A 72,089-nucleotide genomic window follows, 5' to 3' on the forward strand; every position below is an offset into this window, starting at 1 on the left:
AAAAAAGAGATAAAGAAGTAAAATACAGCACTATGTCATCAGTTTCTGATTTATTAAATTGTATAACAGTGCAAAATATTGCTCATTTGTAGTGGTCTTTCTTGAACTATTTGGAAAAAAAGATAGGTTTTTATTTATATTTATAAAGGATTTTTGAATTGTTGCTATTTTTTAGAATATTTAAAAAAAAATCTCACGTACCCCTTGGCATACCTTCAAGTACCCCCAGGGGTACGCGTACCCCCATTTGAGAACCACTGTTATAGACTGTATCTAAGAGAGTTTATTCTGTCTTGACACTTTGTATTGATATTTTGTATTACATTCTTCCCTTAAATGATCATGTTTACAGTGATTGTTTTATATGTATTTTTTATGTACCGTATTTTTCGGAGTATAAGTCGCACCGGAGTATAAGTCGCACCTGCCGAAAATGCATAATAAAGAAGAGAAAAAACATATATAAGTCGCATTTTTGGGGGAAATTTATTTGATAAAAGCCAACACCAAGAATAGACATTTGAAAGGCAATTTAAAATAAATAAAGAATAGTGAACAACAGGCTGAATAAGTGTACGTTATATGAGGCATAAATAACCAACTGGTATGTTAGCGTAACATATTATGGTAAGAGTCATTCAAATAACTATAACATATAGAACATGCTATACGTTTACCAAACTCCTAATCGCTAAATCCCATGAAAATCTTATATGTCTAGTCTCTTACGTGAATGAGTTAAATAATATTATTTGATATTTTTCGGTAATGTGTTAATAATTTCACACATAAGTCGCTCCTGAGTATAAGTCGCACCCCTGAGTATAAGTCGCACCCCCGGCCAAACTATGAAAAAAACTGCAACTTATAGTCCGAAAAATACGGTATGTCGCTTTGGATAAAAGCGTCGGCCAAATACTTCAACATAAACATATATAAACACCTGAAAGTCTTTATATCAGCTAAAACCACCAATCTGTTTCACTGCATTCAGAATAAAAGCCAATTCTGTCTTACCCAACAATGTTAGTATTTGAATATTGTTACTTGAAGACTTATTCCTGGTTACAATTATACTGTTAATAAAAGTATTGTCTTTTACTTTGCCTAAAATGAGAATGCATCATAATCAGTGGCGGCTGATGAATTTTGTTCTAGGTGGGGCTGAAAGTTTGTAAACCAAACCCCTGTAGGGGGGTCATCCTCCCCCAGAAGATTTCTTTGTGATTTTCACATACAAATATTGAAGTTTAACATCTTTGTTTTCTACCTGTCAACTGTCAGTTTAGGCTGCTCGTCGGCTCCTCATCACCACTTCAAGATGGCGGCCAAATTGCTCGCGTCACAGCAGCCAATGCTGCGTCTACTTATAAGATGTCTATGGTTATAACGTCATTGCAAACACGGCAATCTGTTGCGTCCACTGCAGTTCGCTACCTTATTCATACTTTTTGTCAAGTGATTTTTTTTAAGCAGGGTTGCATGCGGTACCTTCACATAACGTTACGTTAGTCCATGTATCACACACAGTAACGCAACGTTAGACGGCGGTCAGAAGCACCACATATTTTAGCCACCTACAAAAAGGCAAACATAGTCAAATAAAGGTCAGTTTAAATGTATACTATATTAAGAATGTGTACATATTGCATAGGGCCCTGGCATCTAAAAAGTACAACTCTGTTCATTGTTATGTTCATGTATTTATGTTTTTCATGTGTACGCACACATCAACACACATACAGTATGAGATGAGATCAACGAGATAAGGTAAGAACAGGATAGAAATTGCTGTGGAACTAGTTACAATGCAATATGCCATGGAAATACAATGTTAACACTTTTGTGCAAATAAGTACAGTTGCACTTGTTTTTTCAAATGTGTTCATTCTGTAAAGGAATGAGTTAAATGTTTAAAATGACTGATTAATAGTGCTATTATGAAGTGCAATGTCAGCACTATTTTTTTCCCCTGCAATTTCAAATGCACTTGTTTTAGACCTAAACTTAGACAAACTTTAATGATCCACAAGGGAAATTGTTCAACACAGTAGCTCAGTTACAATGATGGAAAGTGTAAGGATGGAAAGGACAATGCAGGTATAAATAGACTAAATATAGCGATATAAAATATAACATATATACGACTATATACATAATATGTGTACAGTATATTATATATACAGATATATTATGTCTATAACATATATACAATATATAACAATTACCATGTACAATACTACAGTATATGTGACAGCAGCAGCATAAAATAGAGAGTAGATCCAGCAGAAAATAGAAAATATACATTAAAAACAAAGAGAAGTAGCTGACATAGAAGGTGTCAGGTAATAGGCAGATATCATCTACAAACCCCGTTTCCATATGAGTTGGGAAATTGGGTTAGATGTAAATATAAACAGAATACAATGATTTCCAAATCCTTTTCAACCCATATTCAGTTGAATATGCTACAAAGACAACATATTTGATGTTCAAACTCATAAACATTTTTTTTTTTGAAAATAATCATTAACTTTAGAATTTGATGCCAGCAACACGTGACAAAGAAGTTGGGAAAGGTGGCAATAAATACAGATAAAGTTGAGGAATGCTCATCAAACACTTATTTGGAACATCCCACAGGTGAACAGGCAAATTGGGAACAGGTGGGTGCCATGATTGGGTATAAAAGTAGAATCCATGAAATGCTCAGTCATTCACAAACAAGGATGGGGCGAGGGTCACCACTTTGTCAACAAATGTGTGAGCAAATTGTTGAACAGTTTAAGAAAAACCTTTCTCAACCAGCTATTGCAAGGAATTTAAGGATTTCACGGTCCGTAATATCATCAAAGGGTTCAGAGAATCTGGAGAAATCACTGCACGTAAGCAGCTAAGCCCGTGACCTTCGATCCCTCAGGCTGTACTGCATCAACAAGCGACATCAATGTGTAAAGGATATCACCACATGGGCTCAGGAACACTTCAGAAACCCACTGTCAGTAACTACAGTTGGTCGCTACATCTGTAAGTGCAAGTTAAAACTCTCCTATACAAGGCGAAAACCGTTTATCAACAACACCCAGAAACGCCATCGGCTTCGCTGGGCCTGAGCTCATCTAAGATGGACTGATACAAAGTGGAAAAGTGTTCTGTGGTCTGACGAGTCCACATTTCAAATTGTTTTTGGAAACTGTGGACGTCGTGTCCTCCGGACCAAAAAGGAAAAGAACCATCTGGATTGTTATAGGCGCAAAGTTGAAAAGCCAGCATGTGTGATGGTATGGGGGTGTATTAGTGCCCAAGACATGGGTAACTTACACATCTGTGAAGGCGCCATTAATGCTGAAAGGTACATACAGCTTTTGGAGCAACATATGTTGCCATCCAAGCAACGTTACCATGGACGCCCCTGCTTATTTCAGCGAGACAATGCCAAGCCACGTGTTACATCAACGTGGCTTCATAGTAAAAGAGTGCGGGTACTAGACTGGCCTGCCTGTAGTCCAGACCTGTCTCCCATTGAAACTGTGTGGCGCATTATGAAGCCTAAAATAGCACAACGGAGACCCCCGGACTGTTGAACAACTTAAGCTGTACATCAAGCAAGAATGGGAAAGAATTCCACCTGAGAAGCTTCAAAAATGTGTCTCCTCAGTTCCCAAACGTTTACTGAGTGTTGTTAAAAGGAAAGGCCATGTAACACAGTGGTGAACATGCCCTTTCACAACTACTTTGGCACGTGTTGCAGCCATGAAATTCTAAGTTGTTTATTATTTGCAAAAAAAATAAAGTTTATGAGTTTGATCATCAAATATGTTGTCTTTGTAGTGCATTCAATTGAATATGGGTTGAAAAGGATTTGCAAATCATTGTATTCCGTTTATATTTACATCTAACACAATTTCCCAACTCGTATGGAAACGGGGTTTGTATTAATAAATAAATACAGCGTTTTAAAAGCATACACAATCTGTTTAAATATATTAGTCTGCGGTTAAAAGGACTTGAATGGACTCGAAACTCAAAATGCAGGATTTGGGACTTGACTTGAGACTTTGCAGTTTTGACTTTGGACTTGACTCGGGACTTGACTGTCTTGACTCGAGACTTGAGGGCAAAGACTTGAGACTTACTTGTGACTTGCAAAACAATGACTTGGTCCCAATTCAGCGAGGTAAGATGAATGAAATGCGCTGACAGTTCATTGCTACTGCCAAATGAATTGCACTGATCACCACTCCAAGATGGCGGCCCCGCGTCTCGTCAGCGCCAGTAGGCAGTAGCGCTCCATGCTGCGTACCCTTAGAACATGTCTATGGTAGCGTCTGCCCGTGGCATTAAAAAAAAGTTGCATTCAAGAGTACGCATGTTCACGTTGTTTAATATCGCTACCCTATTCATAAAGTGTTCAAATTAAAACTTTTGCTACCATTATTAGTGTTAAAATCGAATTATTGAAGTTGTACTGGACAGTGATTTTAAAAAAAATCTAATTTTTAACGATTTGCCAGTTTACCTAACAGAGCCGAACCGTCCCGAGTTGCATAATGACGTGACGTCTTGAACGCAGCATCACTGAGTCCGTTCGAATCCCTAAGGTGCCAGCAGCGCCAGTGGCGAGCCACGGAAAAGCCAAACAAACACCTTCAGCAACACCGCCGGGGACATTCTACTCACACCGCGGCGTCGTCTCATCCTCACGGGAAGACTCGGTGTGCCCTCGAGTCCGTCAAAAGCTTGCTGGGCTCCGGAGAAAGTAGGTGGTATTGTCACACAACATTGCAAGTTAGCTCGCTAGCATGCTGCTAAGGTAGCCATTTTGAAACGGTGTTGTTGCAACGATGCCAGCTCTTATTTACTTCTGTTGTGAACCACTCGGGGTATATAAGTGCATTTACGTGTGGAGAACCGGGCCCTGGGGCGATACTAGCGGCCCGTTTGAGCACACCTCGCCGCTTTCGGGTTCAGTTAACAGGCTAGCTTGTGAGCTAGCACATGCTAAGGCTAACGTAAGGTAAGTACATGATGAGTTAGCAACACTGAGAGTTTTATAATAGCACACTCTCATCATCCACCCACTTTGGAAACTTTCAACATGCAGTCGGTCTTGGTGGGAATTGCACCTTTTGAACATTTGTCAACTTGGGAGTTTGTTGCAACGTGTTTCGGCTACAGGCGCATGCTTTGCTAACGTCGCAAATGTTGGGAGACAATATGTCGGTGTTGTTTGCAAAGGTACGTCCCCGCTGCTGTGTGTAGTTGTAGCAGCCGCCGCTAACTCATTGATGCGAGCTGTTACGTCACAGTTCAGCGGGAGTGCGATGGCGGTTGAGACAAAGTCTGTTTTACTTTGATGTTAAGCTGCGTTATACGGAACGAAACCGAAAGTTAATCCAACCGCCATGGTGTACGCCAGTGTTTTTCAACCACTGAGACACAGTCTGGTGTGCCGTGGGAGATTGTCTAATTTCACCTATTTGGGTTAAAAATGGGCAGCACAGGGGTTAGTGCATGTGCCTCACAATACGAAGGTCCTGAGTAGTCCTGGGTTCGATCCTGCGCTCGGGATCTTTATGTGTGGAGTTTGCATGTTCTCCCCGTGACTGCGTGGGTTCCCTCCGGGTACTCCGGCTTCCTCCCACCTCCAAAGACATGCACCTGGGGATAGGTTGATTGGTAACACTAAATTGGCCCTAGTGTGAGAATGTGATTCACATTCTCACACTAGGGCCAATTTAGTGTTACCAATCAACCTATCAAATAACTATAACATATAGAACATGCTATACGTTTACCAAACAATCTGTCACTCCTAATCGCTAAATCCCATGAAATCTTATACGTCTAGTCTCTTACGTGAATGAGATAAATAATAATATTTGATATTTTACGCTAATGTGTTAATAATTTCACACATAAGTCGCTCCTGAGTATAAGTCGCACCCCCGGCCAAACTATGAAAAAAACTGTGACTTATAGTCCGAAAAATACGGTGTGTCGCTTTGGATAAAAGCGTCGGCTAAATACTTCAACATAAACGTATATAAACACCTGAAAGTCTTTATATCAGCTAAAACCACCAATCTGTTTCACTGCATTCAGAATAAAAGCCAATTCTGTCTTACCCAACAATGTTAGTATTTGAATATTGTTACTTGAAGACTTATTCTTGGTTACAATTATACTGTTAATAAAAGTATTGTCTTTTACTTTGCCTAAAATGAGAATGCATCATAATCAGCGGCGGCTGGTGAATTTTGTTTTAGGTGGGGCTTAAAGTTTGTAAACCAAACCCCTGTAGGGGGGTCATCCTCCCCCAGAAGATTTCTTTGTGATTTTCACATACAAATATTGAAGTTTAAAATCTTTGTTTTCTACCTGTCAACTGTCAGTTTAGGCTGCTCGTCGGCTCCTCATCACCACTTCAAGATGGCGGCCAAATTGCTCGCGTCACAGTAGACAATGCTGCGTCTACATATAAGATGTCTATGGTTATAACGTCATTGCAAATCGGGATGTCCCGATCCAGGTTTTTGCACTTCCGATACCGATATTGTTTTTGCATTTCCGATCCGATACCGATACTGACCGATACTGACCGATAATGGCCTATCCAAGCATGTATTAAAGTTTAAAGTTATTTAGCCTACTTAGTTGTCAGAATCATGTTGAAAAGGGTTTTAGTACTCTTGATAACAACTAGCCAGCTGAATTAGGGGAGTTTGAATAATACACAATGGTTGGTAACAAGAAACTGACCTGTTTATTCAAGGATAAACACAAAATAGACAAAATTTATACATGACAAACAGAAATGGCATCATTGAACTCGGGCTGGGCGATATGGCCTTTTTTTAATATTGCGATATTTTAAGGCCATATTGCGATACACGATATATATCTCGATATTTTGCCTTAGCCTTGAATGAACACTTGATGCATATAATCACAGCAGTATGATGATTCTGTGTGTTTTGATTGATTGATTGAGACTTTTATTAGTAGGTTGCACAGTGAATTACATATTCCGTACAATTGACCACTAAATGGTAACACCCCAATAAGTTTTTCAACTTGTTTAAGTCGGGGTCCACTTAAATTGATTCATGATACAGATATATACTATCATCATAATACAGTCATCACACAAGATAATCACATTGAATTATTTACATTATTTATAATCCAGGGTGTGGAGGGGGGCGCCGGATGTAAGTGTCAAAAAGACAGCCAAAAGAGTTTGATATGAGAATAAATCTAAAGTTAAAATATAGGGTAGAAATGCACCCATTTTGCAGGAAATGTAGTCTTGATTTTCAAAAATTTCTTTCAAGGCTTGCATGTCTACATTAAAACATTCTTCTTCATACTGCATTAATATATGCTACTTTTAAACTTTCATACAGAGAAGGAAATCACAACTAAAAAAAATCACAAATTTTTTCATACGGTGTTGGTGTGGAAATTTTTGCCTCGGCATATTGATGGTGTGGGCGTGTGGCACCGAATGGAGATAAGCGTCTCGACAGACGTTACAATATTTGAACAATGATGACGAAAACTGTTTTCTCTGTCGTGTCCGTGTGTCGAAAATTGTTATGCGCTTATTTTTTTATTTGATTTTGTGCGTGGCATAGATTTGCTATGCGCAGAGGACGCTTAAACAGTGCGCAATTGCACAGGCGAGCACCTTAGAGGGAGCGTTGCTCGCACGGCTGCGCTCGCATCACAGCTAACGTTAGCCATGCTGCTACCTGGGAGAGGACGTATACGTATGTGACGACAGTATTTGACGTGTGTAAGAAGGTGCGCTCGCTGTCTGTGAGAGGGAGACACAGGAAAGAGTGAGAAGCGCCTGTCGTGTAATGCCAGCAGCTAAAAGCAACTGCGTGAGAATTCACAGACCTGTGGATGTGTTGAAGGTGTGCTGGAAAATGCGGAACGGAAATTAGGGAGCAGCAGAAAAGTGGAATGTATTATTTAAATCGGTGCGTTGGAAAACACGGACCGGAGTTTTTTTTAAAACTGGATCTGGATCAGCATTTTCCCATGCCTTGCCGATACGCATTTTTTGGCAAATATCGGCAGCCGATCCGATCCAAATATCGGATCGGGACATCCCTAAATGTGAATGTTGTCTGTCTATCTGCGTTGGCCCTGCGATGAGGTGGTGACTTGTCCAGGGTGTACCCCGCCTTCCGCCCGAATGCAGCTGAGATAGGCTCCAGCGACCCCAAAAGGGACAAACGGTAGAAAATGGATGGATGTATGGGTTAAAAATATTTTTTACAAAGCAGTAATTCCAGTCTGCAAATGATGTGCTGTTGTTGAGTGTCGGTGCTGTCTAGAGCTCGGCAGAGTAACCATCAACGCTCCCTCTAAGGTGCGCACGCGTCCTCTGTGCACAGCAAATCTATGCCGCGCAAAAATCCCTCTCTAAACAAAATAAAGAAATAGTTTGTTTTGTATGATTTTGCAATGCAACTGTGAGTAACAGGTGACAAAAGGCGGCCACAACAGATAAAACAATGTTTGTCAACACTTAAATTATTGTAACGTCTGTGGAGACACTTAAAGGAGGACAGGAATTCCATCGGTCCCTTTATTTAGCGAAATTGTTTGTCGGCCATAACCACACCAAAACAATGTGTAAAATACTTTTATCTATCAAAAATGGTCGTTGTCTAGCGTACAAACCAAGCCAAAAGCAACTTTCTGTCATCTGTTATATCCGCTTGTTCTCTCTCACCTGCACCAACACATACACTATTACAGTTAGCCACTGGTGCGTTTATGGCCACACAAAAAGTTGGACAACTCCAACACTACACGTAAAGTGTCAATTTCAGGTGGTTTTACTATGACTCCTCAATCAGTGTGCTTATTCTACTGTCATTTGTTAAAAATGTTATTTTTTGGATATTAATCATGAAATGATGTTACATGACTACATAATACAAATATTTATTTTATGGACAGAAACACTTAATCTCATGCAACATGTGAATGTTTTATGGGGAACTAAATGTGATCTCTGAAAGGGGTACACGATCTTTCCAAAGCAGGACCCCCACCCAGGCATAAAATACTATAGTGCATAGCTGATTTAAAAAAAAAACAATATCTAAGTGGGCCAAATCACATATATTAGAAAATAATCTCTTGAAATTGACTACTGTTACTTGATTATAATAATAAGACATTTAAATTGTTATGTCAGGTTTGAGACAAATGTGCTGCTGGTATGACCACAGTGTGCACGTCTGTATTCCACTGAATGCTCAGGGTGTTTGTGTGTTTGCTCACACACATGAAAAATTAGAGGGAACATTGGTAACCATGTAATACTCTTCCATATCAGTAGGTGGCAGCCGGTAGCTAATTGCTTTGTAGATGTGGGAAAAAGGTATCTAATGCTTAAACCAAAAATAAACAAAAGGTGATTGCCCCTAAGAAAAGGCATTGAAGCTTAGGGAAGGCTATGATTCAAGATTCAAGATGCTTTATTATTGTCCATTCTTTAACATGTACAAGACACATAAGAACTGACATTTCATTTTCGGCACAGTCCCACTAGGAGCAGACATACATTACAGGGAGACAAGACGGGACCACCAACGGAGCAGCCATTTACGGCGCTCCTTAAAAAAGGTGGGGAAAAGGTGATATTGGGAAATGGGGGAAGAGTAAAAAATATCAGTCTAAGGCTGGACCCTCGGGAGAGGTCCAGACCTTGAGTCCAAGGGAAAAAAACTAATTTAGCATATAGCACACATAAAAAGGTTAAATATAATCACAACAACTCGCAACAGAGGGGGCGGGGGATTTGGGGCCCTGGAGGCCGGCCTGCTGCTATAAAGCGCTACTAGCCGTCCATAACTCCGAAGAGTAATTATGGTCGGCTAGTATGAATGAAAGTAAAACTGAACTGTCTACAAAGTAAACAAAAACAGAATGCTGGACGACAGCAAAGACTTACTGTGGGGCAAAGACAAAGTACATCCGAACATGACGTGACAATCCACAATGTCCACACAAGGAAGGATAAAAACAACAGAAATATTCTTGATTGCTAAAACAAAGTAGATGCGGGAAATATCGCTCAAAGGAAGACATGAAACTGCTACAGGAAAATACCAAAAAAAGAAAAAAAGCCACCAAAATAGGAGCGCAAGACAAGAAGTAAAACACTACACAAAACAGAAAAAAAGTCCAAATAAGTCAGGGTGTGATGTGACAGGTGGTGACAGTACACCTGTTTTGAGACAAGAGCTATAGTGATGCATGCTTGGTTATGCTTCAAAGTCATATCCAACAATTGCGACAACGACTTTATTGTCAATATACGGAGTTTAATTTTTTTATGTTTTCTTCTAGTGGTGTGCCTCCACATTTTTTCTATGAAACATGTGCCTTGGCTCAGAAAAGGTTGAAAAACACTGGTGTACGCACTATTACTGTAGAAGTAAGAAATTATATTTCAACTAGATGAGGCAGTTCCTGAAGGAATTGCCTGTGAAAGCTCCAATGTTGAAGTTGAACTGAAATCCTGGAATTTTTTTAGAATTGTTGAAGTAGAGCACACAATTCCCAAACAGGCTGAATATTTTGAAGTTGGAATCAGATGAAAAATGTGGGAGTTGTGGAATTTTGAAAAATGTCCCATTCGTTTCAATGGGAATTTCCCCAAAATTTCAACATTTCGGGAAAAGCGGGAATTTTGAAAAAATAACTTGAATGGTCTGAATGAGTTGAAATGGTTGGTGTAGGAATTTTTCAAATCGGTCGACACATGTTGAAGTCATAACATGTTGACTTGAGAAATGGTATTAAGGAATTGCTGGAAAACCGGGAATTTTTCCAGTTCAAAGAAAAATTTAGTTTTTTGTTCTGATTAAGAGGAATGTTTGGACGGTGGAACGGTTGAAATGCGTTGAAAAATGTGGAAGGAGTAGTCGCCAGAAAAAAGGGTGGAAATAGGGCTTTGAAAAACCAGGAATTCTGGAAAATCCTGGAATTTCTTTGAACTTGGAAAAAAGGTTGTTTAAATATCCAGGACGGTGGAATGTGGAATGGTTTGAATCGGTTGAAAAATATGGGAGTGGTGGATGTTTGAAAAATGGACAATTCATTTTAAATGGGAAAAATGTCCTGGAAATCTGGGATTTTTTTGGAATTTGTCAAGGGAAAGCCCGCGATTCCCGAATACGCTGAATAGTTTGAAGTTGGAACGCTTTGAATGAGGTGAAAAATGTGGAAGGTAGAGTGCGCCAATATCTGGAGAAGAAGAAGAATTATAAAAATAGATGAATTTTGGTGTAGAAAAGATGTGTGAATGTTTGGAGCATTCTCACAATCAACCATTAAAGGCTACCACGCATATAAAGGGGAATTGCAATTTATTTTTTGACTTTTCAATCGAAAATCCTTATGTGAGACAAGAACACATGTTATTTCTTTTTTATGCTTTCTAAATAGTAAATAAATGCTGGCAAAAGTCTGCTTTCAATGGAGTCGGGTTGTCTCCATACCAATATTTTGGTACCGGTACCAAAATGTATTTACCGTATTTTTCGGACTATAAGTCGCAGTTTTTTTTCATAGTTTGGCGGGGCTCCAGTGCGACTTATATATGTTTTTTTCCTTTTTTATTATGCATTTTCGGCAGGTGCGACTTATACTCCGTAGCGACTTATACTTAGAAAAATACGGTACATACTTTTCTAAATAAAGGGGACCACAAAAAATGTGTAGGAGGATACAATAGCTCACCGGCATCAACATGTAAAATGCCATAGGTGGATCTATACCTAACATCCACTGTAATGATATCAAGTACAGGCACGTATCGAGTCGATACTACTATGATTACATCGATATTTTTTGACATCACAACATCTTTGTTTTTTTTTTTAAGTTTTTTAAGTCAGTAAATATGTGCCTGGACACATGAGGACTTTGAATATGACCAATGTATGATCCTGTAACTACTTGGTATCGGATCCATACCCAAAATTGTGGTATCATCCAAAACTAATGTAAAGTATCAAAGAAGAGAAGAATAAGTGATTATTACATTTTAACAGAAGTGTAGATAGAACATGTTAAAACAGAAAATAAGCAGATATTAACAGTAAATGAACAAGTAGATTAATGATACATTTTTACATGTTGTCCCTCATAATGTGTACAAAATAATAGGTGTATAAATGACACAATATGTTACTGCATACGACTAATTAGGAGTCTTTGTTTGTGTACTTACTACTAAAAGACAAGTTGTCTAGTATGTTCACAATTTTATTTAAGGACTAAATTACAATAATAAACATATGTTTCATGTACCCTAAGAGTTTTTGTTCAAATAAAGCCAATAATGACATTTTTGTGGTCCCCTTCATTTAGAAAAGTACCGAAATAATTTTAGCACCGGTTCCAAAATATTGGTATCGTTGCAACATATATATATATATATATATATATATATATATATATATATATATATATATATATATATATAAGGGCTGCAACAACTAATCGATTATAGAAATAGTTGGCGATTAATTTAGTCATCGATTCGTTGGATCTATGCTATGTGCATGCGCAGAGGCTACTTTTTTATTTTTATTTTTTTATTTTTTTTTACAAACTACAACCTTTACAAACAGCTGAGAAACAATAATCAAAATAAGTATGGTGCCAGTATGTCATACTTGCCAACCCTCCCGAATTTTCCGGGAGACTCCCGAAATTCAGCGCCTCTCCCAAAAACCTCCCGGGACAAATATTCTCCCGAAAATCTCCCGATTTTCAACCGGAGCTGGAAGCCACGCCCCCTCCAGCTCCATGCGGACCTGAGTGAGGACAGCCTTTTTTCATGACAGGAGGACAACAGGGTGACAAGAACTAAATCATCCAGGCTAGAGATAAATTGTATTATTATGTTTATCTTACCTAAAAATAAATATATTTATTAATTTACAAAAAAACAACTAAATACATGTTTACTATATTTTGCTAAAAACATCAAAATTAATTGTATTTTTATTTGTATTTTTTCCTGACTCCTTATAACATCCAGCCATAGAATTATACATTAAAATAAACATATTTGAAATAATTGATTTTAAATTATCATAATAATTCATTTAAAATGACCATATTTAATTATTAAAAATAATTGCTTGTTTATCAACAACTTTAGCATTTTATTCATTACATTTTGAAACTCTCAGAAGCCAAATTGTTATATTCCTTAATATTTATTTATGCAAGTTTGAAGTATCAATTATCTAAACACAGTTTTGTTTGCATATTTTCAGGATGTAGATATATATATATATATATATATATATATATATATATATATATATATATATATATATATATATATATATATATATATATACTGTATACTGTATATGTATGAAATACTTGACTTGGTGAATTCTAGCTGTCAATATACTCCTCCCCGCTTAACCACGCCCCCAACCACGCTCCGCCCCACCCCGACCACGCCCCCACCCCCCTCCTCCCGAAATCGGAGGTCTCAAGGTTGGCAAGTATGCAGTATGCTGTTTTTTTTTTCAATAAAATACTGGAAAGGATAGAAATGTAGTTTGTCTCTTTTATCCGATTATTAATCGATTAATCAAAGTAATAATTGACAGATTAATCGATTATCAAATTAGTTGTTAGTTGCAGCCCTAATAAATATATATATATATATATATTTATATATATATATATATATATATATATATATATATATATATATATATATATATATATATATATATATATATATATATATATATGTGTGTGTGTGTGTGTGTGTGTGTGTGTGTGTGTGTGTGTGTGTATGTACATGCATGTGTTGTACATACAGTACAGGCCAAAAGTTTGGACACACTTTCTTATTTCAATGCGTTTTCTTTATTTTCATGACTATTTACATTGTATATTGTCACATCAAAACTATGACACCTGTGAAGTGAAATCCCTTTCAGGTGTCTACCTCTTGAAGCTCATGGAGAGAATGCCGAGAGTGTGCAAAGCAGTAGTCAGAGCAAAGGGTGGCTATTTAGAAGAAACTAGAATATAAAACACGTTATTTCATCGTTTTTTGTAAAATACATAACTCCACATGTGTTCATTCATAGTTTTGATGTGACAATCTGCAATGCAAATAGTCATGAAAACACGTTGAATGAGGAGAAGGTGTGTCCAAACTTTTAGCCTGTACGGTGTATCTTGTGACAGAGAGACATATGTCATTTTTTGCTTGGTTTGTCGACGTTGTATTCCTAACCCCTGGGGCAACAAGCCGTAATGTGCTAGAAAATGCTGCGTAAGCGCTATGGTTTTATTGCCGAAACTGCCGTTAGCGCCACAGTTTTATTGCCAACAACTGTTCTGCCAAGTTTACTTTTGATTTAATGTGCCCTTTTTGTTTTTTACTGTAACATTTCCTAGAATTGATCATTTCTAACGAGACGCTTTGTTTGTTTACAGGTGCAGATAATTGCGCGACACCAGGAAGTCATCAGAATAGTGTTCTGTGTGGAAAAGCTTATCCTCAAAGAAAATAGTTTGGACACCTTTTCAGCGACATCCTCCAAGAGAAGTTTAAAAAGCAAATAAGATTGAGCAAGTGCTCGACACATGGCAGCCTTGTTCTTGCTTCCTGACCTGACCTACCTATGAAAGCAGACTCCTCCTTCTTCACCCAGAGACCCGCACCTAGTTCAATGGGCGTGTTTACCAATGTGAGAACAACACAGACGTCACTATAATGCATCAGCCGGCACGCTTTCTGTTTCACTAACCACAAATGAACATGCCAGCAATGTAACACCGGCCCTATTTCCTTCATTGTCATGTGACTTTGAATCGCTTTCCTCCAAACTCTCGACAGTCTTTTCACCCCGTGGATGAGGTGAGCGGCGGGACCTCCATTGCCTCCGAAAGACTGTCCCCGGGCTCGTTTTCTAGATTCTAAAATGACTCGGTAAAAGCGGAGCGGACGCCGAAACCTACTGGCCCACGGTGTGGCGGGATAACGCTCGCTTCTCCCCTCGCTCCATGGACAAAACTGATCAGTACACCTTTTTAAAAATACGTTTTCTGTCTTGCACCTGGCAATAGAGGAAATGACCCAACTTGATCACTGAAGAAAAGCGGACTATAAGCGGAAGCTCTCGGGACAAGATTCACCCAGGGGTTCTTGTGACTTCTGGAAAGCCATCCACTTCCTGGCCAGTTTTCTGGGTCACCATTCCGGCGATCCTTTGACCCGTCCTCCCGGTGCGCCACCCTGGACGAAGGGATCAGCCTGTGGGGGAAAAGAGGCCCTCCTGTCCTGGCAGAAGTTTAGAGACGCTAGTCCCTGTGCCGCTCCCTGTCTGTCAGCGCCAACGGGCCCGAAGAACCAAGCCCAGGCGGACTGAGGGAGGAGGCCGAGGACTTCAGAGCCACCGACTCTGGGGTAATTATTGCAAATTTACTCACAACTGTTTATTAATATTGTACGCTTATTCATGCTCCGTATAGATCTGCACAACAGCTGGTTCCCATTTCAACCAGTACTTCCAGAATAGGCTGTTTTTTTCTATTATTACAAACCCCAAAAGCAGTGAAGTTGTCACGTTGTGTAAATGGTGAATACAAAGAGAATACAACAAATCCTTTTCAACTTCTATTCAGTTGAATAGACTGCAAAGACAAGATATTTAACGTTCCAACTGGAAAACTGTGTTATTTTTTGCAAATATTAGCTCATTTGGAATGTGATGGCTGCAACGTGTTTCAAAAAAGCTGGCACAAGTGGCAAAAAAGAGTGAGAAAGTTGAGGAATGCTCATCAAAGACTTATTTGGAACAGGTTAATTGGGAACAGGTGGGTGCCATGATTGGGTATTAAAGCAGCTTCCATGAAATGCTCAGTCATTCACAAACAAGGACGGGGCGAGGGACACCACTTTGTCAACAAATGCCTGAGCAAATTGTTTAAGAACAACATTTCTCAAGCAGCTATTGCAAGGAATTTAGGGATTTCACCATCTACGCTCCGTAATGTCATCAAAAGGTTCAGAGAATCTGGAGAAATCACTGCACATAAGCCATGATATTACACACCTTGGATCCCTCAGGTGGCACTGCATCAAAAAGTGACATCAGTGTGTAAAGGATATCACCACATGGGCTCAGGAACACTTCCGAAAACCACTGTCAGTAACTACAGTTGGTCGCTACATCTGTAAGTGCAAGTTAAAACTCTACTATGCAAAGCCATTTATCAACAACACCCAGAAACGCTTCGCTGGGCCCGAGCTCATCGAAGACGGACTGATGCAAAGTGGAAAAGTGTTCTGTGGTCTGACGAGTCCACATTCCAAATTGTTTTTGGAAACTGTGGACGTCGTGTCCTCCGGACCAAAGAGGACAAGAACCATCTGGACTGTTCTAGGGTGAAAGTGTAAAAGGCAGCATGTGTGATGGTATGGGGGTGTATTAGTGGCCAAGACATGGGTAACTTACACATCTATGAAGGCACCATTAATGCTGAACGGTACATACAGCTTATGGAGCAACATATGTTGCCATCCAAACAACGTTATCATGGACGCCCCTGCTTATTTCAGCAAGACAATGCCAACCCACGTGTTACATCAGCGTGGCTTCATAGTAAAAGAGTGCGGGTACTAGACTGGCCTGCCTGTAGTCCAGACATGTCTCCCATTGAAAATGTGTGGTGCAATATGAAGGCTAAGATATGAGAAGGGAGACTGTTGAACAACTTAAGCTGTACATCAAGCAAGAATGGGAAATAATTCCACTTCAAAAATGTGTCTCCTCAGTTCCCAAATCTTTACTGAGTGTTGTTAAAAGGAAAGGCCATGTAACACACTGGTAAAAATGCCTTTTTTGCAGTGTGTTGCTGCCATTCAAATCTAAGTTCATGATTATTTGCAAAAAAAAAACTTAGTGTGAACATGAAATATCTTGTCTTTGCAGTCTATTCAATTGAATATAAGGTGAAAAGGATTTGTTGTATTGTCTTTTTATTTACCACTTACACAACGTGACAACTTCACTGCTTTTGGGCTTTTGTACTTGAAGTATAAAAAATGGCATTCCTGATGTCCATCTCCTTTTGTCAGATCCTGGCCATGAGGTTTGATGCCTCGATCCACTGACCAGATACACTGGACCTAAATGGCGCAGCATGACTTTGTCCCTGCCTGGCTTAACTTCTCCACGCCCCAGCCTGCCAAGGTTCGTGGCTGCATGCACAGCGAGGTACCTCGGTTTTCATCAGGAGTCCCCTCCAGAGGGTCAAAATCAGACAATAGAATGTAAATCCAACTAATCCGGTCAAAGAACCCAGTAATACGAACACAAAACACTTTAAAACTGCGGCCCGCTGGCCAGTTGTGGTTCGCCAAAGTCTTCAGTGCGGCCCGTGAGACGTCACAAGATTGGCCGGCGCTTTATTCGAGCTTAAATTGATCCCTCTGCAAGTCAGGTACATTTTGCCGCGCTCATGTATAAATTGATGGACTCACTAGTTATCGAGCACAAGTTTATTTTAGCACAGCATCATTATATATGACCCAGTCCAAACAAATTTCCCCACTCATGGTGTAAACTATAACCCACAAATAAAGTGGACACACATCCTGCTCATTGAAATTAGTGGACATTAAAAAACACATATACAGTGTTCTCTCCTTTAACGCTGGGGTTACGTTCCAAAAAATACCTGCTTTAAGTGAAGTCCGTGTTTGTGTTTTCGTTCATTATATATTTTTTCCTTCACACTATATGTTTTTTCATTTACTTTGCATGTTTTTTTTCATTTACAGGTTGTATTTTTTATTTGTTTTTTGCATATATTATCCATCATGCACTCTAACGTATTTATTTTTGTAATTTTAAATTATATACAGTGTTCCCTCGCTACAACACGGTTTACTTTACACAGATTTTTTTTACAGTGTCGCTTCCTTTTTTTCCAATGCGCATTGTGTTCTGCGTCCTGATCCGCTAAAGGACTGTAGACCATTGTCAATCAATCTTCTGCATGCCATGTATTCTGTACAGTGCAGAATGTATACTGTGGTGGGGGATATCATCCTGAACAAGTTTTTAATATGAATAAGACAAACTTATTTTGGAAACGAATGCCCTCTCGCACCTTTATAATGCAGGACGGAGACAAAAGCGCAGGATTTAAGGCCCAAAAAGATGGTGTGACTCTGGTTATGTGCGGAAATGCTGCGGGCTTTATGATAAAACCCGGGATTATTTGTAGGTCAAAAAATTCTAGAGCCCTAAAAACAGGTTTTGATCGTTCGTTTCATTCTTTAATACAGTAGTGTACTGTACTTTCTTTTTTTTTAACCGCCAAGGTTTGAACTTTGAGAGTGTTTAAACGAGAGAAATGTGAGAAAATGTTAATGCCTGTCTGAGAAAAGTTTATAAAGTGTGTGGTTAGGGGTTTTACAGACTTAAAACATACATAAGAAACGAAAAAACATACTGTACAGTACTGTAAATGGAAAAAAAACATAATAAATAAAAAAATACAGCCTGTAAACGAAAAAACATGCGCAGAAAATGAAAAAAAGCCTCCTGTAAATGAAAAAAACATGTAGTGTGAACAAAAAATATATAATGAACAAAAACACGGATTTCACTTAAAGCGGGTATTTTTTGGAACGTAACCCCAGCGTTTAACGAGAAAACGTATACGTGTGTGTGTGTGTGTGTGTGTGTGTGTGTGTGTGTGTGTGTGTGTGTGTGTGTGTGTGTGTGTGTGTGTGTGTGTGTGTGTGTGTGTGTGTGTGTGTGTGTGTGTGTGTGTGTGTGTGTGTGTGTGTGTGTATATCCATCCATCCATTTTCTACCGCTTATTCCCTTTGGGGTCGCGGGGGGCGCTGGAGCCTATCTCAGCTACAATCGGGCGGAAGGCGGGGTACACCCTGGACAAGTCGCCACCTCATCGCAGGGCCAACACAGATAGACAGACATATATATATATATATATATAAATACACATACTTCAGAACTGTATAAACATATATATATATATATATATATATATATATATATATATATATATATAAATACACATACTTCAGAACTATATATATATATATATATATATATATATAATCAAACAATGTACACATATATAGGGCTAGGCAATATAGGTGAAGTGAATTATATTTATATAGCGCTTTTCTCTCGTGACTCAAAGCGCTTTACATAGTGAAACCCAATATCTAAGTCACATTTTTAAACCAGTAGGTGTGTGTGTGTGTGTGTGTGTGTGTGTGTGTGTGTGTGTGTGTGTGTGTGTGTGTGTGTGTGTGTGTGTGTGTGTGTGTGTGTGTGTGTGTGTGTGTGTGTGTGTGTGTGTGTGTGTGTGTGCGTGTGCGTGTGTGCGCGCGTGTGCGTGTGTGCGCGTGCGTGCGCGTGTGTGTGTGTGCGCGTGCGTGTTTGGACTTGCTTGTAATAGAGAATCATTTTAGTTTTACATGCAGAAAACAATGTAAAAACAATCAAAACGTGTAACCCCCCCAAAAAAAACTACATGTGCAAAAACAAGTACAAAAAAAACTTAACCCGCGGCCATGAAATTTGGAAAAAAAACAAGCCCAAAGTCGCTAAAAATAAGCAGCAGCGCTGCCCACAATGGCTACATTCTGTGTTTCCAATTCAGTTTATTTCAAAATAAAAGCGATACATGTAAAATTTTGACTTGGAGGTGTTTTGCGTCATGAGTCGTAATTCTCGTCAAATGTCGTCCCTCGAGACTCCACTTTGAGGAAGATGGACGCTTGGCCACTCCATGGTTTGGGCGCTGTGGTCACAATTGCTGCTGCTGGCGTGATGTCAACAGAAGACGAAGGCAGCAGCTGCTCGCTCAAAGGCCACCTTCTTACGTATGACAGCCGCCACCAATAGGGGATTTTTGGGAGAGGGATCATGTCCGGTGGTTTAGTTTAGTGTTTCCACCATGCTTTTGCAGCACTTTAATAACAAAACGTCTGAAAAACCACCTCATGAGAATGTAAATAAATTTGATATTTGAGAAGTTTTTCCAAATATTGGTATGCAGAAAATGTATAGTCTTGATTTTCAACATTTTCTTTTGGGGTTTGAGTGGCAGCTATTTATTACGATCATTTGAATAGTTGTTGTTTTACTTGTCAATGACTGAGTCACAGCTGTGGTGTACACTGACAGCAAGACACCCTGTGATAGGTTGATTGTCCACACTAAATGGTCCCTAGTGTGTCGTCCAGGGTGTAGCCAGTGCACCTGGGATAGGCTCCAGCATGGAATGGATTACATTGCAAGTTGCTTAGCATCATCTCAGGTAAATCTCAGCAGAATGAAGAAGAACTTTCCCAGAAACATCCCTGGTGTAATATAAACAAACAATGCTTGTTGTACAGATGTGCAGCCCAACATGCCTTTTTGATTTCTTATTTGTCTCACTGAGCATACATTGTGCAAATATATGCATATCATCAGCCAATAATAACATTGCATCAAAGGATTGATGTTTAGTCCATCAGGGAGGAACAGGCCCCACTAAGTTTTCTTTTGTCTTTTAATGAAATACATTTTGTCCTCGGCATTCGTCATTTGCAGCACACAACACTGGTCTGCTTTTCATTTGGAACATATTCACATTTGCTGCCTTTGAGCTTTTGTATTAGTGAGGGTTGTCCCCATACAATGTTTTGGTACCGCTACCAAAATGTATTTCGATCCTTTTCTAAAGAAAGGGGACCACAAAAATGTCATCATTGGCTTTATTGTAACAAAAAATGTTAGGGTGCATGAAACATATGTTTATTATTGTAATTTAGTCCCTAAACCCCCCGCGACCCCAAAAGGGACAAGCGGTAGAAAATGGATGGATGGATAAAATAGTGAACATACTAGACAACTTGTCTTTTAGTAGTAAGTAAACAAACAAAGACTCCTAATTAGTCGTATGCAGTAACATATTGTGTCATTTATACACCTATTATTTTGTACACATTATGAGGGACAAACTGTAAAAATGGATTATTAATCTACTTGTACATTTACTGGTAATATCTGCTTATTTTCTGTTTTAATATGTTCTATCTACACTTCTGTTAAAATGTAATAATCACTTATTCCTCTCTTCTTTGATACTTTACGTTAGTTCTGGATGATACCGCACATTTAGGTATGGATCCGATACCAAGTAGTTACAGGATCATACATTGGTCATATTCAAAGTCCTCATGTGTCCAGGGACGTATTTACTGACTTTATAAACATAATATGAATTTTAAAAGAAAGGAAAAAAGATTTTGTGACGGTAAAAAATATGGATGTAATCATAGAAGTATTGACTATATACGCTATTGTACTTGGTATCATTACAGTGGATGTCAGGTGTAGATCCACCCTTGGCATTTGTTTACATTGAGGAGCGCTAGCTTTTGTTAGCGGTGATGCCGGTGAGCTATAGTATCCTCCTACAGTGTGTAGTGAAACATGTTTAGCTATTCCTCGTCATCCAGTGATAATGGTACTTGTAAAATCTAACTTTATTTGTAGCCATGGAGGCGAGGATTAGTGATTTAGAAGTAGCTAAAACACTGCCAACAGCGACTTGATATAAGTTCACCTTTATCTTGACTTTTTACACCAAAATGCGTCCATTCTTCCTTTTCTGTCTACACACTGTGTCTGCTTGTAAGTACTCTGTGTGTGTGCGCTGCCCAACATGCTCCTCTGCTCCTAAAACCAGCAATCACACATTAAGTGGCAAATCTCAACTCTCACTGTGTTTTTATGCACAAATATGTTTTTTAAGCAGATACAGATCACTTTCTGCTTTCAATGCTTCACAAACCGATAATCAATATCTTATTTATTATGTGTATTATTTAGTTTGCAAACACCTTTCTTTGGGGCAGCTACGCCTTCGTAGGCTTTGTACTGGCATTTCATGTGGGCTGATGTGTTGAAGTGCGATGTTTTTCTTCCCCCTCCTTGCGGAATGATGGCAGGATATTTGGTGCAAACAGTACGCAAAATGTCTTCCTTTTAAACAGTGAAGAAGTGCCACATAACCGACGCCATGTTTGTTTACAATGAGCAAAGTGAAGTTTTATGACAGCATCAGCAGGTGTGGAAAAAGGAGCGCTTGATTTGCTCATCCTAACCCACTTACAGCACAGTTCAGGCAATTTTGCCTCATTAAGGCATTTTTTATTGGTTGTTGACGCTATTTTATTTGATATTTTTCAGATTTATCAGCGTATAATTATAATTCCTCACATGGTCCCAATAGTTATCTGTCCTATATTTATCACGCGCCTCTACTTTAATGACTTTTCCCTTCTACACCAGTGTTTTTCAACCTTTTTTGAGCCAAGGCACATTTTTTGCGCTGAAAAAATCCAGAGGCACACCACCAGCAGAAATCATAAAAAAAACTAAACTCAGTTGACAGTAAAAAGTCGTCGCAATTGTTGGATATGACTTTAAAGCATAACCAACTATGTATCACTATAGCTCTTGTCTCAAAGTAGGTGTACTGTCACCACCTGTCACATCACACCATTTTTTGCTGTTTTCCTGTGTGTAGTGTTTTGGTTCTTGTCTTGTGCTCCTATTTTGGCGTCTTTTTCCTCTTTTTTTGGTATTTTCCTGTAGCAGTTTCATGTCCTCCTTTGAGCGATATTTCCCGCATCTACTTTGTTTTAGCAATCAAGAATATTTCAGTTGTTTCTATCCTTCTTTGTGGGGACATTGTTGATTGTCATGTCATGTTCGGATGTACATTGTCTTTGCTCCACAGTAGGTCTTTGCTGTCGTCCAGCATTCTGTTTTTGTTTACTTTGTAGCCAGTTCAGTTTTAGTTTTGTTCTGCATAGCCTTCCCTAAGCTTCAATGCCTTTTCTTAGGGGCACTCACCTTTTGTTTATTTTTGGTTCAAGCATTAGACACTTTTTTCCCTGCACACTGCCTCCCGCTGTTTCCCACATCTACAAAGCAATTACCGTAGCTACCGGCTGCCACCTACTGATATGGAAGAGTATTACACGGTTACTCTGCCGAGCTCTAGACAGCACCGACACTCAACAACAACACATCATTTGCACACTATAATTACTGCTTTGCAAAAAATATTTTTAACACAAATAGGTGAAATTACATCATATCTCACGGCACACAGTGGTTGAAAAACACTGATCAAGACGATCCCCAGTGGGGTACATTGTGGCTGTTTACGCTAATGACCGACACGGTCAACCGGATTAGTTTTAGATGGCGTTGAGCAGATGTAGAGTGCAGAATGTTGTTGTGTTGCCTCACGGAAATGACTTGTTTGATTGTCCAGTCATTGTGGATAATATGCTGTGAGTCAAGTTTCCCAGCCGTAAAATCCAGTCTGACTGACAAACAAGAACAAGGTCACTGTCTGGTCCACAGTGCCGCGTTTGTTCACTGACGAGACCACAATGTTAACGCCGTGCTATTGGGTCTAATTGTCTGCTGTGTGATTCTTGCACTGATCGTCTGGCCTTTAAACCGCAGACGTCAAATAGATGGAACTGATTTATATTTGTTTGGACCAAACCCTGCTGTGTTTAGAATTCCCCAGTGTTTATAGTAGGCAATAGGGTTGTACGGTATAGTGTCGCAGTACTATACTCTGTTTGAAAAGTACCGGTTCCCAGAAATGACGGCGCGTCGTCACGTGGTGACATTGCTGGTTTTAGGAGCAGAGGAGCATGTTGGGCAGCGCACACACACAGAGTACTTACAAGCAGACACAGTGTGTAGACAGAAAAGGGAGAATGGACGCATTTTGGTGTAAAAAGTAAAGATAAAGGTGAAGTTATAACACTGAAACACCCTCAGGAAGAGCTGCTTTAAGACATGCAGCTAACTTAGCTACTTCTAAATCACTAATCCTGGTCTCCATGGCGACAAATAAAGTGTCTTACAAGTAGCATTATCACTGGAGGACGAGGAATAGCTTCACTACACACCGTAGGAGTATACAATAGCTCACCTGCGTCACAATGTAAACAAACGCCACTGGTGGATCTACACCTGACATCCACTGTAATGATACCAAGTACAAGAGCGTATCTAGTCGATACTACTATGATTACATCCATATTTTTTATCGTCACAAAATGTTTTGTTTTTTTTCAATTCACATTATGTTTATAAAGTCAGTTAAAACGTCCCTGGACACATGAGGACTTTGAATATGACCAATGTATGATCCTGTAACTACTTGGTATCGGATCCATACCTAAATGTGTGGTATCATCCAAAACTAATGTAAAGTATCAGAGAAGAGAAGAATAAGTGATTATTACATTTTAACAGAAGTGTAGATAGAACATGTTAAAACAGAAAATAAGCAGATATTAACAGTAAATGAACAAGTAGATTAATAATAAATTTTTACAGTTTGTCCCTCATAATGTGTACAAAATAATAGGTGTATAAATGACACAATATGTTACTGCATACGTCAGCAGACTAATTAATTTGTTCGTTTACTTACTACTAAAAGACAAGTTGTCTAGTATGTTGCTCATTTTATTTAAGGACTAAATGACAATAATAAACATATGTTTCATGTACACTAACATCTGTTGTTCAAATAAAGACAATAATGTCATATTGGTGTCAGGACAACCCTCGTAGGCAAGAGCCTTATCTAAGTTGGATTACAAGATTCTGATCCATGCATTGTGATTTGTTGTCATCTTTCACTAACTTGATCTATTTCCTGCCCCCTCCCACAGTCCCCTGCAGCCGCCCTTGATAGACCAGGTGAACCTCACCTGCACAGAGAGGGCAGAAACACTGTGAGCCGCCGGCGCCACAACTCCTCTGATGGCTTCTTCAACAATGGCTCCCTGCGTGCTCCAACAGGTACCAGTAGTGATGGCTGTTAAACAAACTCTCCTTCGGGGTCAACAGTCATACTGGAATATTTATGACCTCACTGAATAATAATAGTCCAAATACCAAAGATGCATGTGGCAGAGTGGCAGTGCTGCCATTAAGGCTGAACAACATCATGCATGTAACATCAATGTACAAACCCCGTTTCCATATGAGTTGGGAAATTGTGTTAGATGTAAATATAAACGGAATACAATGATTTGCAAATCCTTTTCAACCCATATTCAGTTGAATATGCTACAAAGACAACATATTTGATGTTCAAACTCATAAACTTTTTTTTTTTGCAAATAATCATTAACTTTAGAATTTGATGCCAGCAACACGTGACAAAGAAGTTGGGAAAGGTGGCAATAAATACTGATAAAGTTGAGGAATGCTCATCAAACACTTATTTGGAACATCCCACAGGTGAACAGGCAAATTGGGAACAGGTGGGTGCCATGATTGGATATAAAAACAGCTTCCCAAAAAATGCTCAGTCTTTCACAAGAAAGGATGGGGCGAGGTACACCCCTTTGTACACAACTGCGTGAGCAAATAGTCAAACAGTTTAAGAACAACGTTTCTCAAAGTGCAATTGCAAGAAATTTAGGGATTTCAACATCTACGGTCCATAATATCATCAAAAAGTTCAGAGAATCTGGAGAAATCACTCCACGTAAGCGGCATGGTCGGAAACCAACATTGAATGACCGTGACCTTCCATCCCTCAGACGGCACTGTATCAAAAACCGACATCAATCTCTAAAGGATATCACCACAGGGGCTCAGGAACACTTCAGAAAACCACTGTCAGTAACTACAGTTGGTCGCTACATCTGTAAGTGCAAGTTAAAGCTCTACTATGCAAAGCCAAAGCCATTTATCAACAACATCCAGAAACGCCGCCGGCTTCTCTGGGCCCGAGATCATCTAAGATGGACTCATGCAAAGTGGAAAAGTGTTCTGTGGTCTGAGGAGTCCACATTTCAAATTGTTTTTGGAAATATTCGACATCGTGTCATCCGGACCAAAGGGGAGAAGCTCAGCAAAAGTTCAAAAGCCAGCATCTGTGATGGTATGGGGGTGCATTAGTGCCCAAGACATGGGTAACTTGCACATCTGTGAAGGCACCATTAACGCTGAAAAGTACATACAGGTTTTGGAACAACATATGCTGCCATCTAAGTGCCGTCTTTTTCATGGACGCCCCTGCTTATTTCAGCAAGACAATGCCAAGCCACTTTCAGCACGTGTTACAACAGCCTGGCTTCGTAAAAAAAGAGTGCAGGTACTTTCCCGGCCCGCCTGCAGTCCAGACCTGTCTCCCATCGAAAATGTGTGGCGCATTATGAAGCGTAAAATACGACAGTGGAGACCCCGGACTTTTGAACGACTGAAGCTCTACATAAAACAAGAATGGGAAAGAATTCCACTTCCAAAGCTTCAACAATTAGTTTCCTCAGTTCCCAATCGTTTATTGAGTGTTGTTAAAAGGAAAGGTCATGTAACACAGTGGTGAACATGCCCTTTCCCAACTACTTTGGCACGTGTTGCAGCCATGAAATTCTAAGTTAGTTATTAATTGCAAAATTAAAATAAAGTTTATCAGTTTGAACATCAAATATGTTGTCTTTGTAGTGCATTCAATTGAATATGAGTTGAAAATGACTTGCAAATCATTGTATTCCTTTTATATTTACATCTAACACAATTTCCCAACTCATATGGAAACAGGGTTTGTATGAAAGTGTGATTTATTTATGTTTTTTGTAAGTATAAACTTGTTTAATATAGTTGTCCAAACAAGCCGAAATGAGTTTCAAAAAGTCAGATGTCACAGCTGGAAGGAAAGTCTTAAGTGTTTTACATCTTATAAAAATGTCATACCCTTTAAAATTTTTGAAGATATATCATTGTAAATATTTTTCGATGCCACTGTCAAGTAAGCACGGCAAAGTGAGCGCACTTGTGTTCTAAAGGCTTATTTGTCACTGAACCAGTGTGCTTGTTCTCTTTTGAAGGTGACGGATGGCAGCAGCCCTCATTGCTTTTGAGACACGACTCTGTGGACTCGGGGGTGGCCAAAGGAGGGCACAGTGGGCTGGCAGGGGGGTCTTGCTGGAAGGACACACCCAGCTGGCATGGAAGTCTGCGGGGGGCCCAGGACAGCCACCACCACCAGGGACGCCACACCAAGCGGGGAGGGGGCGACAGGGACAGGCAGGGAGGGCACCGGCAGCGCAATGGTAACTACCATCCCCGCAAGGGCACCTCGTACCAGGACAAGTTTCCAAATGAAGAACGCAAAGACGGCAAGGACGACAAGCTGAAGTTTGTGGAAGAGGACTTTGTGAGTAACCAATGAATTGTTACAGTTTGCATTCAAAACAAAACACACTCTTTCACTCCTGGTATTAAAAGTGTTATGCTAGACTTTAAAAAGACAATGAATCAATCTGGAGTTGCACAGCTCCATTATTTAATGGACGATGTTAATTAAAAGAACATACCGTATTTTTCGGACCATAGGGCGCACCGGATTAAAAGGCGCACTGCCGATGAGCGGGTCTATTCAGGTCTATATTCATACAAAATGCGCATTAAAGGGGTCATATTATTTTTTTCTAAATGTAAGACTTCCTTGTGGTCTACATCCGTGATTTTCAACTAGTGTGCCGCGAGATATTGTCTGGTGTGCCGTGGGAAATTATGCAACTTCACCTAATTGGTCCAAAAAATATTTTTTGCAAATCAATAATCATAATAATGTGCCGTTGTCTAGTGCCTGTGCTGTGTAGAGCTTGGCAGGGTAATCTTGTAATACTCCATATCAGTAGGTGGCAGCAGGTAGTTCACTGCTTTGTAGAAGTCGAGGATGGTTTGTCGTGATCCCAATATGCAGAGCACAGCGGGAGACAGCGTGCAGGTAAAAAGGTATGTAACGCTTAAACCAAAAATGAACAAAAGGCAAGTCCCGCTAGGAAAAGGCACTGAAGCATAGGGATGGCTATGTAAAACAAAAGTAAAACTGAACTGGCTACAAAAAACAGAATGCTGGACGACAGCAAAAACTTACAGCGTGTGGAGCAAAGACGGCGTCCACAAAGCACATCCGTACATGACATGACAATCAGCAATGTCCCCACAAAGAAGGATAGCGTACGCACAACTTCAATAGTCTTGATTGCGAAAACAAAGCAGGTCAGGCAATAGCACTCAAAGGAAGGCGTGACGCTGCTACAGAAGAACACCAACAAAACAGGAAGGGTCACCAAAATAACAGCGCAAGACAGGAACTAAAGCACGACACACAAGAAACAACAACAAACTCAAAATAAGGCACGACAACCTGGTGGAGTTTCATTTTTGAACCTTTTCTGCTGGTGGTGTGCCTCCGTATTTTTTTAATGAAAAAAAAGGTTGACAAACACTGCTCTACATAACATGTAATGGTGGTTCTTTGCTCAAAATGTTGCATAGATGATGTTTTACAGACCATCTTCAAGTAGCTTTCTGGCAGTCTCTTCAGGATGCACGGTTTTGTGGGCGCTCTTATTTACGTGCCTCCACTTGGACAGCGTCTTCTCCCCGTCATCTTTGTTGTAGCAGTGTAGCGTGCAAGGACGGGAGTGGAAGAAGTGTCAAAAATGGAGCTAACTCTTTTAATGACATTCAGACTTTAGTTCAATCAATAACAAAGCATCTCAACAACAACAACAACACCCGTGAAAAAGCGTCCAAACGGAACTCTCTAATAACTAAAGTTCCATGGGTGAATAATGTAAACTCACTACAGTTTTTAGCGTTTTGATAGCTAATTTACTGACAGATATACCGTATTTTCCGCACCATAAGCCGCCCTGGGTTATAAGCCGCGCCTTCAATGAACGGCATATTTCAAAACTTTGTCCACCTATAAGCCTCCCCGTGTTATAAGCCGAATCTAACTGCGCTAAAGGGAATGTCAAAAAAACAGTCAGATAGGTCAGTCAAACTTTAATAATATATTAAAAACCAGCGTGATGTGGGCGCGCGTGGAGTCGTATATCAACATGGACGGAGCTGCGTGAAAAAAGCCACCCGGCCTCTTCGCGTAAACTTCCCTTAACCACTCGCTCATCTTTTCTTCATCCATCCATCCCTTCGAGTTAGCTTTTATGATGACGCCGGCTGGAAAGGTCTCTTTTGGCAAGGTCTTCCTTTTGAATATCACCATGGGTGGAAGTTTCTGGCCATTAGCATGGCAAGCTAGAACCACAGTGAAGGATGACTTCTCATTCCCTGTGGTGCGAATATTCACCGTACGTGCTCCCGTTGTATCCACAGTGCGGTTCACAGGAATATCAAAAGTCAGTGGAACCTCGTCCATGTTGATAATGTTCTCTGGCCGGATCTTTTTTTCAGCTATCTTGTTTTTACAATATGCACGGAAAGTAGCCAGCTTTTCTTGAAAGTCTTTAGGCAGTTGCTGTGAAATAGTAGTACGTGTGCGGATGGAGAGATTGCGTCTTTTCATGAACCGGAAACCTGTCGCTTAGTAGGAGCCATTTTGTGGTCTTTACAGATGTAAACACACAAAGGAAATGAAACGTAATATCCGCGCTCTTCTTCTTCTACAGGGGCGGGTGGTTGCTTACAGTAGAAGAAGAAGCGCTTCCTCTTCTATGGGGGCGGGTGCTTACCTTGGCGGTTGCTTGCCGTAGAAGAAGAAGCGCTTCCTCTTCTACGGGGAAAAAAGATGGCGGCTGTTTACCGTAGTTGCGAGACCTAAACTTTATGAAAATGAATCTTAATATTAATCCATATATAAAGCGCACCGGGTTATAAGCCGCACTGTCAGCTTTTGAGTAAATTTGTGGTTTTTAGGTGCGGCTAATAGTGCGGAAAATACGGTAAGTAAGAACTTTACACTACTTTATATTAGAAATGGCAACAGTGGAGGATGAATGTCACATAACAAGAAGATAGAGAAAAAGAAGAAGCTTATGACTACGGCGTCAGCACGGACTACAATGGCGGACGCGCACACGTTTACACAACGCCAGATAATGTCTGCTAATGGTTGCCATTTTGCGGTCCTTATAAAAACAGCATAATAATACTCGTATGTTTCATGCGCCAACAATCCATCAAGCGTAGCGGCTTCATAGCTTACTGAAGTCGTACTAAAAACATTTTGACAGATGTTTGAGTGCCATGTGTAATGTTCTATATTTTCAATGGGACATTTAAAGTTTTAATGTTGTTTACTAATGTATCTCTTATGTGTGACTGCCATCTACTGGTCACACTTATAATTACACCATGTACCAAATAAAATAGCTTCGAGGTCAGTAAGCACAACCAGAATTATTCCGTACATTAGGTGCACCGGGTTATAAGGCGCACTTTTGGGGAAAAAAATGAAAGGATTTTAAGTGCGCCTTATAGTCTGAAAAAGACAGTAGTTAAATGGATGTTCCTCCATCACAGGGCTGTCCAACTTGTTTTCATGGAGGGCCACATGGCAGTCATGGCTGCCCTCAGAGGGTCGCTTGTAACAGTGAGTGTAAGAATATAAAGTATCATCGCCTCATTATATTATTGCTTATGCAGTTTGTTTTGTGTTCGTACAGAATGATGGATAACTTTCTTTGAAATCCTAAGTCAAGGTGGCCAGCAGATGTTTAGATTTAGACTTAGACAAACTTTAATGATCCACAAGGGAAATTGTTCCACACAGTAGCTCAGTTACAAAGGATGGAAAGGATAATGCACACAAGTAGAGATGTCCGATAATGGCTTTTTTGCCGATATTCCGATATTGTCCAACTCTTAATTACTGATACCGATATATACAGTGGTGGAATGAACACGTTATTATGCCTAATTTTGTTGTGATGCATTAAACAATGTAACAAGGTTTTCCAAAACAAATCAACTCAAGTTATGGAAAAAAAAATGCCATCATGGCACTGTCATATTTATTATTGAAGTCACAAAGTGCATTATTTTTTTTTAACATGCCTCAAAACAGCAGCTTGGAATTTGGGACATGCTCTCCCTGAGAGAGCATGCGGAGGTTGAGGTGGGCGGGGGTGTATATTGTAGCGTCCTGGAAGAGTTAGTGCTGCAAGGGGTTCTGGGTATTTGTTCTGTTGTGTTTATGTTGTGTTACGGTGCGGATGTTCTCCCGAAATGTGTTTGTCATTCTTGTTTGGTGTGGGTTCACAGTGTGGCGCATATTTGTAACAGTGTTAAAGTTGTTTATACGGCCACCCTCAGTGTGACCTGTATGGCTGTTGACCAAGTATGCTTGGCATTTACTTGTGTGTGAAAAGCCTAGATATTATGTGATTGGGCCGGCACGCAAAGGCAGTGCCTTTAAGGTTTTTTGGCGCTCTGTACTTCTCCCTACGTCCGTGTACACAGCGGCGTTTTAGTCGTAAATTTTACTTTTTGAAACCGATACGGATAATTTCCGATATTACATTTTAAAGCATTTATCGGCCGATAATATCGGCAGTCCGATATTATCAGACATCTCTACACACAAGCGCACAAAAAGAGGAGGAAAACAAAAGGTATAAAGTACACTAAAGATGTACCTTAGTAGCAATATAAAATATAGCATATATGTAATATTTACATATTATATACCACATTTTTCAGAGTATAAGTCGCACCGGCCGAAAATGCATAATAAAGAAGGGAAAAAACATATATAAGTCGCACTGGAGTATAAGTCGGATTTTTGGGGGAAATGTATTTGATAAAAGCCAACAGCAAGAATAGACATTTGAAAGGCAATTTAAAATAAATCAAGAATAGTGAACAACAGGCTGAATAAGTGTACGTTATATGAGGCATAAATAACCAACTGGTATGTTAACGTAACATATTATGGTAAGAGTCATTCAAATAACTATAACATATAGAACATGCTATACAATCTGTCACTCCTAATCGCTAAATCCCATGAAATCTTATACGTCTAGTCTCTTACGTCAATGAGATAAATAATATTATTTGATATTTTACGCTAATGTGTTCATCATTTCACACATAAGTCGCTCCTGAGTATAATTCGCACCCCCGGCCAAACTATGAAATAAACTGCCACGTATAGTCCGAAAAATACGGTATACAGTATATAATCTATACTGATACATCATATTATCGTTATATTGTTATATCATATTATTTAATAATGTATTGTTATTTTTACAAACTATAATACGGCACATAATAATTAGGGGTGCTAAAGAATGTATATCACATCCGAATCCCAGTTTTTATTTATCTCGATAGTAAATTGATTAATAACATTTTTAGACCATCTCTATGCTTACTTGGTGCACGTATGTGTCATACGTCAGCAACCAAAAGGAGGTTTTGTAACCTGTAAACTGTTTTGTTAAGGTGTTGTTATTATTATTTAACCAAATAATAAGTTGCAATAATCAGTTTGAATGGTGTTGAATCGATTATGGATCAAATCCTCACCCCGAGAATGGGAATCTAATAACGAGGTCCCCAAAGATTCACACCAATAACAATTGAATATTTGTTGCATCAGCAGATAATATCAAAGTTGAAAACATATTTCCTGTATTACATGCATGGAAGCAATGAAAAGAGTTAGTAAGAAAGATGAAGTATGAACATTATTCCCAGGCTTTCTCCAGCCACAAAAAATGACGAGTCGGGCCAGATCTGGCCCCCGGGTCTTGAGATTGACACAGGTGCTCTACCACGTGTTGCACCTCCTTCCTCACACGTTATTTATTTGTGGCTCCAAATAAAGTCACAGATGCAGGTTGGCCCTTCTTCATAAACAACGGACGCATGGTGAATGGACTTCACAACGCGGCTGCTTTGCCAGAGAAGAAGAAGGGTTACGTGCTGCCAATTTATCTACTTTTGATGCTGAATGTAGGACAGGCTAGGCAAGACTTGATTCATCCCACTACAGGGTAATGCAGGGCAGATACAAAAAGGCACAGAAAATAAGGTAAAAACTAGAGATGTCCGATAATATCGGACTGCCGATATTATCGGCCAATAAATGCTTTAAAATGTATTATCGGAAATTATCAGTATCGGTTTCAAAAAGTAATTACCGGTATTATTATTTTATTTTTTATTTTTTATTTATTTTGTCCTGTCCAGCTTCTCAGGCAAATCATACACCGGTAGTTGATGTAGATGCCCATATCGGCTGTTCACATTGAGCCCAGTTTATAATTTCCAGTTATACAGTATGCCAGGCAGTCTTGCACTAAAGGAGGACTATGTTATTGTGTACTTTATTACTCGAGTATACTCTGGACTGAAGCTGTGTGCCTTTAGCTGTTGTTTTGAGGCATGTTTAAAAAAAAAAAAGCACTTTGTGAAAGTCAAAGTACAGGTAAAAGCCAGTAAATTAGAATATTTTGAAAAACTTGATTTATTTCAGTAATTGCATTCAAAAGGTGTAACTTGTACATTATATTTATTCATTGCACACAGACTGATGCATTCAAATGTTTATTTCATTTAATTTTGATGATTTGAAGTGGCAACAAATGAAAATCCAAAATTCCATGTGTCACAAAATTAGAATATTACTTAAGGCTAATACAAAAAAGGGATTTTTAGAAATGTTGGCCAACTGAAAAGTATGAAAATGAAAAATATGAGCATGTACAATACTCAATACTTGGTTGGAGCTCCTTTTGCCTCAATTACTGCGTTAATGCGGCGTGGCATGGAATCGATGAGTTTCTGGCACTGCTCAGGTGTTATAAGAGCCCAGGTTGCTCTGATAGTGGCCTTCAACTCTGCTGCGTTTTTGGGTCTGGCATTCTGCATCTTCCTTTTCACAATACCCCACAGATTTTCTATGGGGCTAAGGTCAGGGGAGTTGGCGGGCCAATTTAGAACAGAAATACCATGGTCCGTAAACCAGGCACGGGTAGATTTTGTGCTGTGTGCAGGCGCCAAGTCCTGTTGGAACTTGAAATCTCCATCTCCATAGAGCAGGTCAGCAGCAGGAAGCATGAAGTGCTCTAAAACTTGCTGGTAGACGGCTGCGTTGACCCTGGATCTCAGGAAACAGAGTGGACCGACACCAGCAGATGACATGGCACCCCAAACGATCACTGATGGTGGAAACTTTACACCAGACTTCAGGCAACGTGGATCCTGTGCCTCTCCTGTCTTCCTCCAGACTCTGGGACCTCGATTTCCAAAGGAAATGCAAAATTTGCATGGTTGGGTGATGGTTTGGGGTGCCATGTCATCTGCTGGTGTCGGTCCACTCTGTTTCCTGAGATCCAGGGTCAACGCAGCTGTCTACCAGCAAGTTTTAGAGCACTTCATGCTTCCTGCTGCTGACCTGCTCTATGGAGATGGAGATTTCAAGTTCCAACAGGACTTGGCGCCTGCACACAGCGCAAAATCTACCCGTGCCTGGTTTACGGACCATGGTATTTCTGTTCTAAATTGGCCCGCCAACTCCCCTGACCTTAGCTAATTTACTGGCTTTTACCTGTATAGTATGTCACATAGTTGTAGTGCAGGGGTGCTCACACTTTTTCTGCAGGCGAGCTACTTTTCAATTGATCAAGTCGTGGGGATCTACCTCATTCATATATATAATTTATATTTACTTATTTATGAAATATATGTTTTTGTTAACAAGTTAAGGGTGTTTAATGATAATGCAAGCATGTTTAACACATATTGTTAATACATTAAAGGTATTTAATGATAATACAAGTATGTTTAATACATATAGTTAATATTGTTAACAAGTTAAAGGTGTTTAAAGATAATGCAAGCATGTTTAACACATATAGTTAATATTGTTAACAAGTTAAAGGTGGTTAAAAATAATACAAGCATGTTTAACACAAATAGTTAATATTGTTAACAACTTAAAGGTGGTTAAAGATGAAACAAGCATGTTTAACACATATAGTTAATATTGTTAACAACTTAAAGGTGGTTAAAGGTAATACAAGCATGTTTAACACATATAGTTAATATTGTTAACAAGTTAAAGGTGGTTAAAGATAATACAAGCATGTTTAACACATATAGATTCCTTTCTTTCATGAAGACAAGAATATAAGTTGGTGTATTACCTGATTGTGATGACTTGCATTGATAGGAATCAGACAGTGGTGATGATAACGTCCGCATTTTCGAATGGAGGAGAAAAAAAGTCCTCCTTTCTGTCCAATACCACATGAAAGTGGTTGGTTTTTGGCATCTTATTTGTCCAGCTTCCGTACTCCTTTGTATACACTTTACAAGAAATACATTGTCGGCAAACTTCGTAGCTTGCTAGCTTGTGCACGCCAGCTTTCTGAGACTCTTATTTTGGTAGCGCAGGCAGGATGAAGCAGAGCTTTTATTGTGCAACTGTGCAGTCGGTCTTTGGAGTTTTGACGACAGGTACGGCGCCAGAGTCTGTTGAAATAAAGTGTTTCTCGCCTTCCAGTCGGTAATTTTCCAGCGTCATCTCAGAAGACCCTCGGGTGCCGTGAATGTCAATCAAGTGACGTCATTGTGAAGATTTATGATCGCTCATTTTTAGGACTATTTTTTTAATGCCTGGCTGGTGATCGACTGACACACCCTCCGAGATCGACCGGTAGATCGCGATCGACGTAATGAGCACCCCTGTTGTAGTGGGTATCAGGGTTATCTCAGGGAGAGCATGTCGCAAATTCCAAGCTGCTGTTTTGAGACATGTTAAAAAAATAAAAATAAAAATAAAAAGCACTTTGTGACTTCAATAATAAATATGGCACTTTTTTTTCCATAACTTGAGTTGATTTATTTTGGAAAACCTTGTTACATTGTTTAATGCATCCAGCGGGGCATCACAACAAAATTAGGCATAATAATGTGTTAATTCCACCACTGTATATATCGGTATTGCTTGATATCGGAATCGGTAATTAAGAGTTGGACAATATCGGAATGGCAAAAAAGCCATTATCAGACATCTGTAGTAAAAACACATTAAAACAAAAGGGAAACATTAAAGAGCATAAAAGACATTAAAAGAGCACAAAACTGATGCAACCAGCAGACATTTCTACATACAGCTGCACAAATAAAAATAAAACAACATAAAATGAGCAATAAATAATACATATGACTGCACCACGCATAAAGAAACAAAACAAAAACACCATTTCAACACCGCCATCGTCTGCTGGGGTGGGGGTGTGAGGTGTGGGGGGCATCACGGCCAGAGACGGACGCAACAAAACAAGCGAGCTCTCGGGCCGATGTCCAGTCCACCATTAAAAGTGAAAGAGTGGCCATCAAACACAAACCATCATGAAAGGCAAAGTGTTGGCCACACAAGTGAGACCCATGCAGGTTGATTACAACGCTGTGTTCCATTAATGGCTCCCAGGCCACACCTTCAGCATTCACTTTTTGTTATGTTATACCATTATTTCAAAATGGAATTCATTTTTTCCCCACACATGTGGATAAGAATTCACTGCATTTGTTCAATACTTCGGCAGCAATTGCAGCCTCAAGTCTTTTTGAACACTCTTGGCACACCTATCTTTGGGCACTTTCTCTCATTCCTCTTTGCAGCACCTCTCAAGCTCCATCAGTTTGGATGGGAATGTTTTCATCCATTGCTGCATTCATCTTTCTCTCTATCCTGACTAGTCTCCCAGTCCCTGCCACTGAAAGCCACTCCCACAGCATGATGCTGCCACCACCCTGCTTCACTGTAGGGATGGTATCGGCCTGGTTTCCTCCAAACATTCATGCCAAAGACTTCAATCTTTGTCTCATCAGACCAGAGAATGTAGTTTCTCTTGGTCTGAGAGTCTTTCAGCTGTATTTAGGCAAACTTTTGACTAAGAAATGAACTCTGTCTGGCCTGATTAATGGATTGCCCTTCTGGTTGGTTCTCCTCTCCACAAAGGAACGCTGATGGAAATGTGAAAAATGACAATATGAACAAAGTAGTTGAAAGCTTTAATAAGTACTCTCTGAGCATTGGACCAAATGTATTATGTAAGATTCCAGTTGAGGACTTGAATGACACCATGGATAGAAACCCCAACTTTATGTTCCTAGAAGGAGTGACAAAAGAGGAAATAATCAATATTGTGAAAAGGTAAATCCAAGACCTCAATTGATTGCAACAAAATTGATATGGAAACGATAAAAAAAAGTTAATGAAGAGATTTCAGAACCTTTAACATATATCAGCAACCTATCATTTCAAACAGGCAAATTCCCAGACAAAATGAAAATGGCAAAAGTCATACCGATTTATAAGACTGGAGACAAACAGCAGTTTAAAAACTGCACACCTGTTTATCTACTTCCACAATTTTCTAAAATGATTGAAAAACGGGTTAACAACAGATTGAACTAATTCATAAATAAAAAGGAAACCCTCAGACAACCAATACAGATACAGAGCCAACATCTCAACATCAATGGCATTCATCCAAATAAGGGAAGAGATCACAAATGCAATATATATCAAAAAAGTGCTGCTGCATTTGACACAATTAATAATAACATCTTAATAAACAAATTAGAAAGGTATGGCATCAGAGGGTTGGTATTGAACTGGGTAAGAAGCGACTTCACCAACAGGAAGCAGTACGTGAAGATAGGCAAACACACTTCTGCACAGCTGAAAATATTTTGTGGTGCACCTCAGGGATGACAATTGTTCAATCTTTATATAAATGACATTTGTAAAGTTACAAAGGACTTAAAGTTAGTGTTATTTGCAGATGATACAACTGTGTTTTGTTCAAGAGAGAACACACAGAAGATGATACAAATAATAACAGAAGAAATGAACAAATTAAAAAGATGGTTTGACAAAAACAGACAAGCTTTGAATCTCAGTAAAACTAAAATAATGATAATTGGTAACAGTAGAAGAGAAAGACAAACACAAATAGACGGAGTAGACATTGAAAGGGTTAAAGAAAACACATTTCTGGGTGTAATAATAGAGGATAAAATGAACTGGAAATGTCATGTAAAAAATATACAACATAAAGTAGCAAGAAACACGTCAATAATGACTAAGGAAAATATGTTCTAGACCAAAAAGCACTTCATATTTTTTACTGCTCACTAGAGTTACATACCGTATTTTTCAGACTATAAGTGGCAGTTTTTTTCATAGTTTGACCGGGGATGCGAATTATACTCAGGAGCGACTTATGTGTGAAATTATTAACACATTAGCGTAAAATATCAAATAATATTATTTATCTCATTCACGTAAGAGACTAGACGTATAAGATTTCATGGGATTTAGCGATTAGGAGTGACACATTGTATAGCATGTTCTATATGTTATAGTTATTTGAATGACTCTTACCATAATATGTTACGTTAACATACCAGTTGGTTATTTATGCCTCATATAACGTACACTTATTCAGCCTGTTGTTCACTATTCTTCATTTATTTTAAATTGCCTTTCAAATGTCTATTCTTGGTGTTGGCTTTTATCAAATACATTTCCCCCCAAAAAATGCGACTTATACTCCAGTGCGACTTATGTGTTTTTTTCCTTCTTTATTATGCGTTTTCGGCCGGTGCAACTTATACTCCGGAGCGACTCATACTCCGAAAAATACAGTAGCTCTAGCTATTAGGCTGTTCTAGTTTTTATTTTTTTAAATTATTATCTTTTTATTTATTTATTTATTTTTATTTATTTTTTTAATACACTGTAGCACTTTCAGGTTTACTCAATGTAAAGTGCTTTTTACAAATAAAATCGAATTATTATTATTATTATTATTATGTTCAAGGTGTGACCTGGGAGCCGTTTATGGAACACAGCTTTTTAATGAACCTGTATAGTACAAAGTAGAAATAAAATAAACAATAAACCCGTCAAAACAGGGAAAATAGAGTAAATAGTCATGAGAATAGGCCACCTCTCTGTTGTCTTTGTAGTTTTTACTAAAAAATCGAAATCATAGTCAAATATCGAGTTTTTAGAGAGAAAACTTTTTTTATTTTTTTATTTTAGAGCCTTTTCTTCCTTTGGCACTTTGTCACAGTAACAAATCCAATTTCCTAAGAAAGGACAGTTTGACATTTCAATGTAACATTGTTCTTCCTTGTACATTGTAGCCTTCCCTCAACCCTGAAACAACTGGAAAGCCTGCAACTCAGATGAGAGCAGTTGCCCCCCGTGCTGGAGTGTGGGGTAAGGGCTCATCTTTCGTCTTGACAGTGGACATGGTCCTTGAAATGCTCTTCAGTTCTCCTTCTGCACATGCGGTGAATTCATTAACAGCTGTCCTGTTTTGGTTTTTTTTTTTTCTGCTTAGAAAATCCCCCGAGTGGCAAGCAGATGGTGTCCAAAATGTTAGTCATCAAGAAGGTTTCAAAGGAGGACCCCGGCACCGCCTTCTCTGCGGGCTTCGCCAGTGCCGGCGCCTTGCCTGCCAACGGCGCTAAGGCTCCCATCATCGGCTCCAGCGTCTACAAGAACCTGGTCCCAAAGCCTGCTGTGGCCCCCACCAAAGTAGGAAGGACTCACGGCTTGAAGCAGACCATACACAGTATCAATTTGGCTGATGATAGAGCATTTAATTACCATGTTGATGACAAGTTTTAGCTGTGACGATAGCGTCCTAAACGGGCTGTAGCATTCTCGCTAGTGGCTAATGTCCCTCCACATTGCCAAGCCACTTCTAAGTCCACAATCCTCACCTCCCCGGTGGCAAATCAACTAAGTTTCTTACAAGTAACATTGTCACTGGACGACGTAAACATGCTACACAACACGCTGTGGAAGGACATGCTAACCCCGTGGTCGGCAACCCAACATGTTGAAAGAGCCATATTGGACCAAAAATACCAAAAACTGCAAAAAGTAAAAAGCATAATGAAGGCAACACATTAAGTGTCTCAGAGAGTGAGATAACAAAATGACTGGCTTAAAACTGCCAAAGGTAAAGATGAGTAGGGATGATGTTTGATATAAATTATCGAGTTCAAGCCCATTATCGAATCCTCTTATCGAACAGATTCCTTGTCAATTCTCTTATCGAATCCAGATAGGTTGTTGTATATGGAAAAAAAACACAATATTTAGTTTAACAAAAGCTCATTTTTATTTTATAAGAATAAAATAAAATAAATAAATTGGTGGAAGTTTAAAAAATGGACAATTCATTTTGAATGGGGAAAAAAGTCCCTGAAAACTGGGAATTCTAAGAAATCCGGGATTTTGAAAAAAATGGTTTAAGGAGAGCACACAATTTAGAACAGGCGGATTATTTTGGAGTTGTAACAGTTTGAATCGGATGAAAAATGTGGGAGTTGTGGAACTTTGAAAAAGGAAAAGCTGGAATTTTTTGGAAAATGTTAAAAGCCTTGAATGTTCTGAAAGAGTTGAAATGGTTAGTGTTGTAATTTTTCAAATCGGTGGAGAAATGTTGAAGTAGTAACATTTTTAATTGAAAAATGGTATTCAGGAATTTTGGGAAAACCGGGAATTTTTCCAGTTCAAAAAACAACTTGTTTTTTTGTCCTGATTAAGAGGAATGTTTGGACGGTGGAACGGTTGAAGTGGGTTGAAAAATGTGGAAGGAGTAGTAGCCAGAAAAAAGGAAATTCCTGGAATTTTTAAAAACAATTATATGACTGTTGGAATTATTTGAATATTGAAGAGTTTGTATTTCCAGGAAAACCTGAATTTGGTTTTAGAACTTGGGAAAGTGATAGTTTGAATGTCCAGGATGAGTGGCATGTGTTGATGTTGGAATGGTTGGAAGAGGTTGAAAATTGTGGGAATTGTGGAAGTTTAAAAATTGGACAATTTATTTTGAATGGTGAAAAAAGTCCCAAAAAACTGGAAATTCTTGGAAATCGAGGAATTTTTAAAAATGGTTTAAGGAGAGCACACAATTTAGAACAGGCTGATTATTTTGGAGTTGTAACAGTTTGAATCGGATGAAAAATGTGGGAGTTGTGTAACTTTGAAAAATGTCCCATTCTTTTCATGGGAATTTTCTTGGAAATTTGGGAATTTCTGTAAAAGCTGGAATTTTTTGGAAAATGTTAAAAGACTTGAATGTTCTGAATGAGTTGAAATGGTTGGTGTTGGAATTTTTCAAATCGGTGGAGAAATGTTGAAGTAGTAACATTTTTAATTGAAAAATGGTATTCAGGAATTTTGGGAAAACCGGGGAATTTTTCCAGTTCAAAAAACAACTTTGTTTTTTTGTCCTGATTAAGAGGAATGTTTGGACGGTGGAACAGTTGAAGTGGGTTGAAAAATGTGGAAGGAGTAGTAGCCAGAAAAAAGGGAATTCCTGGAATTTTTTGAAAAATTATATGAATATTGAAGAGTTTGTATTTCCAGGAAAACCTGAATTTGGTTTTAGAACTTGGGAAAGTGATAGTTTGAATGTCCAGGATGAGTGGAATGTGTTGATGTTGGAATGGTTTGAATAGGTTGAAAAATGTGGGAATTGTGGAAGTTTAAAAATTGGACAATTTATTTTGAATGGGGGAAAAAGTCCCTGAAAACTGTGAATTCTAGGAAATCCGGGATTTTAAAAAATGGTTTAAGGAGAGCACACAATTTAGAACAGGCGGATTATTTTGGAGGTTTAACAGTTTGAATCGGATGAAAAATGTGGGAGTTGTGGAACTTTGAAAAAGGAAAAGCTGGAATTTTTTGGAAAATGTTAAAAGCCTTGAATGTTCTGAATGAGTTGAAATGGTTAGTGTTGGAATTCTTCAAATCGGTGGAGAAATGTTGAAGTACCGGTAGTAACATTTGTAATTGAAAAATGGTATTCAGGAATTTTGGGAAAACCGGGAATTTTTCCAGTTCAAAAACCAACTATATTTTTTTGTCCTGATTAAGAGGAATGTTTGGACGGTGTTTTTGTGGGTTGAAAAATGTGGAAGGAGTAGTAGCCAGAAAAAAGGGAATTCCTGGAATTTTTTTTAACTTTGAAAAATTATATGAATGTTGGAATGGTATGAATATTGAAGAGTTTGTCTTTCCAAGAAAACCGGAATTTGGTTTTGGAACTTGGGAAAATGATAGTTTGAATGTCCAGGATGAGTGGAATGTGTTGATGTTGGAATAGTTGGAATAGGTTGAAAAATGTGGAAATTGTGAAAGTTTGAAAAATGTCCAATTAATTTTGAATGGGGAAAAATGTCCCAAAAAACTGGAATCCTGGGAAATCTGGAAGGTAGAGTGCGCCAAAATCTGGAACATTCACACAATAATAATAATAATAATAATAAATAGATGAATTTTGGAGTAGAAAACCATATGTGTAAATATTTGGAGCATTCACACAATAATAATAATAAATAGATGAATTTTGGAGTAGAAAACCATATGTGTGAATGTTTGGAGCATTCACACAATAATAATAAATAGATGAATTTTGGAGTAGAAAACCATATGTGTAAATATTTGGAGCATTCACACAATAATAATAATAAATAGATGAATTTTGGTGTAGAAAACCATATGTGTGAATGTTTGGAGCATTCACACAATAATAATAATAAATAGATTAATTTTGAGTAGAAAACCATATGTGTAAATATTTGGAGCATTCACACAATAATAATAATAAATAGATGAATTTTGGTGTAGAAACCATATGTGTGAATGTTTGGAGCATTCACACAATAATAATAATAAATAGATGAATTTTGGAGTAGAAACCATATATGTAGATATTTGGAGCATTCACACAATAATAATAATAAATAGATGAATTTTGGAGTAGAAAACCATATGTGAATGCTTGGAGCATTCACACAATAATAATAATAAATAGATGAATTTTGGAGTAGAAACCATATGTGTGAATGTTTGGAGCATTCACACAATAATAATAATAATAAATAGATGACTTTTGGAGTAGAAACCATATGTGTGAATGTTTGGCGCATTCACACAATAATAATAATAAATAGATTAATTTTGGAGTAGAAAACCATATGTGTAAATATTTGGAGCATTCACACAATAATAATAATAAATAGATGAATTTTGGAGTAGAAAACCATATGTGTGAATGTTTGTAGCATTCACACAATAATAATAAATAGATTAATTTTGGTGTAGAAAACCATATGTGTGAATGTTTGGAGCATTCACACAATAATAATAATAAATAGATGAATTTTGGAGTAGAAACCCATATGTGTGAATGTTTGGAGCATTCACACAATAATAATAAATAGATGAATTTTGGAGTAGAAAACCATATGTGTACATATTTGGAGCATTTACACAATAATAATAACAAATAGATGAATTTTGGTGTAGAAAACCATATGTGTGATTGTTTGGAGCATTCACACAATAATAATAATAATTAGATGAATTTTGGAGTAGAAAACCATATGTGTGAATGTTTGGAGCATTCACACAATAATAATAATAAATAGATGAATTTTGGAGTAGAAAACCATATGTGTAAATATTTGGAGCATTCACACAATAATAATAATAAATAGATGAATTTTGGAGTAGAAACCATATGTGTGAATGTTTGGAGCATTCACACAATAATAATAAATAGATGAATTTTGGAGTAGAAAACCATATGTGTAAATATTTGGAGCATTTACACAATAATAATAACAAATAGATGAATTTTAGTGTAGAAAACCATATGTGTGATTGTTTGGAGCATTCACACAATAATAATAATAATTAGATGAATTTTGGAGTAGAAAACCATATGTGTGAATGTTTGGAGCATTCACACAATAATAATAAATAGATGAATTTTGGAGTAGAAAACCATATGTGTAAATATTTGGAGCATTCACACAATAATAATAATAAATAGATGAATTTTGGTGTAGAAAACCATATGTGTGAATGTTTGGAGCATTCACACAATAATAATAATAAATAGATTAATTTTGGAGTAGAAAACCATACCGTATGTGTAAATATTTGGAGCATTCACACAATAATAATAATAAATAGATGAATTTTGGTGTAGAAACCATATGTGTGAATGTTTGGAGCATTCACACAATAATAATAATAAATAGATGAATTTTGGAGTAGAAACCATATGTGTAAATATTTGGAGCATTCACACAATAATAATAATAAATAGATGAATTTTGGAGTAGAAAACCATATGTGAATGCTTGGAGCATTCACACAATAATAATAAATAGATGAATTTTGGAGTAGAAACCATATGTGTGAATGTTTGGAGCATTCACACAATAATAATAATAAATAGATGACTTTTGGAGTAGAAACAATATGTGTGAATGTTTGGCGCATTCACACAATAATAAAAATAAATAGATTAATTTTGGAGTAGAAAACCATATGTGTAAATATTTGGAGCATTCACACAATAATAATAATAAATAGATGAATTTTGGAGTAGAAAACCATATGTGTGAATGTTTGTAGCATTCACACAATAATAATAAATAGATTAATTTTGGTGTAGAAAACCATATGTGTGAATGTTTGGAGCATTCACACAATAATAATAATAAATAGATGAATTTTGGAGTAGAAACCATATGTGTGAATGTTTGGAGCATTCACACAATAATAATAATAAATAGATGAATTTTGGAGTAGAAACCCATATGTGTGAATGTTTGGAGCATTCACACAATAATAATAAATAGATGAATTTTGGAGTAGAAAACCATATGTGTAAATATTTGGAGCATTTACACAATAATAATAACAAATAGAGGAATTTTGGTGTAGAAAACCATATGTGTGATTGTTTGGAGCATTCACACAATAATAATAATAATTAGATGAATTTTGGAGTAGAAAACCATATGTGTGAATGTTTGGAGCATTCACACAATAATAATAATAAATAGATGAATTTTGGAGTAGAAAACCATATGTGTAAATATTTGGAGCATTCACACAATAATAATAATAAATAGATGAATTTTGGAGTAGAAACCATATGTGTGAATGTTTGGAGCATTCACACAATAATAATAAATAGATGAATTTTGGCGCAGAAAACCATATGTGTAAATGTTTGGAGCATTCACACAATAATAATAATAAATAGATGAATTTTGGAGTAGAAAACCATATGTGTGAATGTTTGGAGCATTCACACAATAATAATAATAAATAGATGAATTTTGGAGTAGAAACCATCTGTGTTAATGTTTGGAGCATTCACACAATAATAATAATAAATAGATGAATTTTGGAGTAGAAACCATATGTGTGAATGTTTGTAGCATTCACACAATAATGATATCTTTATCGCAGTAGGCTGCAATAATTATATGACAATATAGACTTGAGTTCATGTCCCCAGATGTCTTTATCATCATTTCATAGTCAATGATGTAAAGTTTTCTTCCTAACACACACAACTTGTCCTGTTTTAAAGAGCAACCAGTGGAAAGGCGGCGGTCGAGAGATTGCAAAGTCCAGCCGAGATTCCGTCTTCACCAACCCCTCTGCTACCAAAGCCAGCACCCCGCTCAGTGCCCCACCCCACAACACCCCTAAAGAGGTGAGATTGCACCTTGCATCATGGTGTTGTTTGGATGAAGACCTTCTTTCCAGGAGCAAATATGCTGTCAAGTTGACCAAGTGCAATAATGGAGAACATCATCTTCTCCCGCAGCATCCTTCCAGCACGACTCCTCCCATCGACATTGCCCCGTCCAGGCTGAAGCTGATGCGGCGCGGTCCGGACCGAAAGAGCGAGTTCCTGCGTGCTCTGAAGGACGAGGGCACTGGAGAGTTGACCACCAGCAGCAGCCCGGGAACATCAGGAGAGGTTTGTCAAAGAGATGCTTCAATCTATCATATTTTCATATAACTATATTAACCATCTCTCTTTCAAATGTAACCTATCTTTGACTATAAATAATCCCCTCCGCTATTTGTCACTGAAGAATCAAGCGCTAGACCAGGGCTGTACGCTGCAACACATGTACTCGTATTAGCAACTCAAAATAAAGTAGCACTCTTTGAATTGCAACCCTTTTATTCTCCTTTTGCTCCTCAAGTACAAAAAGCAGTGAAGTTGGCACGTTGTGTAAATCGTAACATTAAAACAGAATACATCCATCCATCCATTTCCTACCGCTTGTCCCTTTCGGGGTCGCTAACACCCCCCCATACCATCACACATGCTGCCTTTTACACTTTGACACTAGAATAATCCGGATGGTTCTTTTCCTCTTTGGTCCGGACGACACGACATCCACAGTTTCCAAAAACAATTAGAAATGTGGACTCGTCAGACCACAGAACACTTTTACACTTTGCATCAGTCCATCTTAGATGAGCTCAGGCCCAGCCAAGCCTTTCTGGGTGTTGTTGATAAATGGCTTTGGCTTTGCATAGTAGAGTTTTAACTTGCACTTACAGATGTAGCGACCAACTGTAGTTACTGACAGTGGTTTTATGAAGTGTTCCTGAGCCCATGTGGTGATATCCTTTACACACCGATGTCACTTTTTGATGCCTGAGGGATCCAAGGTGCGTAATATCATGGCTTACGTGCAGTGATTTCTCCAGATTCTCTGAACCTTTTGATATTACGGAGAGTAGATGGTGAAATCCCTAAATTCCTTGTTGAGAAATGTTGTTCTTAAACAATTTGCTCAGGCATTTGTTGACAAAGTGGTGACCCTCGCCCCGTCCTTGTTTGTGAATGACTGAGCATTTCATGGAAGCTGCTTTTATACCCAATCATGGCACCCACCTGTTCCCGATTAGCCTGTTCACCTGTGGGATGTTCCAAATAAGTCTTTGATGAGCATTCCTCAACTTTCTCACTCTTTTTTGCCACTTGTGCCAGCTTTTTTGAAACACGTCGCAGGCATCAAATTCCAAATGAACACGAAATATCTTGTCTTTGCAGTCTATTCAATTGAATATAAGTTGAAAAGGATTTGTTGTATTCTCTTTTTATTCACCATTTACACAACTTCACTGCTTTTGGGCTTTGTCCATCCATAAGAAGTGTGTGGAATAGAGTAAGATTTGCTTCTGACCAGGTGGGAAGCAGGGAAAGAGAAAGGGATGTCACAGTATGAAAATATCTTACCACAGTTATTGTGACCAAAATGATCAGGGTGTCCTCATTATTGTCCTGGTCATTTTAAATGTGCTCCCAATTTTCAAAACCGACTTATCCTTTAACCAAGTTTTATTTTATTTTTTGCAAAAACACACCAACGCACATTCAAAATGTACATATGTACTTCACGTAGAAATTACATGTGCATATGAAAGCAACACAAGCATTATTAACTAAGCAATATGGCAGAAATAAAATAATACATTTGGCATGATGGCACCTTATGGACATAAGACTTAAGTAACTGCACTTTACCATAAGATCTAGTCTTACACATAAGGCTGCCAATTGTGGACAAAATAATTCAGATTATTGATATGTAAGGACGTTAGTTGCACGTTCACAATGAAACCGAAGTGAAAGGAACCGTTTACTCAGGAACATTTTCAAAGCAAAGTCCGTGTAGTCGCTGCCATGTTTTCTGTAGTGTGCAGGCACTGCGGCGCTTCAGTTCCAGGAAGTAAGCAGTGTTGCCTAAAATGTTTTGGGGTAATTAAACATTTAAATTGCCTGGAATTTTTATCGCGGTTTATCATTACACCGTTTACCCTTACATCTCTAAAAAGAGAAGACATAAATGCCACTGAAGAAAGTTAATAAAAGTGATTATTGTGTTCAGGGTGAAATTTAAAGTGATTACCGGTATTATTGTGTTCAGGGTGAAATAAAAAGTGATTATAATTGTGTTAAGGGTGAAATTTCAATTGATTATTATTGTATTCAGGGTGAAATTTAAAGTGATTATTATTGTATTAATGGTGAAATGAAAAGTGATTATTATTGTGTTCAGGGTGAAATTTAAAGTGATTATTATTGTGTTCAGGGTGAAATTTAAAGTTATTATTATTGCGGTCAGGGTGAAATAAAAAGTGATTATTATTGTGTTCAGGGTGAAATTAAAAGTGATTATTATTGTGTTCAGGGTGAAATAAAAAGTGATTATAATTGTGTTACGGGTGAAATTTAAATTGATTATTGTGTTCAAGGTGAAATTTAAAGTGATTATTATTGTATTAATGGTGAAATGAAAAGTGATTATTATTGTGTTCAGGGTGAAATTTAAAGTGATTATTATTGTGTTCAGGGTGAAATAAAAAGTGATTATAATTGTGTTCAGGGTGAAATTTAAAGTGATTATTATTGTGTTCAGGGTGAAATTTAAAGTGATTATTATTGTGTTCAGGGTGAAATTTAAAATGATTATTATTGTGTTCAGGGTGAAATTTAAAGTGATTATTGTGTTCAGGGTGAAATTTAAAGTGATGATTATTGTGTTCAGGGTGAAATAAAAAGTAAATATAATTGTGTTCAGGGTGAAATAAAAAGTAAATATAATTGTGTTCAGGGTGAAATAAAAAGTGATGATTATTGTGTTCAGGGTGAAATAAAAAGTAAATATAATTGTGTTCAGGGTGAAATAAAAAGTGATGATTATTGTGTTCAGGGTGAAATAAAAAGTAAATATAATTGTGTTCAGGGTGAAATAAAAAGTAAATATAATTGTGTTCAGGGTGAAATAAAAAGTGATGATTATTGTGTTCAGGGTGAAATAAAAAGTAAATATAATTGTGTTCAGGGTGAAATGAAAAGTGAATACAATTGTGTTCAGGGTGAAATGAAAAGTACCGTAAATATAATTGTGTTCAGGGTGAAATAAAAAGTAAATATTGTGTTCAGGGTGAAATAAAAAGTAAATATTATTGTGTTCAGGGTGAAATAAAAAGTAAATATAATTGTGTTCAGGGTGAAATAAAAAGTAAATATAATTGTGTTCAGGGTGAAATGAAAAGTAAATATAATTGTGTTCAGGGTGAAATGAAAAGTAAATCTAATTGTGTTCAGGGTGAAAGCAGCACGCCTGAGCCCAAAGTGTACAGTGAGGATGTCTGCCATGAGAATGGTCTCTCCTACTCCCTCAGTGACTCCGACACAGAACACCTGTCCAGTTCCCTTGAGGCCGAGCACAGGTTGGACAACACACACACACACACATTTTATTGTCATTAAAAAACAGCTTTGCTTAATTTTGCAACAATCAAATGACAAAAAGATATTTGCAGAAACCAAACAAATCTCCTGCACCCCACATGATGTGTTGTGGCCGTGTATAAAGGGCTAAAAGTCATACATTTGTATTCATTTCATATTTTAGTGGTTTATGTAGGGATAATAATAATTAGGGATGTCCGATAATGCTGATATCCGATATTCTGATATTGACCAAACCCTTAATTACCGATACCGACATCAACCGATACCAATATATACAGTCGTGGAATTAACACCTTATTATGCCTAATTTGGACAACCAGCTATGGTGAAGATAAGGTACTTTTAAAAAAATTAATAAAATAAGATAAGATAAATAAATTAAAAACATTTTCTTGAATAAAAAAGAATGTAAAACAATATAAAAACAGTTACATAGAAACTAGTAATGAATGAAAATGAGTCAATTGAACTGTTAAAGTGTGCTTACGGACTGTATCCCTGCAGACTGTATTGATATATATTGATATATAATGTAGGAACCACAATATTAATAACAGAAAGAAACAACCCTTTTGTGTGAATGAGTGTGAATGGGGGAGGGAGGTTTTTTGGGTTGGTGCACTAATTGTAAGTGTATTTTGTGTTTTTTACGTTGATTTAAGAAAAAATATATTTTTTAAAAACGATACCGATAATTAAAAAAAACGATACCGATAATTTCCGATATTACATTCTAAAGCATTTATCGGCCGATAATATCGGCAGGCCGATATTATCGGACATCTCTAATAATAATAATAGATTTTATTTGTAAAATGCACTTTACATTGAGTAAAGAACCTCAAAGTGCTACAGTGTATTAAAAAATAAATAAATAAATACAAATAAAAAATAGATAATAAAAATAAATAAATAAATTAGAACAGCCAAATAGCTAAAACTAGTATGCATATATCTTAAAAAAAAAAAAAAAAAAAAAAAAAAGGCTTTTTGAAAAGCATCCTCAGTCTGTGGTGCCCTCAGGTGGTCAGGGAGAGCGTTCCACAGACTGGGGAGCGGCGGGTGATACGGCCTAAAATGTATATTCAATATACATCATTATTATATAACAATATCTATTATTTGAGTTAGGGTCTTAATGTAGCTGCTGACGTATACTTTAACATATGAATCTACTTGTTCATTGTTTACTTTCTGTTGCAAGATGTTTATTTACACTTGTCTTCAAATGTATTCATCACTTCTTCTGCGGTTTGAACTTTTGGCCATGGATCCGATACCAAGTCGGTACCGATACTTGACATTTGAAAGATTAGTATTATTTCCAAGAAAGATAAAAAATTTCAGAACAGGACAAAACATGAAGACAATGTAACCGTATCAATTAGAAATGTCAATTATTCCCTTATTACCTACTGTATTTGAAGTCAAATTAAATCTATAGTGGAAAAGAAGTCAACAAAAACTATTATTGGCTCTGATTTAAACCTTAAATCCCTTCTGTTATATATAACATATATAAATGTAAATACATATATATATATATATGTATACAGTGGTGGTCAAAAGTGTACGTACACTTGTAAAGAACATCATGTCATGGCTGTCTTGACTTTACAATCATTTCTATTTTTTTGTGATGTAGTGATTGGAGCACATACTTGTTGGTCACAAAAAACATTCATGAAGTTTGCTTCTTTTATGAATTTATTATGGCTCTACTGAAAATGTGAGCAAAGTCAAAAGTATACATACAGCAATGTTAATATTTGCTTACATGTCCCTTGGCAAGTTTACCTGCAATAAGGCGCTTTTGGTAGCCATCCACAGGCTTCTGCTTGACCACTTGACCACTAAATTGCTGCAGTTCAGCTAAATGTGTTGCTTTTCTGACATGGACTTGTTTCTTCAGCATTGTCCACACCTTTAAGTTTCTAAAACCTTCATTCTAGCCTGATTTAGCCATTCCTTTACCACTTTTGATGTCATTGTCCTGTTGGAACACCCAACTGCGCCCAAGACCCAACCTCCGGGCTGATGATTTTAATTTGGAGCTAATCCTCCTTTTTCATTGTCCCATTGAAAGCAGCAGTTCCATTGGCAGCAAAACAGGCCCAGAGCATAATATTACCACCACCATGCTTGACGGTAGGCATGGTGTTCCTGGGACCTTTTCTCCTCCAAACATATTGCTGGCTATTGTGGCCAAACATCTGACATCACATGGACAAAGATAAGACTTTCTGGAGGAAAGTTCTGTGGTCAAAAGTACAAAATAAAGATACATGAAAAATTAAAGCTGCAAGCAGCATTGGTCGGGCCCGCGTATTTGGCAGGTGCTAGTCCTAAATGTCCCAATACTTTTGTCCAGTGATAGTCATAAGTGTCCCAATACTTTTGTCTACTTTTAGTCTGAAGTGTCCCAAGACTTTTGTCTAGTGTACCTACCTTGTCTGCATTGTGTGGGCACGTTTGTGCTTCCTGCTTTTAAGCAGCCATCTTAAAAAAACAGCAGCGCAGCAGCATCAGCGCAGCGGTTCTTTGAAGGCTCATAAAATCAAAACCGGAGCAGTTAGAAAAAAAGCGCTTCTGTCGTTGTAATCACAAGGGTTCAATCTCTCTCCTGTGTTAGTTTGAAGCCGAAACGACAAACGCGCTCAGAGGAGATAGTTTTTGAAGGAAGGTGACCGGTTTTTACAAAAAATGTGTTTTGAAGAGGGAATAGCAAACTTCCTGTTGATTTTTGCTGGGGGTTGTCAATCTATGAAATGTAGGTCTAAGTGAGACCTACATAGAGGTTTTTGTTTCATGTCTCTCCGACTTTCCCAGTGGGAGTTACAGGCAGTTTTGTCATTTTTTTCTTCCGAGGAGCAGTTTTTTTTGCGTTTTATTAAAGAATTGCAGTAGAGCTCAATTTTTAGATTTGGGGTTAGGTTGTTTTTTTTAGATCGCAATTTTAGCCAGTCCTGATGTGTGCGTTCAGTTTGGTGAGTTTTGAAGCATGTTAAGGGGGTCAAATTACAGCTCAAAGATGCAAAAGTGACTGTTTTTAGTAGTTTTTTGTCTTGAAGGGGGAATTGCCAACTTCCTGTAGATTTTTGCCCGAGGAAATTAATTAATGAAAAGTAGGTCTAAGTGAGACCTACATAGAGGTTTTTGTTTCATGTCTCTATGACATTCCTACTGGGAGTTAGAGGCAGTTTTCTTCCTAGGGGGCGCTAGAGCGCAATTTTGATTTTTGAGGTTCGGTTTTTTTATTAAAAGGCAATTTTTGGAAGTCCTGATGTGTGTGTTAAATTTGGTGAGTTTTGAAGTATGTTAAGGGGGTCAAATTACAGCGCAAAGCTGCAAAGTGCGGAAGAATAATAATAAAGAATAAAACCTTACAAATTCAATAGGTCCTTATGTCCCATTGCATAAGGACTCCCAAAGGGAGTCCTTATGCAATGGGCCATGCGGGCCCTAATAATTGGCCCCATTTGTGTGAACTACACTCAGTTCTTGTGCTCACACTTCGGATTTTAAATGGGTTATACTTGTTATAATGGGTTATATTTTCCTCTAAAGGCTTAGTGATCACATGCGTGGACAGCACTTTTTAGCTCTTATTTACAAAAGTGTGTACACTACTGAATTGGGGTCTTATGGCCACTTATGTGGACACTTATACTGCCATCTGGTGGTGTCAAAAGAGTATAACGTGCAATGGAATTTGGGGGGGGGGAAGTGTAAAAATAAAAATGAGCATGTCACTAAACATGAAGTACACGTTTGTGTACTTATGGACTAAGTTCATCATATCAAAAGATGATTCTTAGTTTTTATTCTAATTAGGGTCCAATAAACCCAAATAAAAAAAGCATTTAAACAAACAGCTTGGGCCTTAAGAGGTTAAAAAAAAACTGTTAAGTGCATGAAGTCATTGTGAGGAACTCTGTGGTCCAGGTTGCTGAAGGCCATGGGCTGGCAGGAGTACCCGGAGAACGAGGACAACTTCCTGCCTCTGACGGAGGACGAGCTGAGAGAGTTCCAGACCAAGACGGAGCAGGTGATGCCCCCCCCTCCCCCCCCCCCCCCTTGTAGCAAAGGAAGCTAGCCTGACCAGACTGTGTGTTGCAGCTGAAGAGGAACGCTCCGCAGAGGAACGGGGTCCTGCCCAGGGCCCGGGGCGTCACGCTCCACTTCACCCCCTGGAGGAGCGTGGCGGAGGCGCACGTGGAGGAGTGCTCGGAGTCAGAAACCAGTAGCAGCAGCCAGACCTCGGACGACGACGACGTCAAACCCTGAAGAAACATCTCAGCAAGCCCTCCCGCGCTCATCTCCGTCTCTACACTTTCTATTGTGTTGTTGGTCTTGCACAAGGGAAAAGCAATCATATCCCAGTGGAGGGGGAGCGTTCTGAGACGTTCTTTTCCCTGCGTTTGCCCCGCCCCCTCCCGCCCGCCTCGCTTTGTGGAAGAAGAAGAATGCACACGTGATTCTGCTTTAAACAGACTAACTCATTTCATTGATGATGCTGATGACACATTAATGATATTAATAAAATTGGTTCCTGACAAGCTGACACATTTTTCACCAACCATTATTGTGCAATTCTGCAGCTGCTTCTCACTCTCTTCAAAGTAGCATAGTAGGCCTAAGTATTCATTTCAATAAAAGGCAGCCGGTTTTATTCAATCTTTTTGGCCAGTTTGAACGGTAACACTGTGTTTGAATATAGAAAAATCAAGTGATTCTTTGGCATACTATCAGTGGTGCACCTTCTAGAAGCACTGCTAACATGGAGATCAGGGCCAAGAGAGTAATGTTAAAATACTTTTGTCGACTTGGGAAATAAGACATTAAACCTTCGATTACCACTAATTGCTCGTATTCAGTCACGTGACTTCTGCCCGGAAGTGGAAAGGTGAGGTGGTCGACCAAGATGGATGTTTGTGCCAACAAGCAGCGAACTAATCGAGTACAAAAGAGACTTCAAGCTTCCTGCAAAAAGCTGATAAATCAAACTATGCATTGGAATAGATCCTATACTCCATCCTTTACTTCATCCTTTACTTCATCCTATACTCCATCCTTTACTTCATCCTATACTTCATCCTTTACTTCATCCTGTACTCCATCCTATACTCCATCCTGTACTCCATCCTATACTTCATCCTTTACTCCATCCTATATTTCATCCTATACTCCATCCTATACTTCATCCTATACTCCATCCTTTACTCAATCCTATACTCCATCCTTTACTTCATCCTGTACTCCATCCTATACTTCATCCTTTACTCCATCTATACTTCATCCTTTACTCCATCCTGTACTTCATCCTATCTCCATCCTTTACTTCATCCTATACTTCATCCTTTACTTCATCCTATACTCCATCCTTTACTCCATCTATACTTCATCCTGTACTCCATCCTATACTCCAGCCTATACTCCATCCTTTACTCCATCCTTTACTCCATCTATACTCCATCCTTTACTTCATCCTATACTCCATCCTTTACTCCATCCTTTACTCCATCCTATACTTCATCCTGTACTTCATCCTATACTCCATCCTATACTTCATCCTATACTCCATCCTTTACTCCATCTTATACTTCATCCTATACTTCATCCTGTACTTCATCCTGTACTCCATCCTTTACTCCAGCCTATACTCCATCCTTTACTTCATCCTATACTCCATCCTTTACTCCATCCTTTACTCCATCTATACTCCATCCTTTACTTCATCCTATACTCCATCCTTTACTCCATCCTTTACTCCATCCTATACTTCATCCTGTACTTCATCCTATACTCCATCCTTTACTCCATCCTATACTTCATCCTATACTCCATCCTTTACTCCATCTTATACTTCATCCTGTACTTCATCCTATACTCCATCCTTTACTCCATCCTATACTCCATCCTTTACTCCATCCTATACTTCATCCTATACTCCATCCTTTACTCCATCCTATACTTCATCCTATACTCCATCCTTTACTCCATCCTATACTTCATCCTATACTCCATCCTTTACTCCATCCTATACTCCATCCTTTACTCCATCCTATACTCCATCTATACTTCATCCTATACTCCATCCTATACTCCATCTATACGTCATCCTATAGTCCATCCTATACTTCATCCTTTACTCCATCTTATACTTCATCCTTTACTCCATATATACTTCATCCTATACTCCATCCTATACTTCATCCTTTACTCCATCCTATACTTCATCCTTTACTCCATCCTATACTCCATCTATACTCCATCCTTTACTCCATCCTATACTTCATCCTATACTCCATCTATACTTCATCCTATACTCCATCCTTTACTCCATCCTATACTCCATCTATACTTCATCCTATACTCCATCCTATACTCCATCTATACTTCATCCTATACTCCATCCTATACTTCATCCTTTACTCCATCCTATACTTCATCCTTTACTCCATCTATACTTCATCCTTTACTTCATCCTATACTCCATCCTTTACTTCATCCTATACTCCATCCTTTACTTCATCCTATACTTCATCCTTTACTTCATCCTATACTCCATCCTTTACTTCATCCTATACTCCATCCTTTACTTCATCCTATACTTCATCCTTTACTTCATCCTATACTCCATCCTTTACTTCATCCTATACTTCATCCTTTACTTCATCCTATACTCCATCCTATACTTCATCCTTTACTTCATCCTGTACTCCATCCTATACTTCATCCTTTACTCCATCCTGTACTTCATCCTATACTCCATCCTATATTTCATCCTATACTCCATCCTTTACTCCATCCTATACTCCATCCTTTACTTCATCCTGTACTCCATCCTTTACTTCATCCTATACTTCATCCTTTACTTCATCCTATACTCCATCCTATACTTCATCCTATACTCCATCCTTTACTCCATCCTATACTCCATCCTTTACTTCATCCTGTACTCCATCCTTTACTTCATCCTATACTTCATCCTTTACTTCATCCTATACTCCATCCTTTACTCCATCTATACTTCATCCTGTACTTCATCCTGTACTCCATCCTATACTCCAGCCTATACTCCATCCTTTACTCCATCCTTTACTCCATCTATACTCCATCCTTTACTTCATCCTATACTCCATCCTTTACTCCATCCTATACTTCATCCTGTACTTCATCCTATACTCCATCCTATACTTCATCCTATACTCCATCCTTTACTCCATCTTATACTTCATCCTATACTTCATCCTGTACTTCATCCTGTACTCCATCCTTTACTCCAGCCTATACTCCATCCTTTACTTCATCCTATACTCCATCCTTTACTCCATCCTTTACTCCATCCTATACTTCATCCTGTACTTCATCCTATACTCCATCCTTTACTCCATCCTATACTTCATCCTATACTCCATCCTTTACTCCATCTTATACTTCATCCTGTACTTCATCCTATACTCCATCCTATACTCCATCCTTTACTCCATCCTATACTTCATCCTATACTCCATCCTTTACTCCATCCTATACTTCATCCTATACTCCATCCTTTACTCCATCCTATACTTCATCCTATACTCCATCCTTTACTCCATCCTATACTTCATCCTATACTCCATCCTTTACTCCATCCTATACTCCATCATTTACTCCATCCTATACTCCATCTATACGTCATCCTATACTCCATCCTATACTTCATCCTTTACTCCATCTTATACTTCATCCTTTACTCCATCTATACTTCATCCTATACTCCATCCTATACTTCATCCTTTACTCCATCCTATACTTCATCCTTTACTCCATCCTATACTTCATCCTATACTCCATCTATACTTCATCCTATACTCCATCCTTTACTCCATCCTATGCTCCATCCTATACTCCATCTATACTTCATCCTATACTCCATCCTATACTCCATCTATACTTCATCCTATACTCCATCCTATACTTCATCCTATACTCCATCCTTTACTCCATCCTATACTTCATCCTTTACTCCATCTATACTTCATCCTTTACTCCATCCTGTACTTCATCCTATACTCCATCCTATATTTCATCCTATACTTCATCCTATACTCCATCCTATACTTCATCCTATACGCCATCCTTTACTCCATCTTATACTTCATCCTATACTTCATCCTGTACTTCATCCTGTACTCATCCTTTACTCCAGCCTATACTCCATCCTTTACTTCATCCTATACTCCATCCTTTACTCCATCCTTTACTCCATCTATACTCCATCCTTTACTTCATCCTATACTCCATCCTTTACTCCATCCTTTACTCCATCCTATACTTCATCCTGTACTTCATCCTATACTCCATCCTTTACTCCATCCTATACTTCATCCTATACTCCATCCTTTACTCCATCTTATACTTCATCCTGTACTTCATCCTATACTCCATCCTTTACTCCATCCTATACTCCATCCTTTACTCCATCCTATACTTCATCCTATACTCCATCCTTTACTCCATCCTATACTTCATCCTATACTCCATCCTTTACTCCATCCTATACTTCATCCTATACTCCATCCTTTACTCCATCCTATACTTCATCCTATACTCCATCCTTTACTCCATCCTATACTCCATCTATACTTCATCCTATACTCCATCCTATACTCCATCTATACGTCATCCTATACTCCATCCTATACTTCATCCTTTACTCCATCTTATACTTCATCCGTTACTCCATCTATACTTCATCCTATACTCCATCCTATACTCCATCCTATACTTCATCCTTTACTCCATCCTATACTTCATCCTTTACTCCATCCTATACTCCATCTATACTCCATCCTATACTTCATCCTATACTCCATCTATACTTCATCCTATACTCCATCCTTTACTCCATCCTATGCTCCATCCTATACTCCATCTATACTTCATCCTATACTCCATCCTATACTCCATCTATACTTCATCCTATACTCCATCCTATACTTCATCCTATACTCCATCCTTTACTCCATCCTATACTTCATCCTTTACTCCATCTATACTTCATCCTTTACTCCATCCTGTACTTCATCCTATACTCCATCCTATATTTCATCCTATACTTCATCCTATACTCCATCCTATACTCCATCCTTTACTCCATCCTATACTCCATCCTTTACTTCATCCTGTACTCCATCCTATACTTCATCCTTTACTCCATCTATACTTCATCCTTTACTCCATCCTATTCTTCATCCTATACTCCATCCTATACTCCATCCTTTACTCCATCCTATACTCCATCCTTTACTCCATCCTATACTTCATCCTATACTCCATCCTTTACTCCATCCTATACTTCATCCTATACTCCATCCTTTACTCCATCCTATACTTCATCCTATACTCCATCCTTTACTCCATCCTATACTTCATCCTATACTCCATCCTTTACTCCATCCTATACTCCATCCTTTACTCCATCCTATACTCCATCTATACTTCATCCTATACTCCATCCTATACTCCATCTATACGTCATCCTATACTCCATCCTATACTTCATCCTTTACTCCATCTTATACTTCATCCGTTACTCCATCTATACTTCATCCTATACTCCATCCTATACTTCATCCTTTACTCCATCCTATACTTCATCCTTTACTCCATCCTATACTCCATCTATACTCCATCCTTTACTCCATCCCATACTTCATCCTTTACTCCATCCTATACTTCATCCTTTACTCCATCTATACTTCATCCTTTACTTCATCCTATACTCCATCCTTTACTTCATCCTATACTCCATCCTTTACTCCATCCTTTACTCCATCCTATACTTCATCCTGTACTTCATCCTATACTCCATCCTTTACTCCATCCTATACTTCATCCTATACTCCATCCTTTACTCCATCTTATACTTCATCCTGTACTTCATCCTATACTCCATCCTTTACTCCATCCTATACTCCATCCTTTACTCCATCCTATACTTCATCCTATACTCCATCCTTTACTCCATCCTATACTTCATCCTATACTCCATCCTTTACTCCATCCTATACTTCATCCTATACTCCATCCTTTACTCCATCCTATACTTCATCCTATACTCCATCCTTTACTCCATCCTATACTCCATCTATACTTCATCCTATACTCCATCCTATACTCCATCTATACGTCATCCTATACTCCATCCTATACTTCATCCTTTACTCCATCTTATACTTCATCCGTTACTCCATCTATACTTCATCCTATACTCCATCCTATACTCCATCCTATACTTCATCCTTTACTCCATCCTATACTTCATCCTTTACTCCATCCTATACTCCATCTATACTCCATCCTATACTTCATCCTATACTCCATCTATACTTCATCCTATACTCCATCCTTTACTCCATCCTATGCTCCATCCTATACTCCATCTATACTTCATCCTATACTCCATCCTATACTCCATCTATACTTCATCCTATACTCCATCCTATACTTCATCCTATACTCCATCCTTTACTCCATCCTATACTTCATCCTTTACTCCATCTATACTTCATCCTTTACTCCATCCTGTACTTCATCCTATACTCCATCCTATATTTCATCCTATACTTCATCCTATACTCCATCCTATACTCCATCCTTTACTCCATCCTATACTCCATCCTTTACTTCATCCTGTACTCCATCCTATACTTCATCCTTTACTCCATCTATACTTCATCCTTTACTCCATCCTATTCTTCATCCTATACTCCATCCTATACTCCATCCTTTACTCCATCCTATACTCCATCCTTTACTCCATCCTATACTTCATCCTATACTCCATCCTTTACTCCATCCTATACTTCATCCTATACTCCATCCTTTACTCCATCCTATACTTCATCCTATACTCCATCCTTTACTCCATCCTATACTTCATCCTATACTCCATCCTTTACTCCATCCTATACTCCATCCTTTACTCCATCCTATACTCCATCTATACTTCATCCTATACTCCATCCTATACTCCATCTATACGTCATCCTATACTCCATCCTATACTTCATCCTTTACTCCATCTTATACTTCATCCGTTACTCCATCCTATACTTCATCCTTTACTCCATCCTATACTCCATCTATACTCCATCCTTTACTCCATCCTATACTTCATCCTTTACTCCATCCTATACTTCATCCTTTACTCCATCCTATACTTCATCCTTTACTCCATCTATACTTCATCCTTTACTTCATCCTATACTCCATCCTTTACTTCATCCTATACTCCATCCTTTACTTCATCCTATACTTCATCCTTTACTTCATCCTATACTCCATCCTTTACTTCATCCTATACTCCATCCTTTACTTCATCCTATACTTCATCCTTTACTTCATCCTATACTCCATCCTTTACTTCATCCTATACTTCATCCTTTACTTCATCCTATACTCCATCCTATACTTCATCCTTTACTTCATCCTGTACTCCATCCTATACTTCATCCTTTACTCCATCCTGTACTTCATCCTATACTCCATCCTATATTTCATCCTATACTCCATCCTATACTTCATCCTATACTCCATCCTTTACTCCATCCTATACTCCATCCTTTACTTCATCCTGTACTCCATCCTTTACTTCATCCTGTACTCCATCCTTTACTTCATCCTATACTTCATCCTTTACTTCATCCTATACTCCATCCTTTACTCCATCTATACTTCATCCTGTACTTCATCCTGTACTCCATCCTATACTCCAGCCTATACTCCATCCTTTACTCCATCTATACTCCATCCTTTACTTCATCCTATACTCCATCCTTTACTCCATCCTATACTTCATCCTGTACTTCATCCTATACTCCATCCTATACTTCATCCTATACTCCATCCTTTACTCCATCTTATACTTCATCCTATACTTCATCCTGTACTTCATCCTGTACTCCATCCTTTACTCCAGCCTATACTCCATCCTTTACTTCATCCTATACTCCATCCTTTACTCCATCCTTTACTCCATCCTTTACTCCATCCTATACTTCATCCTGTACTTCATCCTATACTCCATCCTTTACTCCATCCTATACTTCATCCTATACTCCATCCTTTACTCCATCTTATACTTCATCCTGTACTTCATCCTATACTCCATCCTTTACTCCATCCTATACTCCATCCTTTACTCCATCCTATACTTCATCCTATACTCCATCCTTTACTCCATCCTATACTTCATCCTATACTCCATCCTTTACTCCATCCTATACTTCATCCTATACTCCATCCTTTACTCCATCCTATACTTCATCCTATACTCCATCCTTTACTCCATCCTATACTCCATCATTTACTCCATCCTATACTCCATCTATACTTCATCCTATACTCCATCCTATACTCCATCTATATGTCATCCTATACTCCATCCTATACTTCATCCTTTACTCCATCTTATACTTCATCCTTTACTCCATCTATACTTCATCCTATACTCCATCCTATACTTCATCCTTTACTCCATCCTATACTTCATCCTTTACTCCATCCTATACTTCATCCTGTACTTCATCCTATACTCCATCTATACTTCATCCTATACTCCATCCTTTACTCCATCCTATGCTCCATCCTATACTCCATCTATACTTCATCCTATACTCCATCTATACTTCATCCTATACTCCATCCTATACTTCATCCTATACTCCATCCTTTACTCCATCCTATACTTCATCCTTTACTCCATCCTGTACTTCATCCTATACTCCATCCTATATTTCATCCTATACTTCATCCTATACTCCATCCTATACTTCATCCTATACTCCATCCTTTACTCCATCTTATACTTCATCCTATACTTCATCCTGTACTTCATCCTGTACTCATCCTTTACTCCAGCCTATACTCCATCCTTTACTTCATCCTATACTCCATCCTTTACTCCATCCTTTACTCCATCTATACTCCATCCTTTACTTCATCCTATACTCCATCCTTTACTCCATCCTATACTTCATCCTGTACTTCATCCTATACTCCATCCTTTACTCCATCCTATACTTCATCCTATACTCCATCCTTTACTCCATCGTATACTTCATCCTGTACTTCATCCTATACTCCATCCTTTACTCCATCCTATACTCCATCCTTTACTTCATCCTATACTCCATCCTTTACTCCATCCTATACTTCATCCTATACTCCATCCTTTACTCCATCCTATACTTCATCCTATACTCCATCCTTTACTCCATCCTATACTCCATCCTTTACTCCATCCTATACTCCATCCTTTACTCCATCCTATACTCCATCTATACTTCATCCTATACTCCATCCTATACTCCATCTATACGTCATCCTATACTCCATCCTATACTTCATCCTTTACTCCATCTTATACTTCATCCGTTACTCCATCTATACTTCATCCTATACTCCATCCTATACTTCATCCTTTACTCCATCCTATACTCCATCCTTTACTCCATCCTATACTCCATCTATACTCCATCCTATACTTCATCCTATACTCCATCTATACTTCATCCTATACTCCATCCTTTACTCCATCCTATGCTCCATCCTATACTCCATCTATACTTCATCCTATACTCCATCCTATACTCCATCTATACTTCATCCTATACTCCATCCTATACTTCATCCTATACTCCATCCTTTACTCCATCCTATACTTCATCCTTTACTCCATCTATACTTCATCCTTTACTCCATCCTGTACTTCATCCTATACTCCATCCTATATTTCATCCTATACTTCATCCTATACTCCATCCTATACTCCATCCTTTACTCCATCCTATACTCCATCCTTTACTTCATCCTGTACTCCATCCTATACTTCATCCTTTACTCCATCTATACTTCATCCTTTACTCCATCCTATTCTTCATCCTATACTCCATCCTATACTCCATCCTTTACTCCATCCTATACTCCATCCTTTACTCCATCCTATACTTCATCCTATACTCCATCCTTTACTCCATCCTATACTCCATCCTTTACTCCATCCTATACTCCATCTATACTTCATCCTATACTCCATCCTATACTCCATCTATACGTCATCCTATACTCCATCCTATACTTCATCCTTTACTCCATCTTATACTTCATCCGTTACTCCATCTATACTTCATCCTATACTTCATCCTTTACTCCATCCTATACTCCATCTATACTCCATCCTTTACTCCATCCTATACTTCATCCTATACTCCATCTATACTTCATCCTATACTCCATCCTTTACTCCATCCTATGCTCCATCCTATACTCCATCTATACTTCATCCTATACTCCATCCTATACTCCATCTATACTTCATCCTATACTCCATCCTATACTTCATCCTATACTCCATCCTTTACTCCATCCTATACTTCATCCTATACTTCATCCTATACTCCATCTATACTTCATCCTATACTCCATCCTTTACTCCAGCCTATACTGCATCCTTTACTCCATCCTATACTCCATCCTTTACTCCAGCCTATACTTCATCCTTTACTCCATCTATACTTCATCCTTTACTCCATCTATACTTCATCCTTTACTCCATCCTGTACTTCATCCTATACTCCATCCTATATTTCATCCTATACTTCATCCTATACTCCATCCTATTCTTCATCCTATACTCCATCTATACTTCATCCTATACTTCATCCTATACGCCATCCTTTACTCCATCCTATACTCCATCCTATACTCCATCCTTTACTCCATCCTTTACTCCATCCTATACTCCATCCTTTACTCCATCCTATACTCCATCCTTTACTTCATCCTGTACTCCATCCTTAACTCCATCTATACTTCATCCTTTACTTCATCCTGTACTCCATCCTTTACTCCATCCTATACTTCATCCTATACTTCATCCTTTACTCCATCCTGTACTCCATCCTATACTTCATCCTATACTCCATCCTTTACTCCATCCTATACTTCATCCTATACTCCATCCTTTACTCCATCCTATACTTCATCCTTTACTCCATCCTATACTCCATCCTTTACTCCATCCTATACTCCATCTATACTTCATCCTATACTCCATCCTATACTCCATCTATACGTCATCCTATACTCCATCCTATACTTCATCCTTTACTCCATCTTATACTTCATCCATTACTCCATCTATACTTCATCCTATACTCCATCCTATACTTCATCCTTTACTCCATCCTATACTTCATCCTTTACTCCATCCTATACTCCATCTATACTCCATCCTATACTTCATCCTATACTCCATCTATACTTCATCCTATACTCCATCCTTTACTCCATCCTATGCTCCATCCTATACTCCATCTATACTTCATCCTATGCTCCATCCTATACTCCATCTATACTTCATCCTATACTCCATCCTATACTTCATCCTATACTCCATCCTTTACTCCATCCTATACTTCATCCTTTACTCCATCTATACTTCATCCTTTACTCCATCCTGTACTTCATCCTATACTCCATCCTATATTTCATCCTATACTTCATCCTATACTCCATCCTATACTCCATCCTTTACTCCATCCTATACTCCATCCTTTACTTCATCCTGTACTCCATCCTATACTTCATCCTTTACTCCATCTATACTTCATCCTTTACTCCATCCTATTCTTCATCCTATACTCCATCCTATACTCCATCCTTTACTCCATCCTATACTCCATCCTTTACTCCATCCTATACTTCATCCTATACTCCATCCTTTACTCCATCCTATACTTCATCCTATACTCCATCCTTTACTCCATCCTATACTTCATCCTATACTCCATCCTTTACTCCATCCTATACTCCATCCTTTACTCCATCCTATACTCCATCTATACTTCATCCTATACTCCATCCTATACTCCATCTATACGTCATCCTATACTCCATCCTATACTTCATCCTTTACTCCATCTTATACTTCATCCGTTACTCCATCTATACTTCATCCTATACTTCATCCTTTACTCCATCCTATACTTCATCCTTTACTCCATCCTATACTCCATCTATACTCCATCCTTTACTCCATCCTATACTTCATCCTATACTCCATCTATACTTCATCCTATACTCCATCCTTTACTCCATCCTATACTCCATCCTTTACTTCATCCTGTACTCCATCCTATACTTCATCCTTTACTCCATCTATACTTCATCCTTTACTCCATCCTGTACTTCATCCTATACTCCATCATATATTTCATCCTATACTCCATCCTATTCTTCATCCTATACTTCATCCTATACTCCATCCTTTACTCCATCCTTTACTTCATCCTGTACTCCATTCTTTACTCCATCCTATACTTCATCCTATACTCCATCTATACTTCATCCTATACTCCATCCTTTACTCCATCCTATACTTCATCCTTTACTCCATCTATACTTCATCCTTTACTCCATCCTGTACTTCATCCTATACTCCATCCTATATTTCATCCTATACTTCATCCTATACTCCATCCTATTCTTCATCCTATACTCCATCCTATACTCCATCCTTTACTTCATCCTGTACTCTATCCTATACTTCATCCTTTACTCCATTTATACTTCATCCTTTACTCCATCCTATTCTTCATCCTATACTCCATCCTATACTCCATCCTTTACTCCATCCTGTACTCCATCCTATACTTCATCCTTTACTCCATCTATACTTCATCCTTTACTCCATCCTATTCTTCATCCTATACTCCATCCTTTACTCCATCCTGTACTCCATCCTTTACTCCAGCCTATACTCCATCCTTTACTCCATCCTATACTCCATCCTTTACTCCATCCTATACTCCATCCTTTACTTCATCCTGTACTCCATCCTATACTTCATCCTTTACTCCATCTATACTTCATCCTTTACTCCATCCTATTCTTCATCCTATACTCCATCCTATACTTCATCCTATACTCCATCTATACTTCATCCTATACTCCATCCTTTACTCCAGCCTATACTCCATCCTTTACTCCATCCTATACTTCATCCTTTACTCCATCTATACTTCATCCTTTACTCCATCCTGTACTTCATCCTATACTCCATCCTATACTTCATCCTATACTCCATCCTATTCTTCATCCTATACTCCATCCTATACTCCATCCTATACTTCATCCTATACTTCATCCTATACTTCATCCTATACTCCATCCCTTACTCCATCCTATACTCCATCCTATACTTCATTCTATACTTCATCCTATACTTCATCCTATACTTCATCCTATACTCCATCCTTTACTCCATCCTATACTCCATCCTATACTTCATCCTATACTCCATCCTTTACTCCATCCTATACTTCATTCTATACTTCATCCTATACTTCATCCTATACTTCATCCTATACTCCATTCTATACTTCATTCTATACTTCATCCTATACTTCATCCTATACTTCATCCTATACTCCATCCTTTACTCCATCCTATACTTCATCCTATACTCCATCCTATACTCCATCTATACTTCATCCTATACTTCATCCTTTACTCCAGCCTATACTCCATCCTATACTTCATCCTTTACTCCATCTATACTTCATCCTTTACTCCATCCTGTACTTCATCCTATACTCCATCCTATACTTCATCCTATACTGAAGTGTGTGTGTGTGTGTGTGTGTGTGTGTGTGTGTGTGTGTGTGTGTGTGTGTGTGTGTGTGTGTGTGTGTGTGTGTGTGTGTGTGTGTGTGTGTGTGACAATCATTGGTACTTTAACTTTTACTTTCAAACGCAAACTTTGGCATTGTTTTTTATTGACTTACAACAGTTTGTTGTTTTACTTTGTTTTTTCCCCAGCGCGGCACTGACTTGTTCCTGCATTAATGTCCTTTGAGCTTCAGCAGCCCTGCAAAGTATCACATTCATGTCTTAAAAAGCGTTCTTTTTCTTGGTTGCTTTTTACATGTTTAGTGATGAAAAACGCCTCAAAAGGTTGAATGAATACAGTTGCAGGTTGAAGGGCTGGGCTAAAAGGCTATGTAACAATTAAGCACACAGCTGTTATGACAAGTAAGCTTTTACTTTGAAAAGTTTGTCACGTCCTTAAGATGAAAAAACAAAAAAAGTATTTGTTTTTTAAGTGATGTCCGCTGTATTGTTGGCATAAATTACAAATATTAGGTGTCTAATGGTTACGCTGATGTTAAATAGCAGACAGCATGGAGAAATGATCTTATATTGCACTACGAACATGACGCGACTACCAATAATGTCTCAGACCGGATGTTGGTCCGTAGTGTTAGTGTAACATATTTGTATGGACTTGCCTCTTTGTGATGTTAAGGTCCTGTTATACAGTATATGCCTTGAGCTCTTATTTTGAAGGCGCTAAGAGCGGAAGTGGTGGCACGTTGTAATGTAACCGGGGGTTTATAAATGTCGCCTGTACTGTATAAAAGTACAAGATAACAAACACGGAGGCTCCGGTTTTACACGAGGAACACTTTATTTAATTTCTTTTAAAACCTCCGCTTGAGTACAACGTGTCACCACTTCCGCTCTTTGCGCCTTCAAAATAAGAGCTCAAGGCATATACTGTATGACAGCTTATAACAGGAACTTATCACAAAGAGGCAAGCTCATATATAAATAGGTTACATTAGTAAGGACTTTTCGGACGAAAATAATGGAAACAAAAGGTTTGAATGTCTCGGAGTTCATTCAAAAGGCTTGTGTCCTTTGTTATCCGCCTTTAGCTTCATTACCTTTCCTCTCATTCGTTCGGGAGTCCGAATAAAATGCTACATTTCCTTCGCTACCTTCTTACATTTTTTCTACCATCGATGCACTTCAAAATGTTCCGTTATTTTTAATATCTGCAAAGAAAATTTTCGTTACAATTGTTTGCTTAGTTTTTATTGAAAATGGTTTCAGCTTCCGGGGTTGTATCCCGCGCGTTGAGACTGGCGCATGCGCGATACGAAGGGTCTCCTCGCCGGGATGACCACGCCCCCCCGCTCATTTGATTGGTCGCTGCAAAGTCTCTCGCTTGTTTTTTTTTTTTTAAACCTTTGTTTATAAATGTCAACATTTACAAACAGTTGAGAAATTATAATCAAAGTAAGTACAAAAACAATACAAAACAGCACCAGAGGGTTGTAAATTCAAAGTAACTAAAATAGAATGCAATATATATATATATATATATATATATATATATATATATATATATATATATATATATGTGTGTGTGTGTGTGTGTATATAAAGTGGACATTCTTGTCAAGTTAATATAAAAATTGACATTTTCGTCGAGTAAATAAAGATTTGACATTTTTATCTAGTCAAAATGTCCATTTTTATTTACTAGATATCAATTTAATTTTTTTAATTAACTTGACAAAAATGTCCACTTTATATAAACAAAACGAAAATGTCCATTTTTATTAATTTGACGAAAATGTCCACTTTTTATTAAATAAACAAAAATGTCAATTTTGATTAACTACATAAAAATGTCAATTTTTTTTATTAACTTGACAAAAATGTCCACTTTATATAAACTAAATAAAAATTGACATTTTTGTGTAAATTCATATATATATATATATATACATATATATATATGTGTGTGTGTATATAAAGTGGACATTCTTGTCAAGTTAATACAACAATTTTAATGTATATCTAGTTAACAAAAATGGACATTTTCGTCGAGTTAAATAAAGATTTGACATTTTTATCTAGTCAAAATGTCCATTTTTATTAACTAGATATTAATTTAATTTTTTTAATTAACTTGACAAAAATGTCCACTTTATATAAACAAAACGAAAATGTCCATTTTTATTAACTTGACGAAAATGTCCACTTTTTATTAAATAAACAAAAATGTCAATTTTTATTAACTACATAAAAATGTCAATTTTTTTTATTAACTTGACAAAAATGTCCACTTTATATAAACTAAATAAAAATTGACATTTTTGTGTAAATTCATATATATATATATATATATATATATATATATATATATATGTGTGTGTGTGTGTGTGTGTATATAAAGTGGACATTCTTGTCAAGTTAATACAACAATTTAAATTTATATCTAGTTAACAAAAATGGACATTTTCGTCGAGTTAAATAAAGATTTGACATTTTTATCTAGTCAAAATGTCCATTTTTATTAACTAGATATTAATTAAAAAATTTTAATTAACTTGACAAAAATGTCCACTTTATATAAACAAAACGAAAATGTCCATTTTTATTAACTTGACGAAAATGTCCACTTTTTATTAAATAAACAAAAATGTAAATTTTTATTAACTACATAAAAATGTCAATTTTTTTTATTAACTTGACAAAAATGTCCACTTTATATAAACCTTTGTTTATAAATGTCAACATTTACAAACAGTTGAGAAATTATAATCAAAGTAAGTACAAAAACAATACAAAACAGCACCAGAGGGTTGTAAATTCAAAGTAACTAAAATAGAATGCAATATATATATATATATATATATATATATATATATGTGTGTGTGTGTGTGTGTATATAAAGTGGACATTCTTGTCAAGTTAATATAAAAATTGACATTTTCGTCGAGTAAATAAAGATTTGACATTTTTATCTAGTCAAAATGTCCATTTTTATTTACTAGATATCAATTTAATTTTTTTAATTAACTTGACAAAAATGTCCACTTTATATAAACAAAACGAAAATGTCCATTTTTATTAATTTGACGAAAATGTCCACTTTTTATTAAATAAACAAAAATGTCAATTTTGATTAACTACATAAAAATGTCAATTTTTTTTATTAACTTGACAAAAATGTCCACTTTATATAAACTAAATAAAAATTGACATTTTTGTGTAAATTCATATATATATATATATATACATATATATATATGTGTGTGTGTATATAAAGTGGACATTCTTGTCAAGTTAATACAACAATTTTAATGTATATCTAGTTAACAAAAATGGACATTTTCGTCGAGTTAAATAAAGATTTGACATTTTTATCTAGTCAAAATGTCCATTTTTATTAACTAGATATTAATTTAATTTTTTTAATTAACTTGACAAAAATGTCCACTTTATATAAACAAAACGAAAATGTCCATTTTTATTAACTTGACGAAAATGTCCACTTTTTATTAAATAAACAAAAATGTCAATTTTTATTAACTACATAAAAATGTCAATTTTTTTTATTAACTTGACGAAAATGTCCACTTTTTATTAAATAAACAAAAATGTCAATTTTTATTAACTACATAAAAATGTCAATTTTATTTATTAACTTGACAAAAATGTCCACTTTATATAAACCTTTGTTTATAAATGTCAACATTTACAAACAGTTGAGAAATTATAATCAAAGTACAAAAACAGTACAAAACAGCGCCAGGGGGTTGTAAATTCAAAGTAACTAAAATAGAATGCAAATTATATATATATATATATATATATAAAGCCATAGGCTCACTCAATTTCAGTAAATAATTTAAATTTGGAACACAGTATCATCGTTTTCACAGCTTTTTGCTTGTTAGAGTTAGAGAGTGTTTTAACGTAGAGTTTTAATTCTTTAACTGTCGTCACTATATTGCATATTTTTCAAAAGAATGACGTAGCGGCTGACTACGGGGTTTTCGCCAATAGATTTGGCTGGGGGGCAGGACTTCCGGGGAGCGATATAGTGTTGTAGTTGTGTCGTTAAAGACAAGACAAGTTTTATGAGCCTACATTCCTGGAATATTACAATATATATATATATATATATATATATATATACATACACACACACATAGCATTCTATTTGTTACTTTGAATTCCTTGGTGCTGTTTTGTACCGTTTTTGTACTTAGATTATTATTTCTCAACTGTTTGTAAATGTTGAAATTTATAAATAAAGGTTTATAAAAACAAAACAAATAAAATAAAAAGTGAAGACAATTAATATATCAATGTTAAACTGAAATATCCAAAATTCTTCATTCATTGAAAAAAAGCCACCTGGTTTATGGATTGAATATTCAATAATGATTTTTGTCACAAATGTTGGAGGGGAAAAAAAGTTTGCAAAAATGATCTTTATTAGGTCAAAGTTGAACGTACAATAAAGATTAGAAAAACTGCATTCATGGCGGGGAGGAACAATACCAACATAACCGTCAAGTATTCAAAGTTGTATTCAAGTAGTATTCAAAGTTGTATTCAAGTAGTATTCAAAGTTGTATTTAAAGTTGTATTCAAGTAGTATTCAAAGTTGTATTCAAGTAGTATTCAAAGTTGTATTCAAGTAGTATTGAAAGCTGTCAAACGTGCAATAAAAGTGGAGAACATGACTTCACATGTACAAACATTGAACAGAACATGTGCAGAAAAGGTCATGGCTGCAGTTGAAGATGCGTTCAATGACTGCAAGCGAGGAGGAAAAAGTCATTATTAAGAACGTCAACAAGTGGTGAATGTTCAAAGATGCAAAGTCCTGCCTCACCTCTCCACCTCCATGCTGCTGGTGTGACCGTTAGCTTTATGCTCGCCGTTAGCATCTCCGTTAGCTTTATGCTCGCCGTTAGCATCTCCGTTAGCTTTGTGCTCGCTGTTAGCGTGAGTCTCCTGAGCGCTGTCCTGCTTCAGCTTCTTCACGCCTTCCTTCACAGGACTCTCCTCTGGCTTCCTCTGGGACACACAAGCAGGGTCAGACGGGGTCACCCACAATACGGGCGGTCAGGTTGGCGAGCCTCACCTTCTTCCTGACCAGGTGGCTGATGTCAGACACGGGAGTGACGGCGGTCATGATGTCAGACTGTTTGGACATCAGCAAGAACACCTCGTTAGTCATGTGACCCAATTAGCATCACAATCTTTACTTAACCTTATCTTACCTTTACAGTGAACCTTGCTTTTCACACTAATTATTTGTCTACAGACAGAATCATTGTTTGAATTGTTCATAGAGTGC

At 37.7% G+C, this 72,089-nt stretch overlaps 2 protein-coding genes across 3 annotated transcripts in view; one reads left to right on the forward strand and one right to left on the reverse strand.

Moving 5' to 3' along the window:
- Window positions 1-4,557: 4,557 nt before the first annotated feature.
- gpbp1l1 (GC-rich promoter binding protein 1-like 1) lies at window positions 4,558-53,651 on the forward strand. 2 transcript variants are annotated; one of them, XM_061930748.2, is made up of 12 exons: window positions 4,558-4,759; window positions 14,518-15,490; window positions 17,165-17,279; window positions 24,839-24,968; window positions 27,008-27,336; window positions 39,114-39,189; window positions 39,314-39,510; window positions 45,389-45,514; window positions 45,629-45,784; window positions 48,938-49,062; window positions 53,033-53,135; window positions 53,207-53,651. In XM_061930748.2, the coding sequence occupies exons 3-12, from the start codon at window positions 17,220-17,222 to the stop codon at window positions 53,372-53,374; spliced, it is 1,470 nt and encodes a 489-aa protein (XP_061786732.1). In that variant the 5' UTR covers window positions 4,558-4,759; window positions 14,518-15,490; window positions 17,165-17,219; the 3' UTR covers window positions 53,375-53,651. The 2 variants fall into 2 exon arrangements, with proteins under 2 accessions (XP_061786732.1, XP_072768701.1); XM_072912600.1 differs by lacking the exon at window positions 4,558-4,759 and adding an exon at window positions 4,890-5,017.
- Window positions 53,652-71,195: 17,544 nt separating this feature from the next.
- LOC133577348 (uncharacterized) overlaps window positions 71,196-72,089 on the reverse strand; it is a 25,471-nt gene continuing 24,577 nt past the window's right edge. Inside the window, exons 12-14 of the mRNA XM_061931076.2 lie at window positions 71,874-71,933; window positions 71,622-71,806; window positions 71,196-71,542 (exon numbers count right to left, since the gene is read on the reverse strand). Coding sequence (XP_061787060.2) covers window positions 71,536-71,542; window positions 71,622-71,806; window positions 71,874-71,933 — 252 coding nt within the window. The 3' untranslated portion in view covers window positions 71,196-71,535. The remainder of the gene's footprint in view (window positions 71,543-71,621; window positions 71,807-71,873; window positions 71,934-72,089) is intronic.

The sequence above is a fragment of the Nerophis lumbriciformis genome, linkage group LG37, assembly GCF_033978685.3.
Source record: "Nerophis lumbriciformis linkage group LG37, RoL_Nlum_v2.1, whole genome shotgun sequence".
Classification (NCBI taxonomy): Eukaryota; Metazoa; Chordata; class Actinopteri; order Syngnathiformes; family Syngnathidae; genus Nerophis; species Nerophis lumbriciformis.

What these genes read in the sequence shown, in the direction of transcription:
- gpbp1l1 (XM_061930748.2), top strand. Translation starts at nt 17,220, where the DNA reads ATGGCGCAGCATGACTTTGTCCCTGCCTGGCTTAACTTCTCCACGCCC. An exon ending in CCCCCGTGCTGGAGTGTGGG is followed by an intron (nt 39,190 to 39,313) that starts GTAAGGGCTCAT and finishes TTTTCTGCTTAG; the next exon opens with AAAATCCCCCGAGTGGCAAG. An exon ending in CTGCTGTGGCCCCCACCAAA is followed by an intron (nt 39,511 to 45,388) that starts GTAGGAAGGACT and finishes CCTGTTTTAAAG; the next exon opens with AGCAACCAGTGGAAAGGCGG.